Source organism: Dipteris shenzhenensis, chromosome 4 (genome assembly GCF_047967505.1).
Source record: "Dipteris shenzhenensis isolate YYH24624 ecotype China chromosome 4, Dip_SZ_1.0, whole genome shotgun sequence".
Classification (NCBI taxonomy): domain Eukaryota; kingdom Viridiplantae; phylum Streptophyta; class Polypodiopsida; order Gleicheniales; family Dipteridaceae; genus Dipteris; species Dipteris shenzhenensis.
In genome coordinates, this window is record NC_141599.1 from 38,983,366 (window position 1) to 39,055,454 (window position 72,089).

The 72,089-nt window shown below is 39.8% G+C and overlaps 1 protein-coding gene across 4 annotated transcripts; it reads left to right on the forward strand.

Moving 5' to 3' along the window:
• The first annotated feature begins 10,770 nt into the window (after nt 1-10,770).
• Nucleotides 10,771-30,939, forward strand: LOC147902831 (protein CLP1 homolog). 4 transcript variants are annotated; one of them, XM_087373284.1, is made up of 10 exons: nt 10,771-11,006; nt 11,232-11,300; nt 23,498-23,641; nt 23,919-24,160; nt 24,256-24,394; nt 28,738-28,794; nt 29,933-30,067; nt 30,148-30,383; nt 30,503-30,547; nt 30,683-30,939. In XM_087373284.1, exons 1-10 carry the CDS (start codon nt 10,833-10,835, stop codon nt 30,765-30,767), a joined length of 1,326 nt encoding a protein of 441 aa, XP_087229410.1. In that variant the 5' UTR covers nt 10,771-10,832; the 3' UTR covers nt 30,768-30,939. The 4 variants fall into 4 exon arrangements, with proteins under 4 accessions (XP_087229410.1, XP_087229411.1, XP_087229412.1 ...); XM_087373285.1 differs by having other exon boundaries at nt 10,870-11,058; nt 23,461-23,641; XM_087373286.1 differs by having other exon boundaries at nt 10,870-11,058.
• Nucleotides 30,940-72,089: the final 41,150 nt, after the last annotated feature.

Here is a 72,089-nt window from a genome sequence, read left to right on the forward strand (position 1 = left end):
ATAATACATTTCTTTCATCCTCATCCATTTTTGGGCATAGATCATGGAGAGTATTTGCATCCACTGGCTTGCTCCAATCAAGATCAAATACTGCATTTAGCATCTTGAGTTGCAAGTGTTGCCACTTAATTCAAGTTCATCCTTTGAGATGATCTTCTTGCTCAAGGACTACAACAAGATCTTGGTACAATGTGGTGGTGCCTTATCTTTCCATTCCATTGTTGCTTGTCTGATACCATACTAGCGAAAAGTTCTGATCATTGTTGCAATCGTTGACTATGATGCTACATGATGTGAAATGTGGGATTTCCTTGCTTGTATTGATTATACACTTGGCTTCCATGCCCCCTTGTGTCACCCTAATCTTTATCCTGAATGGCATCCTACTGTAAAGTATCATTGCATTTGGTTTATGGTTGTAGCAACGGAGCAATAGAGTCAACGACATTGTTGACTTGTGATTCTTGTAGAGACGCACTATCTGGTCCACTAGTGAAGTCTTTGCGAGACATGCTTGCAACTTGTATTTCTTTCCTTCAATCAATCTATGTTGTCTATTGCAGTAGCAATTTTGCATTGAGTTGTAACTTTTTTTGGCAGAGTTCCACATTGTTAACCTCAATAATTTGCTTTGATTGTCACCCGTCCATGTCATCATCATTGAGAGTGGATGGGGGCTCTACTTCCCATCCAGGAGACAATATCAATGCATCAAGTTTCTCTATTTCTTGTATTGAGAGTGGTGTAGAGGCTTCCTATTTCTGTATCTCAAATCCAATGATAATGGCTAGTGGATGGGCAATGTAGCTCTTGCCACTATGGGTGGTGGATACATACTTTGTTTAGCCAGCAAAGATATGCATTGAGGCCAATCCTATATTTTTTGTCTGCCAAGGAGTGTAAGATGTCTTACTAACATGAAGTGTGTTCTCACTCCCAATTCTAGTCACAAACTTCGCTACTTCTTTGCATATTGGGTCCAAAAACATATCATGGCATATTCCTTTGCCTTGGGACTTTATGCCAGTCCTAAATTTCTAAGAAATGTGCATTTAAATGCTTCATTGGATACTCTTCTTATAGAGCTACAAATGAGAAAGCATCTTGAATTGTTGATCTACTAAGGCAGATGTGTATAGGCTTTTGATTATTCGTCACTATCCATACTTATCCACCTCCAAGTCTCTACTTTGATATGATGTTGACGGTGTGAGTTGAATGATGTATTCTATCATAGCAGGTATTGGTGGTAAGAAGGATTGTATTCTATCATAGCAGGTATTGGTAAGAAGGATTGTAGCTTCTCAAAAAAAAATCCTAGCCCCTTGGACTGTAAGAAGTTGCATGCATTAGCTGGCATCTTAAATGTGGAGATTCTTGGCCATACAAGCTGTATTGTCCTGGAACCATGATATCATCATAGTTCAGTACACTGCTTTGTCCTTGATATTCCACTTGAAATGTTATGTAGGGGTATGGTGGGGTGGAGAGAGGAAGAGGTAGGGGGATGGTGGGGTGCAGAGAGGAAGGGAGTGGTGGGTTGGAGAGATACGACGGGGTGGAGAGAGGAAGGGGGTGTAGAGAGACATAGGGGATGGTGGAGACAGAAAGGGAGTGTAGAGAGGTAGGGGATGGTGGGGTGGAGAGAGGAAAGGAATCGTGGGATGGAGAGAGATAATGGGGTGGAGAGCGGAAGGGGGTGTAGAGAGAGATAGGGGATGGGGTGGAGAGAGAAAGGGAGTGTAGAGAGGTAGGGGATGGTGGGGTGGAGAGAGGAAGGGAATCGTGGGATGGAGAGAGATGGTGGGGTGGAGAGCAGAAGGGGGTGGAGAGAGAGATAGGGGATGGTGGGGTGGAGAGAGAAAGGGAGTGTAGAGAGGTACGGGATGGTGGGGTGGAGAGAGGAAGGGAATCGTGGGATGGAGAGCGTTGGTGGGGTGGAGAGCGAAAGGGGGTGTAGAGAGAGATAGTGAGAGAGAAAGGGGGATTACCTTGAGTGATACAAGTGGAGGTGATGGAGATGGGGGGTGTGGGGATTACCTTGAGTGCAAGGAGAGAGAAAGGGGGATTACCTTGAGTGGTGCAGGTGGAGGTGATGGAGATGGGGGGTGTGGGGGATTTTGATGGAGAAGTGATGGTGGAGGGAGGGATGGACGGAAAAAGTGGAGGTGGTGGGGGGGAAGGGAGAAAGTGGGAGGTGGAGATTGAGGTGGTGGAGATAGAGGGGGGAGCTTGACGGAAAAAGTGGTGGTGGAGGGGATGGAGATGGTGAGTGGGAGGTGGAGGGGATGGATGATGAAAGTGATGCTAGAGGGGGAAGGTTTGACGAAAAAAGTGGTGGTGAAGGGGGAGATTGACGGAAAAAGTGGTAGTAGAGGGGAGAGAGAAGATGAAAGGAAAGTGGAGGAGACAGGGGAGGAGCTAGACAGAAAAAGAGGTGGTGGTGGTGATGGTGGAGATGGTGGATGGAAGGTGGAGGACAGAAAAGATGGAGGCTTGATGGAACTTGGAGATGGAGGAGAGATGGAAGTGTCTTGGAAAAGTGAGGGGCGGGGGTTGCTTTTATAGGATGTGGGGGGTTTAAGGGTTAAGTTTTTGTGATTAGTGTACTAATGTGCTTATGTAAGTCAACATTGTTTAGAATGTAAATCCCATTCTTTTGCAACAATTGGAAGCATTTTTTCACTCCTTTGCCTTGAGGGATGCGTCTTGAAAGGTTTTTCGAAGGAATTCTTTTTCACACATGCAAACACGTACTTCGCTTTTGCTTCAAGTGCTAACCTCCCAGTCAACTACACCAAAATGTTGTCATTGTCTCTCCCAAGTCTAGGTTTTGAGGGTGTTGGTCACCTACAGTTGTGTCGTTACTCATTGTAGCATAGGTGTTCACCAGTGTAGCATAGGTCTTGGGGTCGTATTCTAGTGAGAGGTGTAGGCTAAAGCATGGAAAGCAGACCTCATACACGCTTGAGTGAGAAAGAAGGCTTGATCACAAATGGTGGAGGGAGGCTCTCGCCTCCACGGAAGTTAGAAGGGGGTTGCATGGTTTAGAAGGGGGATAGGGTCGAGAGAGCTATCTAGAAGTTCTAGGGTTCAGAGAGGGTTACAGGGTTTAAGAGGAGTCCATGGCTGAGGAGTTGAGAGCTAGTCTCCTTTATGACTTTAAGGGATAACGGTTGAGGAGGAGAGACAAGGGAGGAGGGAGGAGGAAGAAGGACGAGGAAGGAAGGAGGGAGGAGGAGGAGGGAGGAGGAAGAAGGGAGGAGGAGGAAGGGAGGAGGAGGAGGAGGAGGAAGAAGAGGAGGGCGGAGGAGGAGGGGGAGGGGGAGGAGATGGGAGCAAGAGTACAAGGGTAGGGAGTGTGAGGGTAAGGGCATGCTAGAACACGATAGTGTAAGGAAGCATGGACACAATGGAGATCAATCACATGAACACAATAGTGAGCTTGAACACTAAACCCCAAAGAATGGGAGATTGTGGGAACCTCATGAGTCCCTACACAAAGTGGGGGACCCTCATGAGTCCATCCACAAAGTGGGGGGACCCTTTGAGTCCCTCCATAAAGTGGGGGGACCTCCAAAAGTGTATGCTTTTAGTATTTCTCTCTCTAGTTTTAGTATTTCTCTCTCTAGATCTTGATTTTGCAAGTATGATTGGATCTTTTTTAGAGAGGATTTTGGATATCATCATCCTTTCAGATTCATCATACCATCTTTCAAGCTCAAGCTATTACAAGCGGAGCTTTGCCACTACTCTATACACACAATGATCTCATCATCATTGCTCTAGAGTGCACTTCTGGCCTTGTTGCCACAGGGTTAACACTTGTAAAACACATACAAAGATTAGCAAGGATGACATCAACCTTATTCATTCTATCTTCATCCTTCTACTTGCCTCTTGTAGTCACCACCATTGACTCCAAGCTCTACCATCATAATTTTTCACAAACCTTAATCCCAAGGTTCAAACCTTAGGCCACATGGTAGATTGCCATGTGACATACCTGATCAATGGCCTATATAAGGTAAGGTTGGGAAAAAAACATGCCACGTGGATAAATCGCCACATTAGTACCTTATGCTTGCAGCATCAATAAGACATATGCCAGAACCACATCATCAATGGACATGTGCCCTGATAGTACATTGAACTATTAATGCTACAAGTCCGTGCATAACCCCACACATCTATGTGTATCAAATCCAGAGTACCTCTTGCTCAAGAAGTGCTTCTCCCCGAGTTGAATCTTGATTGTTTACCAAAGCAATATTTTCCTAGAAACTGAAGTTTAAGAATGCCAATCAACAAATTTTAATTTCTCAATTGCATCAAACTTTTGAAGTTGACATGACCATATCTTTTGTACCATGTTGCAGAAAGTGACATCGGATTGTGGTTGAACTCACATGGCATGAAAGTCTGGTACTGAAGCTAGGATTTTAAATAAGTGTCCTTCATTGGAGGCTTTTTCAAGTACCTAATATTCTATAGATTTTTCTTTGATTGTACATTCATCTCCGTCAAAGATGACTCTATAGACATGTTCCAAGAATGAATATATACATACCCCTTTAGGGTTAGGTTTATTTAGGGTTTCCAACCCTTGTGCCTTTTAGCACTCTTTGTGTTAGTGCTATGCACAGTATGAACACATGATGTTGAGATGAATCCTCAACATTCAAGGTCAAGCCATAGCAATTGGTGATGTCAAGAAGAAGAAGGTTTTAAATTTTTTTACCTATAACTATTGTAAGATCCCATTTCTTTTTTCAAAGATACTTCATGCAAAAATGCCACACTTGTCAAGGAATCAGTCATCTTGCAACTTGCAAGGGATTGCAAGAAACATTGAGAGATGGGCAATTTTGTAAGCGCATCACACGACAACCAAGATGGAATCCTCGAATTGTAAGAGGAGCATGATTAGAATCATTTAAACACGTGATCTTCTCATGCTGTGTAATCCTGTATGTATAGAAGATGAGTGCAATGCTTATCATGTTGTGTCACGTGTTGGCATTGAGAGGGGATGTTGGAATCTCTATGTGCTACAAGCAAGAGGATTCCATGGGTGTGAGTGTGGCTAAACATGTGAAGGATAAGCCACTGAGGAGTACGTGAGTGTATTAGGGGATAGGGACCCAATCCAAAGTTTTGTATAAGTATACACATGGTTGAGTTGTGTGGTGTGAAATAAAGTCCAAACTTTGGGGCTCGATATATTGGCTTTCTTGCTCTCTCTCCCATGTTTAGTTTTGTGAGCTCTCTCTTTCCTCTTAAGAATGTTTCACCTTTAAGTGTTCCGTCTCTCTTGAGCATCTTGATCCTAAAATTCTTCACATTTTGTGTTCCATCTGTGCACTGCTTAGACTTTAATTTGCTAATTAAAGTATGATTTTCAAATTTATAAGTCCCATGCTTTAATATAAATTTGTGCTATAGTCTCATGCTTTAATTTATATTAGTACTCTTTAATTTATAGGTCTTATGGTTTAATTCAAATATGAGTACTTTTTAGTTTGTAAGTTTGCTCTTAAATTTAAATACGAGTACTTTTTAATTTATAAGTCTCGCTTTGATTTAAATATGAGTACTTTTCAATCTACAACTCTCCCAACTTGACTAATATTTCAGTACATTTTAATTTATAAGACCGACACTTTAATTTAAATATGAGTACTAAAAATTCTTACCACGTTGTTATATGTTCTACCAATCTTGCATTTTCTTAATATTTTTTACTTTAATTCGTGAGGTTATATATTTAAGAAATTGAATAATATACATGACCAATCAATCTTGTTTTTATTTATATTAGCACCTTATTTAATGTTGTTTTTTATTGATCAAGTTGTATATTTATGAACTTCAATAATATACAGAGAATATACATGACTATTTTATGTTGTTTTAAAGCTATATTAACATCTTATTCATGTATATGAATGTCTTGTTGTTCAAGGCTGAAAATTTGGCAAATGGAGGAGCTAGATCCATCAATAGATGATCCTTAGGATGAGGTAGACCCATCAATGGATGATCCATAGTATACAAATATGGAGTTTGTAATTTAGGGACAAGATTTGCAAGCAGAGTTGAATCACACATAGGCACAATCAATTTTAGGAGAAAAAAGACTTTGCTAGGAAAGGAGAGTTTAGGAGGCTTTAATGTTAGTCCCATTGATGATGATACAATAATAGGGGACCCACTTAGACAAGTAGCTAAACTATGTCCATCATAGCTTATAAGAAATATATTGTTTCTTCGCTCATAGGAATAGGTCCTCTCAACCAAAGCTAGCAAACATGCCAGACAACTAGAAAATTCATGCTACTTTATCCAAGAAGTGTGCATCCATCATAGCTTGCATTATCATGTGAATTTGATGGACAAACACCATCTATTTGGAATAGGAAAGGGTGCACTAGTGAGGTGTAAGAGAGTCAACAAAGAGAATAGAGAAGTGGGGCCCATGGGTCCATGTGTGCTGACACCACAAGCACATAGTCACTTGGTCAAGCTAGAAGAGCTAGCCATTCCTTTAGTGAGACAAGCTATCACCATAGAGCAACTGCAAGCTTGAGTTACATCCCAACCTAAAGAGATTATAAGACTACATGCTCATGTGGAAATGCTAGAGGCTGATAACACACGATATAGAAACATATTTGGAGACATTACAAACGAGGCATGACTCATTCAATTTCACTCAATTCATTAATCTAGACACACAAGACATAGGACCAAGCTCACAAAGAACAAAAAGAGGGGGGCCCTAGTTCAATTGTTGCTTAAGAGTATTGGTCATGATGGACACATTTAAAACCTTATGAAACTTTCTTTGATGGACATGATGTATGTCTTATGTAATTTTGTGAACATGTGAATTTATTTTCCTGAAATTGTTTTCTTTTGCATGCCTTTGAGAGAATTTAGTCTTTCTAAAAGTAGTGTGTACATAACGTTAAAGATTTTTGCAAGAAAAGTATACATGGGATTACAAGAGCATAGCAATATCAAGTGCACAATGTCATTGCATTAGATTTTTGCATTTACAAGAGACAAAATGCTGATTAAATATCATAGTGCATATTCTCATTTTCATCTTTGAGTAATTACACAAGGCTTATATCTGCATATGTGTATTGTTGAACATTCTATGTTGCATTTAGTATGGGTATAAAATTACCAGTCTCCTCAACCTCAATTGCTTCACTGAGTAATTCAAGCTCGTCCTCCTATTCATTGAGTAAGTCAAACTATTCCTTCTCTTCAATGAAATTACCATTTGACATGAGTTCTGTATGGAACTGTTGATCTATATCTTTTCAGTGCACTAGATGTGCTTGCTGCCTTAGCTATAACATTAAATCCTTTTAAGCATCTTAGATAAACCAAATCAATTGCCCTAGACGGTTTCAATCTATTACACCTCTTTGAATAGATAAAATCATATGCACTCCAATTGCATTCTAATGATGCAGCCATAGAGAGCACACATATTGCAATAGTAGCAAAATGCTACAATTCTAATGCTTCTCCTCACCATATTGGACTAGTAGTGTTTTTAATATAATCAAGGCACCAAGGGTCTCCAAATGGGTCTTCATGGTCCGTGTACTATACTCATTGTTGGTAGGCAGTTTTACCCTTGCCTCTTGGTAGCAACTGATTACATACGTCTCAACAACTACTTATGACTTTAGTATTTTGTGATTAGGCATGCATTTGAAATTGTGGACGTAAGACAAATGCAGCTCCATGTAAATGAGTATTCACAAATTGCAAAACAAGTTGTTGCTCCCTTTCTAACAAAGCGCACTGATTTCCTTACTTGACGACTTGCTTTCAACATTTTCCAATAAATTTACCCATGGTAAATGCATCTTGATCAACCAACCATAGAACAAGCACAAATGGCTCCACTTCTTCTCTTATTCTTTCCACATTTCTCCGAAATGCACTAGACTACACAAAATGTGCAGATCTTTTACCAATAGTTTTATGCCGATTTTCCCATTGTGTATCAACTATCTCCACTAGTGCCTTGGCAAACTTCCAACAATCTACCAAGAACAAGATAAGATGTAGCAAATCTTGCTTGATAGAATTGGTGCAATTGCCTTGTCAAGTGTTCCCTTAACAAAACATGCAAATATTGGTGACTCTTGATACATTTCATAAGACAAATTTATCAAGCCAATTGCTTTCTTCTTTTCAAGCCTAATTTCTCATCGTCTATCAGTACCCATCTCCACTACTGGCCAATGAGCTTCCAACAACCTACAAATATTAAGAAAAGATGTAGCAAACCTTGTTTGACAAAATTGGTGTGATTGCTTTGTCAAGTGTATCCCGAAGCATGCATAGTTTGATCAATCTTGAAAAAATTCACAAGACAATTGGATTCCTACAACACGGTTTCAATAACAAGTAGAGTATGTGTGCCACAAGGTGCTTGTATCAATGAGGGATGAATCTCCATGATCAACTCACCTATTATTTTATAGTTTGTTGCATTATTTATTACAAAGGCAACTAACATACTCACATCCAACAACCTTGGCAATTGTTCTCTTTTATATTTTAATAACATAAGGTGAGTCTCTCTCTACAAAAGATAAGTATTCAATACTTCTCCAATCCTTTGTAAAAACATGGTTCCCTTGGGGTTATACACATTACATTTACCAAGGTTCTACTTTTCTTGCTATTCCACCCATCAAAAAGCAAGAGAACATCCATAAGTACGTACAAAATCCACGATTTTTCCCTTCAAGCATTCCCATGACCTTATCAAGATGAACCATTTGCACTTTGTTATAGTCTGGTAAGATAAACTTTGGTTTGGCACAAGACCTTAAAGCATGGCAAAAAGTTTCATCTCTCATAACATTAAAAAGGATGCCATTTTTACAAAGGCTTTGGTCCATCTTCATCTTCCATGGATGATTGGTCCACCCTTTATAATGCTCCTAAGATAATGCTTAGGGCGTATGGCATTCACAAAGTCTAACTCATCTTGTAGTGTTCCTTCATTTTTAGCACATCAATGTTTACACTTTACATTGATAGTGTGCATTGACTCAACATTATCATCCAGCTGAATGCAACCATCATCTATGACATCAATCCTTGATCCTCAATATGCAAGGATCTACCACCCTCATTACCTTTTGTAAATATGTAACCTCATAGATTGCCCTAATGGTTATGTATCCACAGTAAGCAATAGTTATCATTATCCACCAATGGCAAGGCCCATGATTCACTATAGATAGTACAAAGCTCAAATCTTGTATTTGACTTTGCGTGGTTTAGTTGTTTAAGCTTTCTTAGAGGTGCAATTTATAAGATCCAAGTTTTAATTACTATTTATGGCATTGGATGTAATGTGGCTAGAGGGTGGCATTGCAATCCCATAGGTACTCAATAGTATTATCAAAAAGTAAAGCAAGCAAGTGTATAATTTCTGTAGGAAGGATGTGCTTTTGCAATGTCACATGGTTACCGAGTTCATAGGTTGATCAACCCCATAAACTATGGATGTGCAACATTTAGGGCAAAGGATATGGTATACCATACTCAAGTTTCTTAGTCCACTAAAGGTTTATTGTCCCTTCTTGAAACATGGTTTCAAGAAGGTGAGTTAGTGACCCTTAGGACTCATGCCACAAGAACACTAAAACCAACCTGGCTCAAACAATAGGTGGATGCTAGCTTTCTACTCGCATGGGCTTTATGCATTATTAACTCACTTTCTTTAAACATGCTTTCAAGAAAGGACACCAACCCTCTAGTGGATTCAAGAACTTGACGTGTTATACTATATCTCTCGTTTGTTATAGCTTATAAAACTCATGTATAGAAAATGATACCATCAACCTTGCTTATGTTATGTCAACAAATAAATGATTATAGCTATGCTTAGCTTTCCATAAGGTCATTTATTAGTTAGGCCAATATTAAGAACAATATCACTTTACGTGGTCATTATTTTCGTAAAACTAAGCTATAAAAGAAACAATCATTAGTTCCTGTTGCTTAAAATGTGTCACTACACAAAGGATTATGTGCATAGGCTTCAAGGATCGATTCAAAAAATGTGACAATCACCAATAATAAAGTATCTATCCTCAAGCTCTCATGGTCTAGGAAGGTGGTGTAAAATGCAAGTAATAACATCAAGGAAGGTGAACTTGCTTATGTTTCAATTGCCATTTATGGAGATCATCCTACAAAAATTGCCTTTTAATAGCTCAGCTCCCTTGAAAAGACTATTTGCTCTCTCTTTTAAATCCAAAAGTGGTTGCTTTACCACGATACTGCCCATGAGCACTTGTGCACTCTTGGTAAGTGCCAAACAACGCCCCATATGAGGTCTTGAGCTGCCCTCGCAAGATGCCCCCGGGGCTTGAACTCGAAACCAGAGTTTTTTTCCACTTGGTTAAATGCTTGCCTCGCAAGGTTGCTATCCTTGGTGCACAATGCATGACCTTATATATCTAACACTCCCACAAACGTTATAACAGTTTTATAAGTACTCCCTCATCCTCCTCACCTTTTTGGATGTTCCTGTCCTCTTTTATGCCCTTCCCCCTTCCCGTCCCCTCCCCAATCTTAAGTCTCTCCCTCCCAGCGAGAATAATTAATGCCCCTCCTCCCTTTATTCCCTCCTTTATTGGCACACCAAGACTAATTAATGTGCTTTTTCTCGCCCTATCATATTGGGGTCACGTGCTAATCGTCAACCTTTAAAAAGGGAGGGCAAAAAGTCTCTCTTTCTGTGTTCAAACTTCAGAGAGTCCCTGCCCTTCCTTGCCATCATGGCCAACAGCTCTATAACCCGCTTTCAGCTTCCAAAGGAGAGCGAGCTTAGGGTTGAAGTTGTTTGGGATTCTAGCCTTCGTCTCAGAGTTGTCAGCGGTACTGCAGAAATTTTCGGCACCGAGCTGGCTCCTCAATGTTGGCTAACCTTTCCGGCCTCCCACAAATTTGCAGTAACTTCCTGCTTTTGAGACCGACGTGATGGTTGCTTCTAAGAAATTCTAGGTCATGGAAGAATTGCCAATCCCAACAAATACACGGCTCAACTTCGCTGTTTGCTTTTCGTCTTTTGCTGTCTGTACTCTATCGCTTCACCTAATTTTGAGCTGGCTGCTGGCGCAAGAAGTTCGATTAGATGCCCATAAGCGTCTTGACGTTTTTCTTCCTGGATGGTTTAGGTGTTTACATGGAATGGAGCAATAGTTGAGATAGATGGAACTGCCGAAGTGGCTTATGTTGCAGATGAGGTAATCGCATTGTCCCTATGGTTATTTTACCATGTGTTCCAAGAAACTAAAGTTGTAGAATGAAATGTTGGTTTTCGTCATACGTGGATTGAAGGCAATACTTCTGATTGTTGGAAGAATTCATACAAAAACATGATATTGGCTTTATGGTATGGATAAATTCCTAAGGCTTTCGAGTCCCAAAAAGCTAAGCCTTCACTTAGCTCTATGAAACCAAGGAGAAAGATAAACCTTGGATCGAAAAAAATCCTCTTCCTCTCTCACGTGTGCTATAGGATTCAAGGACAGGGTTTTGGGCATGTTCATGGATTTATATTTGTTTAAGATACTATGTATCATTGCAAGGCTCATTCATTTGTAGGAATCTTATCAAATTTTCTCCTCTCTCTCTTGCTCGTCATACCTGGATGGGCACCCTAGGTGAGAACTTTACGTTTTTTTTCCCGGTATGATTATTTTGGCAAATTTACCCTATTGGTTTTCCTTTGTTTAAGTTGTTCTTGGACATAGGACCTGTAATCTTGCTTGTTTAACTCGTAGGAGTGGTTTATAGGGGATGCTGCTTCCCAATCCAAAATATCGATCGATCCTTCTCTAATTTTCTCTCTTTCTTTCACTCTATTTCTCACACAGATTTCTCACTTTTCTTCCTCTCAAACCTCACAAACACACACTGAAATTAGCTCCCAGGACTCCCGGACGACTTGGATCAATTCACAGCAGAGTCTGGGCCTCCTGGAGCAATTCGCAGCAAGGTCTTGGCTTCTGGATCAATTTGGAGCACCGGGGAGGTAATCGCAGCAGGTAGGCTTGCCCTCTGATGGCTGGAACACAAATCGCAGCAAGCTCTCTCTCTCTTTGGACACTCACACACGCAAGGGGTAAAGGATTCAGGTGCTAGAATAAATCACACAACAGCCTGGGAGAGTGTGGGAGAGCAGTAGAAGGAATTCGCAGCAAGGGAAGAATACTGTGGGAGAGAGAAAAAGACAATATACAGCACTAGGGGCCAGAAAGAAGGGCTGCCTCCCCTCGAAGGTCTTTATTGCAATAGAAAAATAGCTTTGTACAATTGGCTCTGGGAAGAGCATAAAGCTGCGTACAACTCTTGAATGAATCTAGGAGCTCTGAGGGTCTTGTTTCATAGACTTGGCCTAGCGAAAAGCTAGACTTGCTTTTCTAAAGCTACTATTTACAAAAGCTAAGCTTTCCTGCTTTTGCCCACCTTGGGGCAGCTTTTATAGCCTTTTTAGAACCCTATGGGCCCTCATTAATGCTTTTTGGCCTTGTGGAACCTGCTTTTTGGCACTTGCTCCATTATCTATGATCTTTTTAGCACTCTTCCAAGTCCTACACAAACACCAACACTTAAACCCTTCAAAGGTTAGTGAAATGCATGCATTCCTAGTTCTTGGATTAATCCTAGTCCCTTGTGGGCGTCCCTAGAGTTTTTAAAAAGCAAAAGTAAAAACGATAAAACGTATTCTAGCTAACCAAAGTCAACATTCTTTGACCAGAGTCAATTCTAATAAAGATTATTCTTTATTTCTTGGGAGAAGCACAAAATGGTGACATCTCCTCAACTTCAAATAAGTCAACTGAAAAGCTTCACTGTAAAACGTGAGGGTATTCAGAAAAGAACTCCTCATCTACCCACTTAGCATCAAATGCCGGATAGTTCTTAAACTTGACAAGGTATCTGCAGATGACCTTGCTGCTGGGTCCTTTGTCTTTCACCTCAAGTGGCTCTTCTTGAGCTGGTTGTGTTGGCTCTGGTCCTTGATACTTTTTGAGAACACTCGCATGAAAATTGTGAATCTTCCATGTCTCGGATAACTATAGTCGATATGCGATCTCATTTATGGACTCACTAACTCGAAAGAGCCCATAATATTTAGGAGACAGCTTTGAGTATACTTTTTCTTTTCCTTTTTTTGAGACGTGGTTTTTCAAACGTAAGTAACATTGGAGATTCATCCCTCTCCTGTGCTTATCTACAGCCTTCTGTTGCTTTTGTTGAGATCTTACAATTGTTGTTTGAACCTGGGAAAAGGCAGTGTCCAAGTCTCAAACATACTGATCAGCTGCAAATATCTCATCTTTTGTTCTGAGGATAGGTGGCAAAATCACCTCTCCATAGATGACTTTGAATGGGGCTTTTCCTGTGGAGCTATGAATGTTATTATTCTGTGTAAATTCCACAAGAGGAAGATACTTTTTCCATTCGGCTTTCTGCTGGGACACATAACACTTTAGAAGATCTAATATGATAGAGTTGACATTTTGACATGCTCGTGTTGTTCGTTTGTCTGAGGATGAAATGAAGATGAGAAATTCAACTTTGTACCCATGTAATCAAACAATGCTCGCCAGAACAAATTGGTCATCGTGCGGTCTCGATCACTAAAAATCGACTTAGGCATGGTGTTTGAAGATCTGTGCTAAAAACAGCGTGGCCATATGGTCTCCCTTAATGGTTTTTCTTACCAAAATGAAGTGGGCTTGCTTACTGAAAAACCAAGTACGTAGGAATGGCTGATTTTATCATAGTTACTAGGGAACGACATTCTGGCATTCGGAATGCTTGGAATGCCATTCTAGAAAGAGGAGACTTAGGGGACGTCCGGAAGTGTCTTGAACGTCCCTTGGGCCTATGGTACTAGGAAATGCCGTTTCGGCGTTCTTGGGACGCGTTCCAACCCTAAACCCGACGTTCTAGGTCTGGACCCGGTAGAAAACAATGACGTGCCGCACCGCTCCATTTCCAAGCCTTTGCTACTCCAGCCTCCCTCCATCTACTCCAGCCTTCAGAGTCCCTCTATCTATTATCTCCATCTTCTCCCCTTCTACTCTCTCAGCCCCTTCTCTCCACTTCCTTCTACTCTCTCAACCCCCTTCTCTCCATCGCTTCTCTCCACTCTCTCCCCCTTCTCTCGAGTCTTCTCAGCCCACTCTCTCCCCCTTCTCTCGAGTCTTCTCAGCCCACTCTCTCCCCCTTCTAAGTAAGTTCTCTTAGGCTTCATCCCACTCTATCAGCACCCCTCTTCTCTCAACTCTCTCCCTCTTTTGTCAGCCCACTCTCTCCCCCTTCTCTCAGCCCCCCCTTCTCTCAATGACTCCTCATGGCCTCGACCAAGACCACAAATCTCCGTGGTGGAAGGAGGTGAGACCTAAACCTCTCTATAACAAGTCAATAGGAGGAGCATGCAAGTGGCATTGCCTCTATTGTAATGCTGAAAATTCTTGAGACGCGGAATCATTTACTAAAAGTAAAGAACATAGGCATTACTTGTTGCGATGCAAATATTCCAGCTGCAGTTGCCGCACGTTTTCAGGCACTTGTAGATAGATTGGACGCTGAGGCAACACGGCAAAAGGTTCTTGATTCTTGTGGTCGACTATCGGCAGCCCCACGTGTAGCAGCTTCTCCTTGTGCTTCTATTTCTAGCTCCTTTGGGAGTAGAGCTTCACGTGCACATACGAGGACTCCCACTTCATCAGCCCTTGGCCCAAGAGTCTTGCAAGCTAGCCTTGTGGCCTCATGGCATTCTGGGAGGAGGGCACATGTAAATGCTGTAGTGGGCCGATGCTTTTACCTTTAACAAGGCTTGCAATCTTTACTTGAGATTGCAGCCTTTGGACCTAGTTACACTTCTCCCTCATTTGAGGCCATGTGGACCATAGTTTTAGCAGCAGAGAAGGCCCCTTAGAGTAGGCTTTGGCTCCCATCAAATACATATGGCTGAAATGTGGTGTCGCATTGATGGGAGATGGATGGAGTGACACTAGGAGCTGCCCGATTCAGGGCATCACTGCATATTCTAGAGGGGCTAGATTTTTCATGAAAGCTATTGATAATTCAGAGGAGGGAAAGTCAAGTGAGAGACTGGCTAGCATTTGGATGGAGTCTATTGATTATGTAGGGGCAGATCAGGTTATTTAGTTTGTTTCTGATGGTGCGGCAGTAGGGAGGATTCTTGAAGAGAAGTACCCTTATGCTACCTTTACTCCTTGCATGGCACATGGGCTGAATAATCTCTTCAAGGATATTGGTAAGTTGGATTGGGTGGATCCTACCATTGACTCTCTATCACTACATTTTGGCCATTTTTTTTTGAAGAAAATTACTTCATTAAGTATGAATGAAAACCGCGAGAGCAAGCTCAAGTGCGGGAGTACATCATGCAATGCATGAGAAAAAAACAGCTCAAAATGAGCTAATAAAAAACCAAGGCGGAGGCTGAAAATGCCACCTCAACCTTGGAGAGACTCAGAGAAGAAAGGAGATCCTCTCCAAACTCTGAAAAAAGTAACTCTCCTGGCAGTAGCTGCTTTGGAGGATCCTTGCATGCTCGCCCATATGGCCATCAGAGTGTGTACTGTGTCAGACCAAATACTGGCCATAACCTGAGAAGGGTGAACTTGAATACCCTCCATCGCAAGTTCAAGATTTCCTCTGTTCGTTGGTGGGAGGACTATGGGGAAGATACTCCATTGTTGCAGTGTTTGGCCATTTGTATACTCAACTAGGGAGCTAGCTCTTCGCCCGTTGAGCGGTTGTGGAGCAATTTTGGAAACATTGCATCCATAAGAGGAACATGCGTTGGGTTCAGAAGGCAAATGATCTTGTATCTGTTAATGCAAACTTGCATTTGCTTAACAGGTCCTCGATCAAAAGATCAAGGCAATGTGACGCACATGGTGTCCACACAATCTTTGGGAACCAGTTTCAACATCTCACCCATAGCCACACAATTGTTGCCATTATTTGTCACCGCTTGCACCACATTCTCCGCACCTATCTCCAATATGGCTACACACATGTGGTTCGAAATGTACAATCCGGTAATCATTGTACTTCTGGCATAGGCATCTAGGGCTTTGAAAAACATGGTCCCAGACACCAAAATGTTGTACACACTCCTCTTGTGTACATCCGACCATTGCATAAGAGTGTGCACCCATAATTTACCCAAGCCTCTTTCAATGGTTGCATTTGTGCTCATTTCCACACGTGTCCTTATAAAGAAAATACTTGGAAACAAATAAAACAATACTGAAGACAATTAATGGCTGAAGAAGATATATATATCACAAACGGAACTCAGTACAAGTGAAGATATGAGAGAAGCTCTGGAGGAAGCAAACGTCAGTCCTGACAACTGTAGTGGACTTCTGCACTAGCTCCACAAGTTGGAACTGAACCAAATCTGAGCAGGGGTTGCTGTAGATTTGGAATAGAAAGAACATAATCTGGAGCGGAAGTTGGAGGTAGATCTGGAGTAGAAGTTGAGGGCAGATCTGGAGCAGAAGTTGGGACAGATCTGAAGCTAAAAGAAGGCAGATCTGGAGCAGAAATTGGAGCAGATCTGATGCAGAAAGGAGGGCAGAACTGAAGCAGAAAGGAAGGCAGATCTGGGGCAGAAAAGAGGGCAGATCTGGAGCAGAAAGGAGGGCAGCAGAGGAGGCAGCCAGGAGGCAGAAGTGGCTCAGGGTGTGCAGGTACCTCTGGAGCTGGAAGAGAGGAGATTGTGGAATACCTAGCCCCCCCCCCCCTTTAAATAGGAAGGGGCTTTAAGTCGGTCAACCAACAGGTTGACCGACCTGGTCAGATTTGACCGACCAGGTCAATCTGGTCGGCCAGATCTGGTCAGTCCAGAAAAAAACTTTTTTAATAATTTTTTTTATTTTGTTTGACCTCTGAACCGAGGCTTTTGACAGATCTTTGGTTGTGGATTTTGCCTCCGATCCGGGGTTTCTTTGACAGGGTTCGGCCAGTGGTGTTTGTACCTGTTTATCCTGTCCTCGAGAATTGGAGATTGCCTGGCTTAACACCCCCTCTCAATGTCCAATGTAGACAGGAGAAGCAAAGAGGTGTTCCATGAGTGATCTATCATCTTCATCAGCCCCTTTTTTTTTTTTTTTTTGGAATAAAGGGTTTTCATTTAGATGGAGATGCCTACAAAGTAGGTTTTCATCTTCACTAAATGCCCAGATGATGGTACAAAAAAGAAAGACTTGAAGGAGTGCCCTCACAGGGGATTTGTTCACTTCCTTAAGTACACAAAGAGAAAAAAAAAAACTGCTAAGAAGAAGGAGGAGGTAAACCAATCCCCAACCGTGGGCAGAGATGCTCAAGAGTAGGGCGATTAACCGGCTTGGTAAGAATATCAGCATGATTATCGGCAGCTGGAACATAGATCAACCGAATAGTACCTAATTCCACTTGCTCGCGAGTAAAATGAAAGTGAACACCGACATGTTTGGTGCGGTTGGAAAAAATGGGATTGCCTGCGAGAGCAATGGCACTTTTGTTGTCGACGTAGAGGATCGTGGGTTCAGTACAAGGAAAGTGTAGCTCTGTCAAAAACTGTTGGAGATATATGGCCTCTGTGGTACAATCATACAAGGCCCGGTATTCAGCCTCAGTAGAAGAACCAGCAACAGTTTCTTGTTTACGGCTAGACCAAGAAACAGGTGCCGAGCCAAACGAGAAAATATAGCCGCCATGAGAACGACGATTGTCCGGGTCACCAGCCCAGTCGGAATCAGTGTATCCCTGTAGGGTTAGTCCTGGTCTGAAATGTAAACCATAAGAGTAAGTACCACGAATGAACCGCAAGATACGAATACATGCATGCCAATGAGTGAGCTTGGGTTCATTAAAATACTGACTGAGAATAGAGACGGAGTAAGCAAGATCAGGACGAGTGTGAAGGAGCCAGAGGAGTTTGCCAACAACTTGGCGATAGAGATGTTCATCAAAGGGAGGAGACTCCAAGTCTTTTGAGAGCTTTACGGTGGGATCTAAGGGAGTGGCAGCCAGCTTAGGCTCATGAGGAATGATTTGATCAAGGAGTTGAAGAGCATATTTCTGTTGAGAAACAAAAATACCACCAGAATGTTGTACAACTTCCATGCCTAAGAAATAGGAGAGCCGTCAGTCATTTCAAAAGTGATGCTAAGTTGAGTTTTAATGTATTGAAGTGTAGTGGGAGTGGAGCCTAAAAGCAAAAGATCATCGACATAGAGTAAAATAAAGCAGACCCCCTCTGACGAATGATGGATATATAAATTTGGATCAAAGGGAGTAGAATGAAAACCATTAGTTTTGAGGAAGGTGTCTATCCGGTGGAACCATGATCGAGGTGCTTGTTTAAGCCCATAAAGAGTTTTGCGGAGACGGAAAACCTTATTTTCATGGCCAGGAGGAGAAAAACCTGGTGGGGGAGTCACATAGACTTCTTCATCAAGGTAGCCATTGAGAAAGGCACTCTTGACATCCATTTGATAGATAGTCCAGTGGTGATGAGCAGCTAGGGCGAGAAGAAGACGAAAGGAAGTTAACCGAGCAGTAGGGGCAAAGGTTTCCTCATAATCGATACCATGTTTTTGGCGGAATCCTTGCTCTACTAAGCGGGCTTTGTATTTGTCCAGTGTGCCATCGGCTTTGAGTTTTGTTCGGAAGATCCACTTGGTTCCGATGACCTTTTTGTGAGTGGGTCGATTGACCAAGATCCAGGTCTGATTGCGATCAATACTTTCAAGCTCCTGTTCCATAGCATGATGCCACGCAGGATTTTTAACTGCTTCCTGCCAAGTGGCAGGTTCAGAATGTATGATATAGGCCGTGGTAAAAAAAGAGGTAGTGGCAGTAGAGGAAGTTATTCGAGTAGAGCGGCGAGGACCAGAAGGAGGAAGTTCGACAGGAATAATCCCGGAATCCTTCATAGTTTGGCGATACCAGCGTGGCAGCGGGTCGTGAGGAGAAGCAATGGGTGGGGAGAGAGATGTTTCGGGAGGAGAGGAAGGAATTTCGGGTGGAGAATTGTCGGAGGGAACTGGAGTAGATACGTCATCAGGAGAGAATAGAGGAATTTTTTAGCACTGCTCTTTCATCGAAGACCACATCTCGGCGAACCAAAACTTTGTTTGTACGAGGATCAAATAATCGATAAGCTTTGGCTTCTGCCGAGTAGCCAACTAGAAGAAAAAGTTCAGCACGAGGTTCGAGTTTACCGCGAGTATCATTGGGAGTATGAGTGTACGCGCGGCAGCCAAAGATGCGAAGATGAGAAATAGAAGGACTATAGCCATAGAAGGCCTCAAAAGGCGTCATGTTCAGGATGGGTTGAGTAGGACAGCGATTAAGGATATAGACAGAAGTATTGACGGCTTCGGGCCAGAGACGTTCAGGCAACTCGGCTGTAAAAAGCATGGAACGGGCCATGTTCATGACAGTACGTTGTCTCCGTTCGACACGAGCATTTTGGGAAGGCGAATTTGGAGATGTAAGATGGCGTTGGATACCATGCTCTTGAAGGAATTGAGTGAATTCATGGGAAATGAATTCACCACCATTATCACTACGAGCAATCCCAATAGACTTTCCCATTTGGTTCATAACCAAGCGAGCCCAAGTAGCAAAGAAAGAAAAAGTGTCGGATTTCTCTTTCATGAAAAACACCCATTGATAGCGAGAGTAATCATCCACAATTAAGAAGAAATAATGTGAACCATTGAGGGAAGGAACAGGAGATTTGCCACTAATATCGAGGTGAATTAGACGCAAAATCTCACTGGCTTGAGAAGTGGAATGAGAAGGAAAAGGAGTTCGGCTTTGTTTACCTAATTGACAGGGATGACAAATATCTTTAGCTCGCGATAATTTAGGTAGGCCATCAACTAGATGATCCCGAGACATTTCATATAAAGAGTCATAAGACAAATGTCCCAGACGATAATGCCATAATCGTTCTGTGTCAGTTGGATCTTTTAGGGTAGCATTACCATAAAGCCGATGAAACTCAGAACCGCAATGGGAGGGAGTCGCAAGAAATTGAGTTATAAAGTGCAGACCATTAGGTTGAGCATCACCTCGAGCTAGAAGGAGTCCCGAGGACTCATCTATGATGTCAACATGCATCTTTGTAAATAGCACTGTGCGACCAAGGAGGCAAAGTTGATGAACAGAAAGAAGATTGACCCCTAATTGGGGGACATAAAACACTTGATCCAATTGAGCAAGATTGGGACCTTTGTCAGTATCAAAAGTTATTGAACCAACACCATGAATAGTAGCAACAGAGTTATTGCCACAACGGACTCCCCCTGTCGCCGGTTGGCGAGAAATGAAGAGATCAGGATGAGGGGTCATATGATGAGTGGCTCCACTATCCACGATCCAAGAAGATTTAGAGCCACATGGAAGAGTATGAAAAGCTAACCCAGATAAGGGAGAGGAGGAGTCAAGCTCGGTGATATGGATCAAGGCTTGAGAAGTGAAGTCTAGAGAATCTCCGGTGGACCAGTCAGACAGACCTTCAGGAGTTATAAAGGGAGGAGATGGAGTGAAGTGATTAGTGACATGGCCCTGGGGTCTCCAGAGACCAGTGTTTGAAGGAGGAGGAGGAGGACCACCCCTAGGACGCCAACGAGGTGGCTGAGGAGTCGTGGTAGGGGGCTGTGGAGTCCAACGGGGTGGTTGAGGAGTCGTGGTAGGGAGCTGAGGAGTCCAACGGGGTGGTTGAGGAGTCGTGGTGGGAGGCTGAGGAAGAAGGCCTTTGGCTTTGGAGCGACATTCATCGTCAATATGCCCAACTCTCTGGCAATGCTGACAAAACCTATTCTTTTTGGGAAGAGAGTGCCAGGCGGGTTTACTACTAGAGGGGTTAGGAGTAGGAGAGGGCTTTCCGGAGCTAGGTTGATCTTTTGAAATCCCGGAGAGAAGAGCCCCCTTTGAAGCAGGAATGCTATGTTTTTGGTGGACCTGAGAGTAAAGACGAGCATAACGCAAAAGTTGACATTCAAACTCATAAAAAGTAGGAAGAGAAGGTTGAGAAATAATTTGTTGCATAAAACTGAAATACTTGGGCGGAAGTTTATTTAAAAAGAAAGTAACTTGGTCATCCTCGGATTTGGGAGGACCAGTTGTGGCAAATTCAGCAACTAACCGCCGGTAATCTGCTAGTTGGACCTTGAGATCATCGTCAGCAAGAATCTGGAATTGTTGGAGATCATGGTCAAGATTGATGCGACGAGTACGATCTCGAGTTGCATAGCGGTCAGTGAGATGTGCCCATTGCTCAGAGGCAAGATCAAAATGCTGTAATTGAGAGTGAAATTCAGGTAAAAGACCTTGCATAATTTCAACAATGGCAGTGGCATTACGATGTCGCCACGAACGAACTACCTGAGGAGGATAAACATGAGGATCAGGAGGCGATTCGGTACCTTGAACGAGTTCCCATAGGTCTTGAGAATCAAGCACATGGCGCATAAGATTTGACCATGTGGTATAATTAGACCCATTAAAACGAGTCATATCAGTGAAAGCATGTTTGGCTGTTGCAGAGACAGGGTGAGGGGAAGAAAGAGAATGATAGGGAGAAGCAACCGGTGGAGGCAGAAGAGAATTTGGAATAGAAGCAGAGTGAGAAGAAGAGAGAGGTGGCATCACCGGAGGAATAAAAGAATTTGGAAAAGGTCCTGAGGGGGAGGGATGAATATGAGAGGCGGGATAAGACATGAGAGGTGAAAAAGAGGCAGCGGGAGAGATAGAGGGAAATAAACTATAGGAATCCAGTGGCATGGGAGAAGGAGGAGGATGAGAAGCCACTGGAGGAAAGATGGCAGCGGAAGAGATGAGAGGGATGGGAGGGAGGGAAGAATGTGAACCGAAAGCAAACTCATTGTCAGACGCATTTCTCCTTTCTCGTCTGCGAGTGTTCACATGCATGTATGGATCTGTGTCCTCGTGATTACTTGTTCCTATGCCTTGCATAACAGATGGAGTTGCACTAAGGGAATAGGGCAACATACCTTGCACTGATTCTTGTGGAATAGGCACTGTCGAATAATCCAATGTTCTCATGCCGGCTTGTCCTCTTTTGTCAGGGGATACTTGTTCTTCGTTGGCACCGAACTTGAGATGTTGCTCAGCTTCTTCTGAGTTGAATAGAGGTCCTTGTTGACGTATTGGAGAGAACCGTGGAGAGGTAGAGGCACGAGGTGTGCGGGTACCTGCTTCAAGTTCCTTCCATTTCTAGAATTCAGCAAATTCTTTAAAGAGTTTGGAGAGGTATTCATCACCTTCAATCCTAGCAGACTCTCTCTCGACATATGTCGAAGGTGGTGGTTGAATAGAGGTTGATTCAGGCTGAGATCGCTTCGGGGAAGAGGGAGAAGACATCTTCAGGTGATGATTTATCTTCCAAGCTTTCCAGATCAAGGCTCAGGTGTCGATTGGCACACCTGGCTCTGATACTATATAAAGAAAATACTTGGAGACAAATAAAACAATACTGAAGACAATTAATGGCTGAAGAAGATATATATATCACAAAAGGAACTCAGTACAAGTGAAGATATGAGAGAAGCTCTGGAGGAAGCAAACGTCAGTCCTGACAACTGTAGTGGACTTCTGCACTAGCTCCACAAGTTGGAGGAAGCAAACGTCAGTCCTGACAACTGTAGTGGACTTCTGCACTAGCTCCACAAGTTGGAACTGAACCAAATCTGAGACAGCAAACTGATGCAGGGGTTGCTGTAGATTTGGAATAGAAAGATTAAACACTATATGAGATACTGGGGAACTATTCCTATTCTTTCTTAGATGACGGTCTCTCTTTTATAGTACAACATGGTAGGATCTTGCTCTAATAATGAGAATGCTTCACTTGCTCAGCTTCAATTCTGTATATCCTCCTGTTTCTCTGTTTTTCCCTATTATCTCTTCTACAAGACTAACAAAGATATGTCCCACCTGGAGGGTGCACCTTTATGGGGATCATGGTTAGGTATGTTTGGCCAACGTTCATTTCCACTATATTTTGGTAAATTTCTACGTGGCCTAAAGCACAGTTGATGTAGAGAGGAATGTATAGTCCACATAGGACTTATTTTAGTGCTCTTTTGATGTATCAAACATTTATAAGAGCACTGTAAACCATTTTAAGAGCAATTTGTCACTAAGTTTGAAAATAAATAGTTCTTTGTTGTAAGCAACAGTATACTTTTGCTGGGTCTATTGATTTTGGTTACCAGATGCAGAGATCAGATTTGTGTGCACTCATGGATCTTGTCTTGTTCAAGCTTTTAGGTCTGTGGCTATAAATTTGCTCTTTGGTTTCTTTTGAAGAGACTGACTTTCGTAAGACAGGCATGCTTTGTGGGGTTGATGGGATTGGGAATTGCAGACACCGATGTTGAGCTATGTCAATGTGCATGCAATATTGGAGCATAGACGTGCTCGTGCCCAAGATGCAACTGCTTCATCTGTCTCAGCTGCTTCATTGGTTACACCTCTTGCAAGGAGGCCTGAAGATTTAACCAAGTCACAGGTATTGCTGGTACCCAACATGGAGTTATGATACATTGCCATCTATTTTGCAAATGCTATGTACAGACATGGATTAAGATTTTTATTCTAGGTTGCGTTTAGTTGTTTTCTCTCAATTTCAATTTTATGGAATATTCTCTCTATATATATATTTGTAGTTTCACATAAGAGAAGTTACTTGACCTGTTAATTAATTGTATGGATGTTTTCATTTTTTGTAGCCTTTACATAAAAGCAGTTACTTGAGCTCTAGTTAATTGGAAATTTTATTGGAGCAGGGACCACGAGTGATTGTGGTGGGTCCTAGTGATTCGGGAAAGAGCAGCCTTACAAGAATGCTTTTAGGATGGGCGACCAGGCAAGGTTGGAAGCCAACCTTTGTAGATCTGGACATTGGTCAAGGTTCTGTCACTATTCCAGGTACTCTAGCAGCTACTCCCATTGAAATGCCGATCGACCCTATTGAAGGCATTCCTTTGGAAGCTCCCATTGTTTACTTCTACGGACACTCCTCCCCAAGGTAATATGTTTCTCCAAATCAGGATTTATTATTTGTGATTATATATAGCTTGTTGAAAATGCCTCTCATTAAAATCTCTTGATGGATATGTGCAGCATGAATACTGAGCTATACAAAGGCTTAGTGAAAGAACTTGCTCGCACTTTAGAGATACAGTTTGCAGGAAACCCTGAGGCACGTGCAGCGGGCATGGTGATCAATACTATGGGATGGGTCGAAGGTGTGGGCTATGAAGTAAGGGCTACTCAAATTATCCCTCTTTAAACTCATGTATACACATTTTTCGACTTGTTGCATCCACGATTTGAATGCATCTATGGTTTTCTTACCTTCCTACCACTCAAATCGTAGAGCAACATCTTAATAAGTTAAAAATTCTTTATACAATGGCCTTTGTGTGTGCATTATGGATGGCACACTATCAAGCCTGTAAATATCTATTCCATACAAAGGCTTAGTGAAAGAACTCGCTCGCACTTTAGAGATACAGAGTACGCTTCCAAGTAAGACTGTGTGTCCCATATCAGGCAGCCCCAGCTGCATACATATGTCAGTAGGGAAACATAGGCTTGGAGGGGCTCTAGCATAGTCTGGCATTCTTGGCAGGGCTACTCTCAAGAATGACCCGAATCAGCCTAAGCTCACACTTATACAAGCACATGGTGTCTTAGGTGTCTCAATTCTAAGACTGTCCTAAATGTACCAAGGGCTGTCATGAACAAAATAGAAAATACAAAGCATTTATGATGCTGCATTGGCCCTCCAATGGCGGAGGGTGCTCATGTGTATGAGACACATGTACTATTGCTATGGACTCCTCTACATGCTCGGGAACGTTCAGAATTGAGAGGGAATTAAGAGAATGCAAGGGAAGGGAGCATGAATGTGAGACATGAAAGGGTACCACCGTTTCAATAGTGGCCCCTGGGATCCACGGCCCACGTACCCCATTTCACTACCCTTAGCGTATGACTCATGAATGCCTTCATTTCAAATGCACCATGCATCCTACCCATTCCTACCCCCTAGGACCCATATGTGTGAGTGCTCATCTTTATATAAATATCAACTACAGTCAAATACATAATCCATCATGGCTTTTGGCCATTAAGCCTACATAATCTACCTTCTATTGTAATATATTTCATCTGTTAGTCTAATACAATCTAGGCCATAAATTTGTCGCGACAAGGGTAGCTATAAGTCCCCCAATCCAAGATTAGGATACATGATCCATAATCCTAGGTCAGCATGACCTCCTTAATGCTAGCCACGTTATATCTGAATGTGGACATATTATTATTAACCCCCCCCCCCTCCCCCCGCCCCCCTGTTGTAACTTGTTTATCGGAGTCTTAGTGTGAGTCCTAGTGTGCTAGAGTGAGTGTCCCTCATTGTGTGGATGTGAAGTGTCCTTAGGCGTGGATAGGATAAGTATGACGTGTGTCACTATCTCGCACGCGTGTGGCGTTTATGTGGTATCCCATGGGTCAAAAAATAAATGAAGCTTGCACTTAAATATGCTCAGCCCCTTCGCAAGCATGTTTGGATGCACTGGGGGACTTCTGTAGGAATGCAGATCCCTTTCCCTGCGTGTCCCTGCTTTTTCCTGCACTGCTGTGAGCATTTGCCTGAATGAAGCTTCTCATCAGCCATCATTCCTGCTCCAAAACCTGCACGTGCACCTTGAGCTGTGGCTACTACTCGCTCGTGATCTCCAGATTCTGCGTGCGCCTTATGTGCTTTTCCCTAAAAAGTCGAGCTTTCTCCAAAATCTTATGCTTTCCCAAAAGTCGGTGCTTTTCTCCATAGAGTGGGGCACCTTTAATGCTTTTAGCCGAAGTGGGCCCTTCATTAATTGGCGGATCAGTTGTCTTGTGCTTTATCCCTTTAAAAAGTGGGGGAATTTAGCACGCTCCAAAGTCCTCCACCTTGCACAACACTTTAACGTGCATATCCGTTACATTTAACCAATGCAACACGAAGGAAAATAAAACATTTTCTAGTTACTAAGCACATTGCCCTCATCATACTCCGGCTCTCTAGCCACAGGGGTGTCCTCAGCAACGGATGTGGTTGATGTGGTCCAGAGCCGCGCCTCATAGGTTCGGGGAGCCGATGGCACGGATGTCCTAATACGGGCTGTGGATGCTTTGCCACCACGAGTGCTACTAACTTGAATGGTTACCCTTCTCCTAATGCGAGTGCGTGCCACTCGTCGATCTATCTCCTCCAGCTTCAAGTAGAGGTCCCTGAAAATCTGGTTCTGCTCTGGATCGCGTTCTCTGGTGACACTTCTAAGCTTATTCGCCGATAGCTTGCACTCATTCACATTTAGTTGAAAATTTGAGGTGTGGATTGTTGTTAGAACGTAAGACCTACAACTAACAAGTGTCAATTGACCAGGTTCATTGTGTACAACTTACAAGTATGGAGAGCAAAAATAAGTTTACAATATAGGAAGTTGAAAAGTCTACCTGTCTGCCATAGGCATGTGCGCAACATACGTAAGTTAGAGCAACAATAAATAATCTGCTCCCAGTGTTTCGTGCTAAGCTTGTTGCGTATCTTTGTGTGACACGTAGTCGATGAGCAATCCTAATGTACATCAAACATTAATGTTAAGTAAATGAGTGACGAGAGCGAGTGTTCTTTGAATCGCCTAGCATTGGGATTGTCATGACATCGATACAAGATACAACATCTCGTTGACTAGATTGCATTTAACTCTACATCAATTGTTTTGGTGTGCTGTGAGAGTTGCAAAAATAGGCATTTTTACAAGGTTTAACGGGGAAATGGAGGTCAAATTTGAATTGGCATTGCAAAAACCTTGATCCCATCATTCCCTAGTGCCTTACACAACCATGGGCTAGCTATGACCCACTAATCCACTGTAAACCAAAAATGTCTGGTGTGACGTGAAATTGCATGAAAGATGCATTTTCATATGGATTGTAGTGTCAAATGGACTCCCATGGGGATTTAACCAAACAATGGAGATTTTATGGCTCTTGCAAGTTGAGTGGGAGACTAATTGACTTGGATGCATGAATTTCTGTGTCGTCTTGACCTAAGAGCAAGCATGGTGACTTTGGATTTGGAAGTTTGGGCTGCTCACAAGCCATTGATGGGGTCTAAGTGAGAGGAATAGGCCCATCTCCTTTCGTACCTGGTGCTTGGAGATGGCTAACTGAGATGGAAGCTCTAATATCGATTGCATTAGAGGAGGAGGAAAAGTTTCCGATGCTCTTTAATCCCTAATTTGGATATTTGAATGCTAACCTTGAGACAGAAATGGGCAAGTGCTAGGAAATTAGTAGAATAACGAACTTGTATTTTCAAATGCGAAAGGAAGACACACTGCTTGTCTAAGAGCTTGTCTTCCAACCTCTCGAAAGGTAATTTGAATGGCTTGTTTTGGATTTGTGTGATAATTCTTCTATTTTAGAGAGGCTGAATTGAACGGCTCTCATCTTCACAAGCATTTGTAGCTTGCATAAATCAAATTTGGGTTCAAATACCCCCACTGCCTTCCCTAAGAGCACGGAGTTTTCCTAATTATGACAAAGTAATCACCAAGAAGTGTGCATGCTCGGGTATGTAAAATAGTACGCGGTTAATAACATCCAACACATTCGTCTTTCTGGCTGAGCTTTGCTAATCAAATACAATAATAATTGATGATAACACATGGGGGGTTGCTAGGACATAGTCTTATGCCATGGAACATTATGTGGATAAAGTAAGAGCAAGCCATAGGCTTGACCATTTAGTTGAGTGGGATAGAGCTTGATACCAGCCTTGAGAGGGGTCAGGTGTGGGGGGGGGGGGAAGGGGCTGGTGGTGGGGCGTTAGGCCTCCCAAGTTGTAGGCGGATCTGGGAGGGCAGTAGCCCCACAGCTTGGGGGTCCGGTGGCGAACGGAGGCCTCCGTCCCAATAGTAAGACTTGTAAAAGATCTATAGTAACGGCTCGATAGTAGCGCACTATATAATAGTCGCTCCTCTTGTCTTGGGATAATCCGATCTTTAGTGCTTACAGTCCTCCATCTCTCTCTTGAGAGCCCACGGGTGGACGGCAGTAGCCATCACTTGTATCAATAGCTTTGGTGTATCTCTCCAGTTTTGTATTGTGTATTTGCGTTTTGGTGTATTCTTCTGCTGCGTCCTATTTTCTTTCAAAAGATCCATGGAAGGATTGAAATTAGCGTTTAGAAAGATTCAGACTTGCAAGTGAACATGGTCTGTATATAATTGTAGCTGCCAAACTCAGAAGTAAAATTCTCATCGATATGTTATTGTTGGTCAATTAATGAGCTTAAACATTGTCTTTTTTTTCTGCAAAGATTAGTGTATTGATCTTATAATAAAAATAATTGTTTGTAATGATTGAATGCATGATCTTTGATGACTGTGTGCGAGTACTGTTAGACTATCAGGCCTGTTTATGGAATTGTTGTAGGACGATTTGTGCTGTGTCATTTATCTAGTTGTTTCAACCTGCCTCAAGTGGGTTCCATTTGGAAGATATAAATTAAGCCTATTTAATTGTGAATCTGACGTTTTTTAATTTCAGTTGCTGTTGCAAGCGATTGAGGCCTTCAATGTGGATATAATTTTAGTTCTTGGTCAGGTAACCCCAACACTGTTACAATACAGTAATGATTGAGATGATGATGTGGAATATGAATGTCTTGAATAGAGGGACTTGAATCTCGATTATGAGTTTGTATCATAATTAAACGTGTGTCAAATTGACAAGTTTGGATTTGTATATGGACAAGCTTCAAACATGGTTATTGTCATATACGGTTTATTATCTATAATGAAGCGCTGAAACAATCTACAGCTTTCCTTGAATGGTGATATATGGTCATGTCCCATTCTACTTTTTTATATTCTGAACAAGCCCATCGACAAACTGCTCATCCATGTGTATAACTTTGGTTTTTGAGGAGATGTTATATTAAGTAGCATGAATTTTTACTGAGAGTGGTCATTATAGGGAGTGTAGGATAAAGGAAATGGGAAATTTTAAACATATGATTGATACCTTTTGAATAGATTATCTAGGTGCTGTCCTGTCGTTAGAATTGCTGCATTGTTGGATTCAATTTTCAGCCTTCTTTTTGAGTTGCTTGTTATGAGGCCTGCAAACTTCTGTAAACTTTCACAAATTTGGGTGCATCTCCAGAGAGCTTTAGAAGTGACAGGCTAGAGGGAGTGACAGGCAGCTCCAAGGTTGCACCAGGCAGCAGGAGGAGGTGCAGGATTTAGGTAGACAGCAGGCAAGGGGAGATGGAAATGGAGGCTGCTAGATTGTGGCTGCTAGTTTGTGGTGAGGGGAAGCGGTTAGGGAAACTTAGATCACAGAGAAGAGAGCCGAGCACATGGGGGTGTGAGATGCTGATGGACGGACTTTAGATAGGGTTTTAGTATCATACAATTTTGTCTTTGAGGACTTTGTAAGCATTGAAGCATGAGAACAAAGATTAGGTAAATGAGACATCAAAATTCAAGATATTTAATTGAGATTTGAGATGAGGATGAAAAATTTCCCGCTACTCACTAACGTAGCTTAGTCTCTTGTTTCTGGAAAAGATTAGTAAATGTCAAAAGGGAAGAAAGTAAATCTTGGAACCTCTTGTAGTGATGCAATTGTGCAACTGTCCTAGTTAAAATTTGGAACACTGGCCATTGAAATAATTTTAATCATATGCGGAAGAGAAGTCTATCTATGCTGATGTCAGTTTTGGAATGCCTGGTCACAGGAGAAGCTTTACAGCATGTTGCGAGACAAATATAAAGCCATCCCCAGTATTGATGTTGTGAAGCTTCATAAATCAGGTGGTGTGGTTGCACGGAGCTCAAAGTTTAGACAGCAGACAAGGAATTCAAGGACCAAGGTGAGCTCGTTAAATTTCATGTGCTGGTTGTGAGATCCTTCAGGACCATTCTGTAAATGTTTAGTTGTTCTTTGTGACAGGAGTACTTCTATGGTTTGTCCAATGATCTGTCACCACATGCAGCTTCTGCCAACTTCATGGAATTGCAAGTTTTTCGTATTGGTGGAGGACCTCAAGCCCCAAGGTCAGCGCTTCCCATTGGTGCAGAGCCAACAGCAGATCCTAGACGTGTGGTGCCTGTGACAATTAGTCACGATCTTGTTCATTCGGTGCTTGCAGTCTCTTATGCGAAAGAGCCAGAGCAGTTACTTTCCAGGTGTGTGATCTTGTACCATGTGCTGCTAATCTACCAGTAGTATGGTTCTATACATTACCTTTACAGAGACTTTCTCGTTCAAAAATTTGAAAGCTTTTAAAATGTTTATGTGTTTGCAGTAATGTAGCAGGTTTTATATATGTCACCGATGTTGATATCCCAAGGTATCAGAATCTTTGCCCAGCTAAGTTCAGAGGATTTGTGAAATTTTTTGATAGTTTGGTTTTGTTTTACTACATACTCTATTTTTCATTTTTCATTCTCCTTGTTAATATCAGGTTGTATTTCTTCTTATTCAGGAAAACGCTATCTTATGTTGCACCTTGCCCTGGCCCACTCCCAAATCATCTCCTTTTAGCAGGCTCCTTGCCATGGGTTGAGTGAGTTAGTTTCAATGTCGGCCACTGACATCGAAGATCAATGTCAGCTCTGGTGAATTGAAAGAAAGGTGGCTGTGCAATTGATGTTTTGCAATGTTCAGGACTAGTCACATTCGATGAGTGGTGCATACATTGGCCTAATCCTTCAAGTTCTTAAAGGATTTGAATTGAAAGTTTTGCCACCAAATTTGAGAATGATTTGTTCACATTGGAAGGTAGCTATAACTTGAGTTGAGCATGTCTTAGTAGGGGCCTCATAAATATTTCCCTTCTTTGCTCCTAAGGTGATGGGCCAGGAACCTTGGCCATTGAAACATAGAAATCAACCAAGAAAAATTCTAGGAGTTTCCCAATGTTCTAGGCTTGGACCAAGCATTGAAATTTCACCTGTGCATTATGGATCCTGAAAAGCATCATCCTATATGCATAGGTTCCCCATTGGTTACAAAGGCGGTCCTTGATTTGAACCTGACTTGGTTGTACCCACTGTAACTGTTTATGAAAGAGTAAAGGGCATTCTAGTTGTGATGTCCAATACCCTATCTAGGAATAGGTGCGTGTGGTAGCATTTAGGCTTCCATATTCCACACAAACCAATAGCTTGCTTGTCTCTTTTGGGCACAATGATAACTCCACTCACCCAGTCGGAATAATCCAATAGAAAATTAAGCTTGCTTGCTCCGTTTTGTTAGTGTTGTCCTGCACAACCTTCCCATTGTTAGGGTTCATTTGGTATGGCCCCTTGGTCACTAGGTTTGAGTTTGTGTACAAGTCAATGTAATGCTCAATTATCTTGGCTAGAACTCATTTTAGGTCTTTGTAGGACCATGCAAAGACATTTATATATTTACGGAAGAACTCAGCTAGCACCTAAAGAAGGTACTCATCCTTCCCAAATTCTTGAGGCTATCTTTAGATGCTTAGGTTGCTGCTCAATTCCTATGTTGAGATATAGCGTCAATCTTGTGTATGATCCATCTAGAGAACGCTTGTTGTCGTAGAGCTGCTTGCTCCCATCACATTAATTGTACACGTGATGGTGTGTCTTTGAGAGGGAAATCACCCTCAACTTCCCTCATCCAAGAGTTTGGGAAAGCCCTTTCTATGTGTTCTTAAAGAGGTGAATATCTTGCATTGATGATTGAATTTACTCCTCTTGGGCTTCTAGGTCTAATAAATAGAGCTCAAAGAAAGTCAGGGTCTTTTACATAATCCAATCCATATGGGTCATAGGCATTCATCACCCGTAGAGGGTTGGTGACTTGTCTAAATGTGCATTTGGTGACTTTTGTCCGAACTTGTATTACTACTTCTAAGAGTTTAGCTTGGTACACCTTATTAACTTCGTTGCCATACCATCAATGTTGTTGTCAACTTCCTCTTCCCTTTCACTAGTGTCCTCAACCTCTTTGGTCACGTGAGCATCCTCATCACTCTCACTAGTGTCATTAGCCTCTTTAAGTCATCCCACTCATCGATCACCTCTCTCTTTGGTCATGGAATGATATTCCTCATCCTCCTCTCTATATGATCATGGAATGATATTCCTCATCCTCCCCTATATGGTCATCATTACCTTCCATAATACTTGAGGCTAACCTCTAATATGTGCATACTACATTCTAGATGCCAAAAAGTAGCACCTAATAAAGTGTCTGCACCTTGCATTATGAAACGAGATCTCCTTCAGCTAAGTCTTGCAGCATGCTAGAGTCTCCCTAGCAGTCGTCCAAGTAATCTGCATGACATAGCTCCAAGAAGGAGCCTAACATTAGGGGAGATTTACACTCAAAAAGGGCCTCTTGGATTAGGATATTGGGCAACAACATACTCTTGAGATTAGGGAACTATCCATTAGGAAGGCTTGGACATTTGAAAAATGGAGGAAACCATATTGCCTCTTATAGCGGGAGAGATCTCCCTTGGTCCCTAGCTCCCCTCTTGTCCCTACCACCAGCTAGGGCATTTACCCACCTGGTAGGTATTGCCTTTTGGCTGGTTCCCCTCTACTCTCCTCCTTATCTTGGTAGGCCTCCATATCTCATGTAACATATTTCCTCCAAAAAATTGGAAAATTTCCAAAAGACTCCATAGTAGCCCAAACACCTTTCAAAAGTCCTCTCCATTCACCCATGCCCTTTGTGTGCACTAAAAGGTCTCTTCTTGTGGTATAGAATCTTGATGAATCTCTTCCTCCTCTCAACTATTCGGCTCAGTGCATCCAAGTCTTATGTATAAGTGAAAAGTGATCTTCTTTTGGCGTGAACCTCTTCCTCCTCTTTGCTTGCTCCCATTCTTTTTAAGATGGTGAAGGAGCCACCTTCTCTTAGACCAAATTTATCACTTCAATCTTGTCTATGTCACAATCTATAGGATGACCTAAGAATCCTTATCCAACTAGGGCAAGGACAATGAGAAACTTGATATGGAAGATGTAGAAGGGACAATACTAGAAGTGCAAACACTACATCTTATGTGGCCAAGGGCACCATGTGCAAACTTTTGGATGATACACATCAATATTCAAAGTCCCTATGTTCCTAGATAAGTAGCAATCCCTTACCCCTACCCATAAATTATAATATGGTCGAGCACATAGTAAAATTAAGGAAGGGAGTTGCCAGAGGACAATCATGGAACATATCCCTACGATATCATCACTATCAGATGTTCATAGCCTACTGACTTTTTTCATTTCCTTTTAGATGGCATTTCTTAGGCAAAAAATGAAGCAAGTTATTAGATATTGTCATTGAGACAAACGTCACATTTGTTTATTACCCACATCGTTCTCCCTAGGTATTCTCTGACATTTTCTTCTCCCCTGATTAATTTAGCCGAGTTGTATGGCTTGGTCATCGTATCATCTTTTAGTTTGAAATATCCTTTTAAATTGATCAGAGAGCCCAAGTAGTTTTTTCCTAACATGGGTGGGATTGATATGTGTGCAAAGGGGGATGCCCATAGGATACATGCAAGTTCGAATAACAAGAAGGTTAAGATACCATTTAGAGGCTTCATCAATTAGGGCCATGGGAAACCATATTGCTTTAGTTTCATGATATTGGTCTCTGCCAACATGACATGCTATGTCAAAGAGTTGGATAAACCTTTTAAGATCTAGATCTACTCATCTAATGTATTTTGTTAGTTTAGTTTGCCAAAATACATTTTCCCATTTTTATATTTTTTGTTAAAGAAGTTATTTGCATCTGCATCTTCATGTATCACATCTTCATTTCATCTTTGATCTGCATGTTTTCTGTGGGAGGGAGAGATGTTAAATTGTTGTAGAGAAAAAGTTCTTGAAAATCTATGTGTTCTAGAATTATCATTGATCTTAATTGCATAAATGATGCCAAGTTGTTGCTTTCAATATGTTGAAGATAATGGTGAAGCTAGATCTTAGCTTCAACCTCTGTGGACCAAATGAGGATAAAAAATGTGGCAATCACAAATCAAAATTAGTGCCAAAATCTATATGACTAATGAAGTTTGATATGATGGCAATTAGCTTGAAAAATTTCCTCCATACTTGAAAATGTTCCTTGTAAAATTTAGGTTTACCAACTTGTGGATATTGAAGGAAGGGTGAAAATATAGCAAATACAAACAAAGGGCAACCCCTATTAAAAGGAAAAAAAGGGAAAAAAATATTTGGATTAAAATAACCCTGCTTCAATTAAGTTTGACTAATAGGTTATGTATTTGTAAGTTAGGTTAGGTTAGGTTAGTTAATCTAGGTTAGTAGTGGGTTAGGGTGTGTTGAGTGAGAGGTGAGGGTTGGAGGTGAGGGGTTGAGTTCACTACCATTGTTACCACATTGATCAAAAGAGGGGGTGAGGTTTTTGATGGGGTGAGGACTGAGGTACATGAGGGAGGAGGGAGGTGGGAATTGGGAGGCAAGGGAGTGAATGTGAGGGGTCAATTGTCACTGCTACCACAAAAGAAAAAATCAAGAGGTGCAAGGAGACTATTTATCAGGGTAAGAAGGTGGTAGCAGGATGCTACCGGAGAGGAGTGAAGGGGAGTGGAGGCATCGAAGGGGGAGAGTGAAGGGGAAGGGAGGGGAGGGGTTCAAGAGGGGGAGGGGGGGTGTTGAGAATTGTGGTGTTGCCATGGAGTACTAGGGTGATGGTGAGTGGTAAAAGAGAGGTATAGAGTAGAAAAAATATGATTTGAAGATGGAGATTGCAACAATGAGATGGTGACATGTGTATTAAAAGAGATGATGTGGATTTTATTCTTGCCTCTTTAAGAAGTCACCTCCTAATGGAAAAATCAATCACTTGCTCATATTTCTTTGCCATGTTAATCTACTTAGAGTCTTTGTAGTCACATGTGATATCAAAGCCACCTTGATCTTCTATGCTTCTCTTTCCCCCTGAGTCACCTTCTATCCAAGTAGTTTCCATTAGCCTATATATTTTTAACTCGACTTTCACTACTTTTGAAGTTGACCACACTTGAAGCAAAAGTCATTGTTGTCCTCTTATCCTCACAATAGGCCTCTATTTTGTTATGTGAGTTCTCTCCTCCACGAAGCTCTCTGCCCAACGTTAGGTCTCATGGTTAGTTTGAGGCTCTCTGAAAAGTGCGCTACTTGTGAACGACTAGAGGTTATTTTTGCTACATTGTGGGTGATTCCTATCTTTGTCGAGCAGCCATGCATAGCTACATTAAGGGTTACTACCAATCTCTACAAGAGCTCAAAGCAATACTCATGTTGCAATTAAGCAAATGCCAATGCTCAATCAGAAGATAGCCAATGAAGGAAGCACCATGACTCATACAATGGAAGGCAAGAGGAATGGATCAACACAATAGTAAGGCAGATACACTCACAAATGACTCAAAGCTATAGGATGCAATAGAGGGAAAAGACCTCAAACTAACTCACGGACTTCTAAACTGATAGAGTGAACATTGATGCCATTTCCTCTACTCCTCCTCCATCGCATCACCATCGCCAGATTTTTGGATCTAAGATGCAGACCTTAGGCCTTGTGGCACTTCCATGTGGTAGATAGCTACCAATAAATAGGGTTGGTCTCAGTGTGGTTTTGATTTTTAACCACATGGAACCTTATCTGCCACATCAACACAGTGGCCCACAGTGGCAAGTCATGAGACTACCATGTCAGTAGACATGTGTCACCTGCCACATCAACATGCATAGTTAACAGAAGCAACTTGTTGTTGAGCACAGTTAGTAAGCAATAAGTGAAATCACATACACATCATGAAAACTTTGACACGATGTAATTTTTGATCTAGGAAGCATTTGTACTTGGTCCAAAAGGTAAAAACACTCAATTTTTTAAGATCTACACACCCAACATATCCAAATTTGTAAATGAGATAGGCACTACCAAGTAGTACTCGAAAACCTCTCATGGAGCATACAAAAGTAACAGTTGCAAAAATTTAATGGGGATGGGTTCTATACATGGCAAATGAGAACCATGTACACCTTAATGAGAAAGGGATTGTGTGAGCTAATCATGTTGAGTGAAGACAATGAGAGCATACCAAGCACAATGAATAATCACAAGGTACTTGGCATAATAGCCTAAGGTCTAGGAGATGAGGTCATACATTACACAGTAGGGATCAAAGATGCAAAACTAGCATGGGAGGAGCTCAACAAAAGTTTTGGAAGTGAGACTAAAAGCTCAAAAGTGAATCTCTAAATGCGATTTTATCGGTTGGATAAAAAAGAATAAGATATAATGACAGTTCTTATCAACAAATTCAAGGCATTACGTGACCTACTTTCATTTGAGGCAAAAATGTCTCTAGCAATGTCACTTTTACTTTCTTTTCCAAAATATGAGGTTATGGTCACCTATAGTTATGTTTTTGTTCATATTCTAGCATTTACATTCACAAATGTAGCATAGCTCCCTAGGGCGCCAACTCCCTTTAGTAAGAAAGCCTATCAAAATCTTGAGTATGAGATGAATTTAACAATATGCCATGAGTAGAAATTATTCCAATGAACATGGTTGTGTTCTACACTAAAAGAGCTTCAAATATGTCTTTACACCTTGAAATTGAAAGGAGATGGGTTTTCATATTTTAGTGTATTTTTTGTTTTACCCCCCCTCATCTGGTCAGTATTGTGGGTGATTCCACGTTAATACTGATGTTGCTAGTGTTATTGATGTTATGTTTGATAATTGTACTTTGAGCACAATTGTATTAGGATCGGTTGATTCGTTCAATAATAACTAATGTAATTGGCAGCTTGAATCCAGGTGATGGAACTAATGGCGAGGATTGGCATTAGTGGGAGGATACTGATTGAGGTGTCGCACAATGCATGCTATGTGGCCATGGGCCAAGATTGTAAATAATGAATATTCAGGCGTGGGCTAGTTATTTTACTAATTATGGATGAGGGCATATTAAGCCTTGTGATATTTTGAGCTAGTGAAGCTATGTTGAGAAATCTGTTCAATTGTGGACAAGGGATGCTTTTGGATGTACTATTATTGGCTCTTTTATTTTGGAATATACAATTATAGATACTCTAGATGGGAAGCAAGAGCCACCATCTAAAGGGGGTAGATTGGACCCCATGAGACCTCGTCTCTCTTCTTTCCTCCTTGTTTCCTTGTTCTTGGTTTCTATGATTTTGATAAATAATGAAATTTTGAGCATGTCTAATTTCAATTTTTTGTTATAGTGGTGTCAGAGCATGGTATCAGAGCCTGGATATGCTCTAGTTAGTTTGTGGGAAACAAGCGACATGATTTTGCCAAATTGATGACATAGTCCTTCACATAATGTTCTTTTTGATTGTTTTGACTACTTGATCACTAGGTTTTGAGTTCATATGCAAAACTTATCAAAGATGTTTCAAAACTTGATGTTGCAAGTCCTACTGACAAAAATGTCCTATGCTAGCTTGTTCAAAGGGTATGTGATAGTTATTTTGAGTGGATGGATCACTATATTTTGACTTACAACAAGAAATTTATGGTTGTTTTTGTCATTGCCTATTGTCAACGAATTGATAGAAACAGTCTTTCGATAAGAAGATGGAGAGCCACGACCAAATATGATTTAATCTTAGGGCATGAGGATAAAAAAGAAGTTCATATTTTCATATAATGAATGAAATTTAAAGTAAAAGTAGCATCATGTGATTTCAAGCATGGAAGTTGTATGAAAATATAGAATCCTAATCTTATAAGACACATACTTATGAACAATGGGAAACCTTGTGATGTCAACGGTAAGGGATCAGTTCCCTTCAAAACTTTCTTGAAACAAAAATAGTTCATTAATGATGTACTCATGTTTTGGATTTTACTCAAAATTTTTTATCACTTGGGAAAATGGTTGACAATAATTACGAAGTGTTCTTCAACAACGAGGATTTTTTATTTTGAAAGATAATCCATAGCAAAAGCTAGATGCTAAAGGAAGAAATGCTAGGAGTGTGTTGACTTTGACTACAAATCTGTGGACACTATAGGCCAATATGGTATAGCACAAGAGGTTTGGTTATTTGAATTTTTTAAGTCTAAGCAATATAGAAGGAATAACATTCTTCAATCTCTACCTTAGGTTGAGACATTGAATCAAATTTATGAGTCATGTTGTACTTGTATGGGTAAGCAACACCAAAGATTACTTTTCTCATTCTTAGATTGATGCTTTATAGTTGGTACACCGATATTTGGGGTAAATCTTAGACTAAATCTCTTAAAAAAAGTTCATATAATATCATATTGTTATGACTATTCTCAAAAAACTATAGAGAAAAATTAGAAGCATTTGACATACTTTAGGCCCTAATGTGGTCACTCTATGCAACATGTAAGGTACTGGATTCATTAATGGAATGACAACATTTTGTGAGACTTTTGGGCCATTTATGGAGAGGAAGGTTTTGAAAATACTTATCTAATATAGCTATGGTACATACATATATGCCAAGGGGGTTTTAAAAGGCAAAATCACAACATGTATTTGGGTTGAAGATGAAATTAGAATTATACACAAAAATGTGGAAAATTAAATATAGGGTATTCTAAACTCTAGATAATAATTCAACGCAAATGTCATGGTCTATCTAAGAGAAAAAAGTTACCAAATTGATGGAATTATACAAGACATTTAGGATTTCATGGCAAAGACTATGGAGATTGATCAGGGGCTACAAATAGTTCCTAGAGGTAGGTAGCCATGGATGAATAATACCAAGCCATCATGGAGAACTATACTTCGGTTCTTAAAGACCTACCTATAAACAAAATGGCATTGGTTATAAATGGGTTTAAAAGGTAAAATACACCTTTGATGGGTGAGATTGATATAAGGCTCAATTGGTCTATGAAAGACATTTGCCTTGGTTGCCAAGATGACAATTACCCAAAAAATGTTATTGAACTTGTAGCTAATTCAACCTTCCAATTTATCAAATGTATGTTAAAAATGTTTATTTGATTGGACATTTTAATGGGATCATTTACATGGATTAAACCAAAGGGTATGAAGGGCCTAGGAAAGAGCAGCTCTATAATGCAAGTTGTTGAACTTTTTGCATAAGCTAAAAGAATCCCCATAACAATAGAATGCCTACATTGGTAGTTTCTTGCAAAAAACTTGGTCTTAGACCATATTTAGTTGATCCATCTCTTTACATAATGAAGCTAGCCAAGTATATTTCTATCATTATTTTATATGTTGACAATATGCTCATTACAAGTTCAACTGAGCAACTTCTTTTAGCCACCACTAAGGCAAAGCTCACCTCTAAATTTTTAATGAAAGTTCTTGGCCACCTTCATTATTTTATTATTAAGATGTTGAGATCTAACTCTTAGATTATCTTGGCATAGTCCAAGTATGCAACAAAGGCACTTACATAGTTTCACATCCTTAATACAAAGCCCTTTCATACTCCAATAGAATGTAATGTAAAGCCCAATGGAATCTTAGTTTGATATATCTCTAGATACAATGTAACTTAATACTAATAGCTCATTGGATATGTATTTATCTAATGATAAAGAAGCATGACATTTGTAATGTTGACGGTCTTTTTCTCTTGCCCCAAATTGATTGTAATCTCTGTGCCCAACTTAGTTCAGGCATGTGTGCTCAGCTCAGCAGGCAAGATGCTCACTCTTGTAGTCCTAAGTTTGATTTCTAGGCTTCATATTATGCTCCATGTGATAAAAAATGTGCCAACAATAAAGTAGGTTTGTGCTGCATGAGCAAACCGTATGAGGATGGGTGACAGATCACTTAAGTGGATGCGAGTAGAAGATGAAGTGGGAGACATTTGAGACATATAAGATAGTGATAGTACATTGAAATCTATAAAGTAAAATGATGGAACACAGGAATGATATAATTAATAGAATCTCATCATGAAGAGCAAAGTGCAAGAAGTGTCTGCTGCGGGTGAGATATAGAAGATGAACGACTACTAGGGAATTTATAGAACTACAGATGCAAGACCGTAATGCGAGATGACTAGATGCAAGATTGTAATGCGAGACATTATAAAATATAATGATGGGATGCAAGACCGTAATGGGAGTCATTTGAGACATATAAGATAGTGATAGTACATTGAAATCTATAAAGTAAAATGATGGAACACAAGAATGATATAATTAATAGAATCTCATCATGAGATACTTGCTGTACATAATAAATGATAGATTTTGAGTACATTGAAATCTATAAAATAAAGTGATGAAACATAAGAATGATATGATTATTAGATTCTCATCATAAGATATTTATAGAGATATGCAAATGTTGCATTAATTCAAGAAGCTTTTTTTCAATAAAAATAGCTGATAGCTGCAGATTCAAAACACTAGACACACACACTCACCCTTTCTCACCTCAGTTGTTGAGACTCAAGACTTTATATGGAGCATAGTATCTTAGACTCAAATCCACCTAGACTACCACAGCTAGAGTAGATATAACATGGGAAAAGAGCCCATTACAACTCACACTCTACACATATATACCAAAACACTCAACTTGGGCTGAGGGTTCCTAACTCATCTTTGTCAATCTGTTAGACCGCTCTTATTGATTGGCCTATCTTTGCAATATGAAGCAATTTTCAATAATTTAGCCCCACTGTAAGGCTAGCTTCATCTTTCATAATATCTCCCATGCATTTTCAAGTTTTGGACTTGGGTCTCCATTAGAACTTAGTTCAACTTGAGACTTACTGAGGAAGCCTTAGACAAATCATCACAATTGGCGATGCCACACTTAAATCACGAGGCAAGTCTACAACTAGTGCTTTTCTATTCAATTCTTGGTATATTAAAGATGCAAATTGCTTCTATGATTTTCAAGAAACATCTCTTGATGAAGGTGGCAGATCCTTTTTACTATCCATGGGACCTTGAGACGGAGTTACTATAGTAGCATCCATCAAGTTTGGGAGTTTTGCTAATATGAGTTGGCATCCAACATGTACTTCCCATCTATCCATATTACAGATTTAGGTACGCTTGCCACATTGGACACAATCTTGACACCAAATTTATGAAGGACCTTAATTCTTTTCTTTACCATTCTTACTTTTACCCTTGCCTTGCTGGGGTTTAGGTGGACAATACATCTCTTTCCTTATGCTTAGTTTTCCACCTAGTTCACATCTATAGTCCTCTTCTTTGCATACAACACTCGGACTTATCATGACCAAATTTTGTGTAGGTTTCACAATACTTTGCTTGCAATCATTCTCCTTGTATCCTTTCCTAGAACACTTGTTGAACCATTTTTCATTTGGGCTTGGTAAATATACTCATAATTCCCATTGCATGTGCAATATCTAGCCTTGTGCAGACCATTGCATACATCAAGCTACCAATTGCTGATGCATGCGAACCCTTGACATGTAGTCAATCTCCTCCTGTGTCATGGGACATGTATTCTTACATAACGTGGAATGATTAGACAAAGGTGTAAAAACAAGTTTTGCATTCTGTACTTCAAACCTTTCCAATATCTTTTCAATGTCCTCACTCTGAGACAATGTCAATTTGCAATTTTTCTTGTTTTCTGTTATTCTCATGCCAAGGGTTTGCTTTGTAGAAGCCAAATCCTTCATTGCACATGTATTTGCCAACTTCCTTTTGAGCACATTCATATCCTGCATGTTAGAGCTTGCAATAATCATGTCATAAACATACACATTAGGGGAGATTTGGGGCCTCAAAAGGGCCTCCAATTAGTGTTTCCTAATTTCAAGGGATTAGAGAGGGATTTGAGGTGTACCAATGAGAGTGTTCCTTTGTGTGCGACAATGGTACATTGAGGTGTACAAAAGGACATGTTGCGCATTTATGGGTGGGGAGACCTCTCACCCATGGTCCTCACTCCTAGCCATTGATCTCTAGTCTCGAATCCAAGGGTCACATTCAAATTTATGGTAGATCACTCCCAACCACCATTAGATCAAGGGGTAGATCTAAGGGAGGGGATTAGAGGAAAGTGTGCTTCAATCTAGGGCATAGATCAAGGGGTGGATCCAAGGGAGGGGATAAGAGAAAAAAGCACTTCAATCTAAGCCATAGATGAATTGATGGATCCAAGGGAGGGGATGGATGCAAAATGCACTTCAATATGGGCCATAGATCACAAGGGAGGAGGTGAGAGAAAGAGGCGCTTAATCTAGGCCATCCAATACGGCTCTTCAATCCGGTCCATCCATCTTGATCTTGTGATCTCCACCCTCCATGGAGCGCCTCAATCCTAGCCCTTCATGAAGGATCTCCATCTCCACCATAGATCTTGAATAGATCTAATGGCCTACAATGAAGTGCATTATCCCTCTTTATTAGACCTTCCCCTTGTCATATTTGGAGGCCACTAAAGTCAACCTTGGCTCTATCCAAGGCATCCTAGGACCTTGATCCATCCTCCATCCAAGGGCCAAGATGGCCCATCTCAGCTTAGTAAATGCCAGGGGTCCCTTATACCCTTGGGTTACCATAGTAGGTCACTTTTGATTAACTTAATCTCTTCCTTAATCTATTCATTATGAGGCCCTTTTGAGACCTCAAACCTCCCCTAATGATAACAAGATTGCGTATCTTTCTCCCTCCATCTTCTCCAACAATTCAGACCTAACCTTAGAGACCAAAGCCATTCCCCATGAAATTAGAATCCAAATCCACTTATGCCATCACTTGCATTATTAAAGAATCGGTTTCATAACTTCAAAATGCACTGAAAATTGGAAAAGAAAAGAGCATTTTTGAGAAATTGTTCAAGGAACAAATTGACATCGTGTCACCTAGAAGACATATTACCATTAAGCCAATATCAGCTAACCAAAATTAACAACTTGCAAGAATTAATTGAAAACAATGCTACCAAACCATGCAAATAATGATCAAAAGGACAAATTGAGAAGCAAGTGGTAAATACAAAGCAAAAAGTGTAAAGATAATATGATCAACCCAAAGATAGCATTCACATAAAGACCATGCACTATTGTCAAGAATCTCGGTTTAATCTTTCATCTCTGCTAGAAAGCACACGTTAGAAATAGTCTCTCTCTCTCTCTCTCTCTCTCTCATTCTTCTTCTTTTTCAACCTCTGCCTTGGCATATGACTTTTGTGGTCTCATAATACTAAAATTTATCCCTATTTCATACTACTTTTGCTGTTACATATGACTAAACTATAAATCAGTTTGACAATAGAAGCAAACATGTCTCCAAAAAATAAAGTTTAGGTCACTACTAGGAAATCGTGAGATTGGAAAATCCAAAAAAAGGACTGAGATCCTCTCTCCAACAAAGAGAAAATAGAAGCAAACATGTCTTCGCAAAGAAACATGGTCACGATCTTTAAATAGACAAATCCAAAAAAGGGCTGAGATCCTCTTTGCAACAAAGAAAGCTGCGACAAAGGAAAAGGGGAAGGGGAAGGGCAAGGCCCTTCAAACACTTTCCATTCCAACTGGGGTGAAGCCAAGTAGGAAGTTCTTCTTCAAAGCTAAGTGAGAGCTGTACCACAAGATGGAGAAGTGGATGCAGGAGACCTGGGGCACCCAAGACAAGGCAAGCCATTGAGGCTACCTCATTGGTAGTCTTAAGAAAGAGTTAAATGAAGGCTTTATTTATGTATACAAAAAGATATACTAGTCAACTACAGTCATGAATAATGAGGTGGGAACAATTGTGGCATGATCATATGATGTAGGTACTCATGGCCTTTAGGTGGATTGTGACATTTTGCACACCACCAAGAAATGAATCTGAGGAGTGGTAGTCAGAACAACACGTCTATCAAACATGTACCCACTATAAGAATCCCCTTAGAAGCAACAACCTTTCAAGACATACCTTAGTATTACATTATGCGAGACCTTGACTGTGGAAGAAAAAAAAGGGATATCTGATTGTAAGAGAAAGGTGGGGAGGAGAAAATTGGAATGTAGAGCCCTTGGTGGCTTTGATATAGAGGAATGCGGCTAGGGATGGTGGGCTAAGTTGTTTCAAGTTTAAGTTTGAGTTTTCACAATATGAATGTTGCACAATTGATGAATATTTCCACCCAACATGACCAAATGACTTGTGCTACTTCAAGCCCTTCAATGCAAAAGCTAATCATGTCATTGAGTTCCGTCCAGTGTACACAATACTCATTGATGACATGCTTCTAAAGATAGTGCTGAAACCATTAAGAACATGAATCACTCTAAATGAATTTAATGGAGATCCTAATGATGAGGATCTCTTAAAGTTCTTGCTTCCATACTTGGGGTAGATAGCAAATTTGGGGGAAACTATCATCAAATCTAGCTGCAATGCATCCATATGAAGGCCGGTGAAATGATGATGTTGAAAAACTTCTTAGATATTTGTGTTAGATCTAGCACCTATAGGCTAGCACGATGTGCCATCTCTACCCGTTGACATGTTGAAAGAAATGCTTGCACAAAACCCATTGTCTAATCACTATCCTAGATGTTAGACTTTCACTCCACCATTTAGCCCTAATGAGAGTAGTTAGGACATGTGTTACCTGATGAAGGTGTTGCAACCATGACCAAATGCATGGGATTGCATCCCAGACCCACAATAGTATGCTTGGGAACATCAAAACATTAATATGATGATGATGAATCAATTAAAGTGTTGGAGCAATTAGTAAAGATGGATGAGAAAAAGAATCGGTAGGAGTTGGACAGCAAGTTAGGTTGTTGGCATTTGTAATGAACTTGAGCCATCAATTCTATGTAAAGAAAAAATTTCCTTAATTCATGTCGCTTCTTGTGGTCTCTCTCTCTCTCTCTCTCTCTCTTTCTCTCTCTCTTCCTGCAATTTTTTTATAGAGAGTGTTTTACTATCATGCAATTAAATTCAAACTTTATAAAGTTTTCAATTATGTATGTTTTTTGAAATGGGATATCTTCTTGCAATCCAAAACTTTTTATCAATTCCAATTCAAGTATTATGTTTGGAGTAATAGATTATGCCTCATTTTTCATATCTTAAAGCAATACATTAATTACTATTTTGGCTATCAATATTATTGTACATACCTCTATAGATATGCCTGTTCCTTTGGAGTTTTCTTTGTACCCATGTCCCCTATATGTGTTCCCAAGTGTTGTTAAATGGAAGCCAAAATAGCCTTGCTGCTATGGACTGAAGAAACAAAAAAAAGCCAAAAAATAGAGAGAGTAAAGGAGGGGAGTTCTACTAAAAAGAACTAGTTGTATTCAAAGGTGCAAAGAGGAACCATCAAGGTAGTTAGTGATGACTTTAATAGTCCAATTAGCATGCAAGAAACCAATAACCTATCATGGCATTCACACTTGGTTCAGGCACAAATCCATTATTTTACTTCCACAAAACCATTTGCACAAAAAACAAAGATTAAAAACCATTTGCATAAAAATCACAGATAAGAAAGGCCATATTGACAAACTATTGACAAATTATTATTTGTCAATGTGTTTGTCAATATGGCCCTTGAGGGGTCCCCTTTAGGGGCAAGGGCTATATTGACAAACCCAGCATAAACATTAGTCAGTGTGTTTGTCGATATGGCCCTTGCCCCTAAACGGGACCCCTCAAGGGCCATATGGAAAACACATTGGCAAACAATTATCTGTACAAAAGAGCAATTTACTGACTTACTAGTGAGTAGTTGTGCAAAACACTATTAAAGTAGTACTGAATCCGCACTAAGTGAGCACAAAAGAAGTACTAAAAGTGTACGAAGTAACTACTACTACATCAGTACTGAATCAGTACAAAATGAACACTAAAGAAGTATCAAAAGTCTACTAAAACACTAAGTACTTGTTAGGAAATTAGTACTAAATCCATACTAACATAGCACTAATATATTAGTACTAAATCAATACTATATTAGTACTAAATTTATGCTAAAACAATACTATATCAACATCAATATATTAGTACTAAACTAGCACTAAATATGTATGTAGTACTAAAGTCATACTAAATCAATGCTATATCAACACTAATATATTATTACTATATTGGCATTGTATCAATACTATATTAGCACTAATATATTAGTACTAAATCTATACTAATTTTGTACTAGTAGAAAATTATACACTGGAGAATGGTGATGTTACTAGGGAGGTAACAGCTTTTAGGCCGGATTTGCTACAATATGCAAGTGATGTTAGATGCTAAATGAGCAGTGACATGAAATCTTTAGTGAATGAAGCTATGCAAGGGGCCTCTAGGGAAGCAGGGCTCTCTTCCTAGAGCAAAGCAAGTGATAATAAATGATTACGAGATAAATAAAATACTGGATCATGAAAAGGATGGCTCCTTGTTCTCATGTGGTGACAAAGGAACTCAAAGTGTAATGTCTTGATGGAGAAAGGTGATGTGAGTGGTGGGGTGAAAAGCCTCAAGATGGGCATTGCTCTTGCATCTAAGCATTTGGATGTTACAAAAAAAATATGCAATATGTTGATGGACCTACATGCTGCTGTGTTCCCTCTCATGTTGCTATGACCCCCTCTCAGGATGGAGCAAAGGAAGAATAAAGTTTCCGTGGGCTCTAATTTACTTATGCTGTTCACACTCACCTCAGAAGTATTATGATCTTGGGGTTCTCTTACGTTACTAACTCCCAATATATTACTCAAGTTACTACTACTGTCCTATATTGGCTCATCAAGTTTTGTTTTGCTCCTTCCAAGGAGATGTACATATGATGAAATCTTTTTGATTTAGTAATTACACACACACACACACACACACACATTTTCTACAGTCTTACACACATATAATCACTGACATTCACATTCACACACACACACACACACACACACACACACACACACACACACACACACACAAACACACACACATACACACACATACTCCCCCCCCCCCCAACACACACATATACACACATACTCTCTCTCTCTCTGTGTTGCTCTCTCTCTCTCTCTTAGTTATATTATTCTTTAATATTCCTTAAAATCGTTTTATTTTTTCTTTTAATTTCTTATTAATTTTCTAAGTTCCCCTTTTACATTTTCTTAGAATGTTTATTATTGCATTACCTTTTTCTTTTTCTCCAACCCCCTTTTTTTGTTTTTATTTTTTTCTATTTCAGTTATGTCCTATTCTACTCTCTCTTTCTCTATATGTATTTACTCCTTATTCTTGTGTTCTTTTCTACTTAATCAACTATAATATATTATAAAGTCCTTTAATTTATCAAAAAAATTTCTAACCCTCCTTTAATTTATCAAAACAAAATTTTGTTTGAGTATTTTTGTTTCTGTAATTTTAGTTCTACTTTCTAATTTTTTCAAATCTTTCTTTATAATTTATTGCTACTTTCTATATACACATTAGCTTTGATTTCCGGGCGTTTTTTAAACTAAAATTCTCCTAAATATACCCTTCCTTTTTCCTCATGCTTATCTAAACATATTAGGGGGTCTATCCTACCTGTAATTAAAAAACCCTTCCTCGCATGTTCTAAATGGGTCGCCTTTACATACCCACCCCGTTTGTATGAATTGGCATGCATTTTGGTTGCCCATAGCTACCTAGACTACCCGCCTCCCCAAAATACTCTAGATCCCTAAGAATATCTATCTCCCCCGACTAACCGACTACATGCTTGAAGCTTGGCCTATATAATAAAGGCTCTAATATGCTAGACCTCCGCACGCAGTCCACTATCTTTTTAGCCCTATAGCTTCTCGACTACTCGACGTACTGCTTTAATAGGCTTCGTGCAATCCACCTCCCTTCGTCTGCACTGGCTACATATGCATAACTATCTGTATCTTGCCTACGCTACTGTCTAGCGCTAGACCTACGATCTACATGGCCTTACATGAGTGCTAACCCCCCTTCTCAACAAACTCCACTAGTTTGCTCGACTCTACTACAGCGCTGTCTTTGACAAAACTGGCGACGCCACCTTTCATGAGCGTTAAGTGTACATTGCCTCTTCTGTTGCGCTGCCCCCAATCTCCACTGAGTAACCCTGCTGTATTGTGCTTCTTCTTTTGCTGAGGTTGTCACTGCTACTGACCTCGATGGTGGTTATTATGGCTTTGTTGCCCAAGCCTTGGTTGCTGCTGTTGCCGCGTTGAGACCTTAGCCTTTACTGCTACTCTGCTGCCTAAGCCTTTGTAAGCGGCTGGATGTGACAGCTGCCAAGATATTTTGGTTTCTGCGTGGTAGTTCCTCGTGTGCCATTGCACTGTACTCTTCGACACAGTTCTCTTGAGTCTCTAACCCTCCGTGCTCTACCACTCACAACACTAATGGACTCAAAGGTGCAGTCCCTAACATTGGTTTATGCCCCCTGTTATCTCATTTTTTAGCCATTTTATTCAAACCCCTCCTTTTTTTCCCCTTTAGCTTTTTACAAATTCGCTATATTAAAAACACTCTACATAGATATAGAGATATTTATATATGTATATGTGTGTGTGTATATATATATATATATTCATGTATATTTAATGTGAGGTTATTTTTCTAATTAAGTCAATTGCATGTTCTATAAAAATTTACTCAGATTATGCTCACTTTTTAACTTTATTGCTATTTACTATTATTTTTGAAGTGTTTTTGTCCTTATAGACCTATTTTTTAATTCTCTTAGTTATGCAAAATAATTATTTATATAAGATCCCTATGCTTTTCTTAGCTAACTTTACATTTGTTATAATTTGGCTTCTTTAACTGTCTCACCCTCTATCTATCCTTACTTATATAATGACTATAGATATATACATTTCCATGGTTGCTCCTTCATGTATTTGTCAACATATATTTGCACTACTATATTTACTTATACTGATGTTTCAATAACTTTTGCATATGCAATTTTTTTATTTGCCTATATACTTTCATACATTTCAAGATTTCAAGGTAAGTGCAAGCTTTTTCTAACACAAGGTTGCTATGCATAATTTTGCGGGATAACACATGCAGGCATTACCCTCCCAATGATAAACCCTTATTATTATGCTAATCCCTACTCTTGCACACATCTTATGGCATACACTGGTCACCAACAATTTTTAAATCCGAAAACTACTTGGGTTCTTTGGTAAAAGCGATAACAAGCTGGGGAAAACAAGCATTACCTGTCTACCCATTTGATGCTATGTTGTTCTAACACGTAGTTTCTCTTAAATGGTGGCAGGTAAGTGGACCCCGACCTCGGAGCCTAGACTACTGGATGGATTCGACACTTTTTTACCAGTTCTACTCATGACAATCCATATATCAATGTTAATAAGAGTTTTTTCCACCTTTATCTGAGCATCATGTGCCGTGTTGTTTATAGGTTTTTATTTTTAACACACACACACACACATGTACGTACGTACGTGCATGCATGCATGCATCCATACATATATACATACATACGTACGTACGTACATACATATATATATGGTACTAAAATGTAAGTGTTGTGTTAGTAAAACAAAGTACCAAAGAAGTAATAAAGATTGAGATAGAAAATGTTTAACACTGAGTTGATTGATTCTTGAGAGGCTATTTGCTTTCCATTGCTGTAGTATGCTAGATTGTCTTTGTTGCTCATTTCTCTTGCCCCCTCATGATGATCAATTATAGTTTTATTCTAGAGGAGATGGCCTTGTTGCAAAGCCAATAACCTAAAACAATACAAAGGGACTTGTTTTCTAGGTACCTTAAATGCACTAACAAAAGCAATATCCAGGACAGCAGTCCGCGGCTTACCTTGCTTATAGATATAGGTCCCTAACCTTGTTGATAATGGGTCATGATACTCATCTTTTCAAAGGAGATGCACATATGATGAACTCTTTTTTAACCAGTAACAAAATAGCCCTATTTTTCAAAGGAGATGTACATATGATGAACTCTTTTTATTCAGCAAGAAAAAAGTACGCAAAAATCAACACAAAAGAAGTACTAAATTTACTTGTATTTGTTTGATATCTAAGTTGGATTTGCATATATTTCTCCTCACTATCATGCAAACATCACAACAAAATGTTTGCCAAGATTGCTTCATGCACCTCTATGGGGACACTACACTATTTTGTGGCATCTAACCTTATTTATAATTTCATTAAAGGCCAATGTGTACCGCAAGAAAATGCCTTATATATGATAGTGGTACTTAGCACCTGACGAAGTATGGCAGTAGCACCTAGATTGTACTAAAAAGTAGTGTGACAATAGTACCTAAATAGTACTAAACGGTACTAAATAGCATATGATAGTAGTACCAAGAGTACCTAAATAGTACTAAATATTACTAAGAGTGTGACAGTAGTACCTAAATAGTTCTAAATATGATAGTGGTACCTAAATAGTACTAAATATGATAGTGGTACCTAAATAGTACTAAGTGGCATATGACAGTTAGTACGTTGCATCTGAGAGTATAATAGTAGTACCTAAATAGTTCTAAAAAGTAGCATATGACATTGGTACGTTGCATATGAGAGTATGAAAATAGTACTAAAATTACTATGTAGCATATGACAATGGTACGTTGCATATGAGAGTATGATAATAGTACCTAAATAGTATTGAAAAGTACTACATAGCATATGACAATGGTACTTTGTATTTGAGATATGACAATAGTACCTAAATAGTAATAAGTAGCATATGACAGTGATACATTGCATATGAGAGTATGAAAATATTATCTAAATAGTACTAAGTAGAATATGACAGTGACATCTAATAGTATGACAATATTAGCTAAATAGCACTAAATAGTACTAAGTAGTATATGATAGTGGTATGTAGCATCTAAGAGAATATAATAATAGTACATGAATCGTACTAAATAGTACTTAGTAGGATAATTCCAATGGTACTTGACATCTGAGAGAATATGATAGTAGTACCTATATAGTATTAAATGGTACAAAATAGCATATGACAATAATACTTACCATGTGAGAGAATATATAAGTAGTATCTAAATAGTACTAAGTAGTACCAAATAGGATAGGACATTGATACATAGCATCTGAGAGCATATGACGATTGTACCTAAATAGTATCAAATAATACTAAATAGTACTAGCACATGACAATCATACTTAGCATCTAAGAGTGGTACCTAGCAAATGAAAAATGAGTATTGAACAATACTAAATAGTAGTAATACTCATCAAATGTATTAAATAGTACTAAGTATTGGTACTAGCATATGCAATTGTTAGCATCTGATAGTGTTACCTAGCATGGGAGAGTGGTACCTAGCATATGACAATTTAATATTGTTTAGTACTAAATAGTACTAATAGCGCTACTACTTGTCATGATGCTCCTCCGCAAAAGAAGGCTGATGTACCTCTCTAAGCTCCAAATAATGGGTGAGATGTTGTGTATAATTTTTTGGGCCAAGCCTATGCTTGCAAGTGTCTTGCCTGTGCCTCCTTCAAGTTATCTACAATTTCCATTGATATTGACTCCTTTGGAAAATAAATATTGTTCACAATTTGTTTCACATTGTCCAGATGTCATATGTTCCTAGTCAAAATGTCTGCCTAAGCTAAGGTTTCTGGTCACTTGTTTGAAATGTTGTGCAACTGTGAATGTCAAGTGTCGCATTGTTCCATTTGGAGTATTTTGGTAGAGATGTGCATGATTTGTCTTCACTTAGCAAATTTGTGGTAGAATTCTGGGATAAGGGGATGGATGACATTTGTTAAGAATGACTTCAGATTCCACCGCATTCCTAGTCTAATAATTCATCCTACACACAACCTTTCAATGGCTACTCTTCAATGATCTATCTTGCACACAAATGAGGGACTCAAAGGCTAATCTTGAATTAATGAATGGACATTGAATATTAACATTAATATAAGCATGTTTGGAGAATAAGTATTATGTATTTGAGAAAGAGAACATCGGGTCTATTGAGCCTTCTAATGCTATTTTTTTATCATACCAAACAACAAGAACTAGAATTGTCGACCTCAGTATGTGCGAGAGAGAGCTCAAAGAGGGAGAGAGACATGGAGCAATGGAGGGACCTATGCAAGATAGCAAGAGAGGGACTTGAAGCCTGCAAGACAGAGAGAGAGAGAGAGAGAGAGAGAGAGAGAGAGAGAGAGAGAGAGAGAGAGAGAGAGAGAGAGAGAGAGAGAGACTTTGAGACAATGAGAGAGAATGTAGACAAGGAGAGAGACTACAGGAAGAGCGCACGCTCTTGGAGGGAGAGAGAGAAATAAAAAATCATCGTAGTGTGGGGGAACACATGATCAGAGATCATAGAATCCTTGATGTGTAGGGAAGGATTCATGCAGTTGTTTGTCTTGATGTCATTTTAATTGCAATTTACTACATGTCAGATGTGTAGAGGATTGTGATGTTATTTTAATTGCAATTTACTGCATGTCAGATGTGTAGAGGATTGTGATGTCATATCACAATTTGTATATGCAATACCTGAATTGCATTCGACTTCTAGCTCATCTTGTCCTTCCATACTATATTTTCTTAACCTTGTATCATGCATTGGAATCTCATTGGAATCTAGGATTGAGTTCTTTTTTGCATTTTCCTTTTTATGGTCTATCATCAACTGGGTTGCAATTATGCACTGCATTTTGTTCATCCAAGTATTACCAAATTAACCTTTTACTTTCTCCTCTCTATCTTTTGATTTTTCCTAGTGTTAGAATTGGATAGCCTACTTGAACTTTGATCATAACCTACCATATGTTCTAGCATATAATAATTTGATGATGTTTGCATAGAATTTTTTGCTTGTTCTCATCTCCGCAATGTTATCTCAACTGACCATGATTCCCAATCTTTGTTGGCAATTATTTTTGCTAGAGACTACGTACTCAATTTGATACTGCATTTTGCTAATATCTTGTCCATGTTATTGATGGCTCACTCATGGAGTCTTATCCAATCATGATGGTTCTCACTCTTGGAGGCTTCACCAAGCTATTGTTAATGGTACTACTTGAGCTTTACCCATTTTCTTAGTGATGATTCCCATAGAAGGCTTGCTCAAATTGATGGTCGCAAACTTGTACATCCATTTGGAAAATTCTCAAATTTTGGAGATGTGATGCTGTTTGTTGTATAAGCCTTATCAATATAATAGATTTCAAGATAATGGTTGCTTCTATTACTATATCATTCTTCGGTTTTGTTAAGTAGGACTTTGTTGATGTTCACCTATTGTTGAAGCTTACTAGTTGTTGGTCTCAATCTTGTTTCTTCATTGTTGCAATGTTGTTGTCATTTTTACTTCACAAGTGTTGATACTAAGTTTCACTAATTGATATTTATCACTTCTTTGATTGTTGATGTCCATCCTTGTTTGATGTTTATCAATGGCATTACAAGTTTGATATTGATGTGGAAATATCTTGAATCTTTGACTTATTATCTTGGTATAACAAGTTTCGAATGAGACACAATACTAATCTTAGTGTTAGTGATCTATTAATGATGAGTACACATGTAGTTGCTATAATATAAACCTCAATAGTAGCATAATATTACCCTCCAATTCATTAGACCTATTATGGTACCTTATTGTTGATGACCTATAAATGATGAGTGCATGTGTATGTACCTTATTGTTAATGATGTATTAATGATGAGTGCATGTGTACTGGCTACAATATAACCCTGAGTAGTAGCTACATAGTAGTATCCTCCAATTCATCATAGCTAAGTATGTGCCTTAGTGGATGGGTTGAGGAGGGTACTTCATAACATCCATAAGCAAAAATGAATCTAAAATAAAACTATATGTGAGATTTTACATACTATTACATAGTTGTTTGGCCCTCATTTATAATTATACATGTTGTAATACTCAATTTAAGCCCTCTCTTTGTATATTACATAAATTAATACACTAGACAAGGATATATTTGATCGTCTTAGGCATGTATGTCATATAATAGTAAAAAATCCCTTTGTATGCTCGTAAGTGCAATATCAGTGCAATATTATATGTTTGAAGAGTGGCATTCCGAGGTGCATGTTTGACAATGCACAATGATATTATGATGGCATTTAATGTTGTAGATACAAGGGAGCTATTATTGCATGCACTCTCTAGCTCTTAATACATGCTCTATGGAGGCTCATGGTTGTTGTCACTCTAACGGAGCCACTTGCAAGTGTCTATTTGATTCCAATGTCCTTGAAGCTTTAGCTTTTAGGCTTATCAATCTATAGTAATGTAATTATGTCTTTGTTTGCTAATTGAATCATAGTTTTACCATAATTGGCACTATGTTTGTCTCTTGCAACCTCTAAGTTTATAATTTTGAACGTCCGGGATCCCTTTCTCACAACCTATATCCGTTTCTCTTGCACCCCATGGTAAGCTATTGGCTAGATTACCTAGATTAACAAAAAAATTTAACAGTGAAAATATGGACAACAATAAATAGTAGATGAACTTATCAGAATGATAAGGTGAGGCACCTAGATGACAATATGTGTGTTGCAACTTAAGCGAAGTTGTAGTTTGAAGTATCAGAATTACAATAAACATAGGAGAGAGATTGAGCTAAAAAATTGGCCAAAATAAAATATGTTGCCCATGCAAGATTAGCTAAACGATAGGGTCAAATTTGTTAAATAATTGGCAAGAGGATGGGGTAGAGGTTGCATATGTGTGAATTGAATATTTACTTTAATGCATAGTTTTTGTACAATATAGGTGAGAATGTTAACTAAAATAAGCATTTGTTACCACTAAGCAATAACTAAGTGAGTGAGGATTGTGATTCTTGGGATCCTCTCAATTTTGGACAAAAGTAAAAGAAGATATAGAGCATGCCCTCATATGTGTTTCCATAATTCAAGCGCTACATTTGTATAATCAAAGTGCTACATTATTGACCTTAGTTGGCATCGAAATGATATTTAGTGGTTATGTCCTTGAGTTGGTGACTCACTTAGCTATGTTTATGATATTTTGAAAGAGTATAACAAATAGAGTGACATAGAGCCACAGATAGAGATTGATGACAAGTAGATAGAGAGGCAAAGAGGGAAACAAACAAATAGATAGATAAAGAGATGTGCAATCACATGGTGGTGATGTGTAAAGCCCAACACCTATCCCATGTTGCAAATATACAAAGGATACTCGAAACAATGTGGTACAAGTAGGTAGGTAGTGGAAAAGCCCCAAGATTAGAGCACCTACGATATAAAGGCTCATAACGTGTCGTTTATTGATGATGGAGCGGAGAGGAGGATGGATGCATGGAGTACGGGATGTACATGTATGGCGATGTATGCGTAAATGGTGGATGATGGATGGGGGAGGGGAACCGGCGTACGGGGAGGCGGAGATTGCGGAAGGGGGACCGGTCACCGGCTACAGGCGGTTGCAAAGGGGAATCCTTAATTATGATGGGCGGGTGTGTGCATGTGCAAGGAAATGCGGCGCCGCACGTTCCGTGGAAACCGGCAAGTGCCAAACGGCGCGGCCGTCAGCCGGTCTTTATCCCAACAAACACTCCCATTTCTTTTATTCAACACTCGTCGCTTTTTCCCACTTCCCGGTGCCTTTCCCTTTCTATATATGACTTAACTGTCGCACCATCCCCCGCCTTCCCCGGGTTCTTTTTCGGACTTTTCCCGCAGCAAAATAGTTCACAACATAGAGTTGCCTTATTTTCAACTATGGACATCGCCTTAGTAATAGGATCTAACGGCTCTCTTGACTTTCACTCCTAACCCCATGGAAAATGGTGAAGTTAGAGGGCATTCCCACGTAGAGAATTTCTACGCCCAAAGATTGCGGGGAGGCAAAGAATAGCTTATTTCCTCAGAATTCGCCTTCCAAATCGGTGGCATAGGAGGTACCTACATTCACAGCTAACGTCACGGATTTTGGCAGTGTTAGCCATGAAGATAGGGGAAGAGGAAAAATCGCGATCTTGGAGCCAATCTCTTGCAAGAATCGCTCCTGCATGACGCTGAGTTTCAAGACATTAAATGAATGAAGCTTCCTCGCCATCCTTGCAAAACATGTTCTCATGAGCTCCTTCCTCACTTTCAGCCATTTTCTCCGGTCGATCGCGGGAATGCCCTCTTAGCTGCTGTGAAAATCGGTTGGGAGAAGATTTTGGAAGCTTTGAGCCAATTAATCGTGAAGGATTTCACTCCAAGGCGCCCAAAACTTCATGCATTGAATGGCGTGAGAGCTCACGTAGAGATGCAAAGTTTGTGCCTATTTCTTTGTTCCCTCATGGGAATGTCCTCTTACCAGTGTGGTTCATGGCTGGTTCTCAAGGTTGGCACGTAGTTCAAAGCCCATTTGGAGCACCATTGATTTTTTAAAGATTCAACCTCCTGGGAGTAACCTCAAGTAGGCATCTTCTCAAGAACTTCTTGAGCTAGACATATGAAACTATTTGATCTACCAAAAACTCTTAGATAGAGCTTTAAGTCAACCAAAATTCCCTGGAGCACACACCTGTACTAATTCCTAAAAACATTATTATTACACATTTTCCACATTTGCTGAATGACCACGCCTCTTACTAACTGCCATATCTCATACAATGCCTCATTTGATTTTCCCTTGTCGCCTAACAATGCTTGATTCCATGAGTTTGATACTTGGGGGGGGGGGGTGTTCACTATGTATAAACCATATATATCACGTGAATTCAAGGCTTATTTGTAAAACCTCTTATTTGTAAATTTATCATGAATAAAACACAACCTTTTTCTATTTAATTTGTGAAACCCCCCTTTACATGATACCCTTTTGTATGTGAAAATTGTGTAAAAAGGGAATTAAAAAAACTCCTTCTATTGAAACCACGTGCTATTCTTACATATATATGAGTGACCCCCCTGAGGTTTGATATACCTACAAGTTGTCTACAAGAAGGCCAAGGGGGATGCTCATGCACATATTTCATTCTCAAAAATCCATAGCACATATTTTATTCAGGTCCCAATGAAACATAATTCTTTCAACAAATTTGTTGAGCTCTTTTTGAACCCTCCAAAAAAACCATTAGTCTTCCTTTGTCTCCTAAAATTTTGTCTTGGCCCCCTATCCCTCATGTTATCTAGCAATTGGTAGTGAAGGTACATGATATTTAGATTCAAAACATCATAAGACATGTATGATGTCATATCAGAATTCATAGCTACTGTTCAAATGGTTCTTTGCTTATATGCATACATATGTGATTGAAACCCTCCACCTCCACTTGACAATGGTAGATGCACATGGAGTGCAAAATTTATGATCTCATTCCATATGAACATTTTATATCTCTAGATTATTATGCTCATATATGATGTATGCATTCGCATGACCTTTATGTTTTACCTAACATGTATCAAACTTTCAAAAGCTATATGTTGTTAAAAAAAGATATATAGTTAACAAATATCCAACCACAGGAGTGACTTCGAAAAGTATGTTGGTCCATACATCATAAGATACCATTGTTGCATATTTTGGATTATAGTTTGTAGGTAAAATTTTCATTTTAAAACGTATACAACCTACTTCAAACTCTCTAACAAAAACATAATTCTCTTAGAAACATATTCTATGACAAACATAATTCTCTTAAAAACATAATTCTCTTAGAAAAATATTTAATGGCAAACATAATGTTTCTCTCAGCAAAATATTCGTACAAATTTTATTGCCAAGTTATACTTACTATCAACTGCTAACATTCCCATGTCGGTGTGAATACTCTTGGGAGTACGAAGTAATTCCATTAAAATTGATGTAGTTGACACGTTTTGAAAAGACAATCAAAACCAAGGCCTTAAATTAAACACTTAACTCTCCAAGTACCATCATAAAAAAAGGATACATTGACCAAAAGGATACAAAATATAAGCACTGTGATTATTTATATAAATTCAAACTTGCGACGACGAGACCGGGTGACAGAAACGCGCTGCCCTTCTCGAACCTTTACAAGATACAACCAAAATTGCACAATGCTAGCTTGGAGTGAGTTCTCTAGCACTTTGTCATAGATGGAATTTCTAGAAACACCCCATCATAAAAAATGGATACATTGACCAAATGTATATAAGACTATGAGCAACTAGCTATAGAGATGAATTCAAAATCACATAATGCTAACTCGGAGTTGAGGTTTCTATTCATTCTCTACTTGGAGTTGAGTTCTCATACTTAGCACTTTCTTATAGATCCATTGAATGAATATGTTAAATTGTCAAACATCTTCCAAGATGCTCTATGTCATTACTTGCAGCCTTGTGGATTCCTTAATTCTATTCCACTAAGAAAATTACATGGATTAATTGACCTATTTTAAAAGTTATTTAAAACGACTTGAAAAGATTGGAGCTATGGCTAGAGGAAAATAAAGCTCATACCTATGAAGGACCCCTTGATGGAATATGTTTGATGAGGAGATGATATTACATGAAATTGACATGTACATATAGAAAAGGAAATTGTTCATGCTATGGATGGATGCATATCTTTTGTGATAGAGGAAAAACTGCACACTTGCAAATGGATGAGGATGAAGGGACTTAGGTGGATTCATTATTATTTTCTAATTCTTTACTTCACTACCATAACTTGTGCAAGGTCTAGAGCTCCCTATATTTGTAGTTGGCTACAAGTTATAGAGAAGGCTCCTAAGATAGGCATCAATCATTTGGAACACACTAAGGGACATTGATCCCTTGAACAACACACCTAATATAAAAATAGTTTGTAATGTTGCGATGAACATAAAGATCTAATGTGCCATAAAGGTCTAGAGTGCCATTTTTGTGCCTAATTTCAAGAAGACTAGAGGATGCATACATCCAAATTTTTATAGGTACATTTGATGCCCAACCTAGCTTACAAATTGAATCCACATTGACACTATACCAAAGAGAGAGATTTCACCAAGGGCACATGTTGAAATTTTCAAGGATGATGCAAGCCAATGGAGGAGCTTGTAATTCAACAAACTCAAGAAGGTATAAGATCTAGGTAACCCCAATAAATCATGCAAAAATGGCATGGGACCAAGATATATAGTGGTTAAATGGATGTAGATATCTTGCCCAATTTCCTTACTTATTTGATATGGGATGCTAGGTAGAGGTCCACAGAGGGTGACAACGCACTATGCAACCAATCTATTTTTTCCTCTTAGTTTTCATATTAGTCTTGTTAAGGAGGCAATTGTATGTTTCTTGTACTTGTTGCTAGAGGAGCATCTTAGCTAGGTGAAGTTGACTGCACATTTCCTATTGTTCTTTTTGTTAGAATATGAAGTCAAAGTGTGAGTTATTTGGAGTGTACTAGGTCTCTAGGTGGTGTTTCTAGTGTATTTTAGTAGACACCATTCTACTTTATATCCTACCACTGAGGTCACTATGGGACTTATCCCATATACATTGTGTGTTTTCTAGAGTCTAGTGTCACACACTGTGTTGTACTTGTCTAGTCTTGTCATATCAGTCAACTTCAAGCTATCTATTCATGTGAGTACTTTGGAACCTTATCGTTGCTTTGCACTTGTATCTTCATTTTAGTCTTTCCATTTCGTTTCCATTCCGTGCCATGTGCCTTCATGTGGTATCAGAGCCATGTTCCTAGCCCTGCTCTCCCTTTCCCTTCCAAGAGGTTGAGGTGAGGGAGGCCAATGAAGCTACTCTCCCTCCTCCTCCTTGGAAGGTTGCCCTCTTCTCTCCTTCGTTAAACTCATTTCTCCTCCTTCCTTTCCACTTTCTCCTTAGCTTCACCATGGAAGATTGCCTCATCTTCGACATGAAGATTTGGACTTGGAGGTGAACATGAGCTTCCACCTTGCTGCCTACCAACTTCCCCAACAAGGTGGACCGTTCATGACTATTAGTAGACTGTTCTTGGGATCTTCTTTTCTTTGCCTACCATTTTCTCCTTCTGCCCACCATCCATAGCTCCATTATCAGTGCCAAACAGTCTGCCATGATGCTGCAGCAATTTTCGCCTAGTAAGCTGCTCCATAGTCCCTCCATTTCTAAGCTCCTTCACCTGCATTTCTACCCTGCTCATCTCCACCTAACCTCTCTCCACAACAACACTTGTTGCCCACACAGTTGTTGTTGCTTCCCATGTAGCTGTTGTTGTTGCCCACGCAACTGCTGCTGCCCACGACTTCTGCTAGCTCCAAACTCTCTATTCCAGCTAGAGGTGCTTGGGTTTGCATCACCCAGCTTCAGCCTTAAATTCGTGCCCTCAAGTTATCACTCAGTTATCATCAACAACCTCTGCTCCCAGCCCGCCATTCTCCTTATGTTTCTACCTCCTACATTGCTTCACTCGTGAGCTGCTATAGACTATGGGCTGATCAATTTATGGTTTACTGTTCGTGAGTTGTGTGGCTACTCTACGAATCACCCCTACTGGCCAAAGTCACCATCAGATGAAAATAAAATTCCACACTGGGAGAATCTGAATGACAAAGCTCTTTCTCTCATTGGTTTGGGGTTGGGTGATGAAGTTAATCATTTTGATTTTGATTCCACTGCTAAAGAATTATGGGCTAAGTTTGAAGGATTGTTCAGCAACAAAGTCATCAATTCAAAGGTATTCCTAAGACATGAATTCTTCAAGCTGCAAATGAAGCACAAAGACTCTCTTCTTGCTCACTTGAATCATATGAATCCCTTGTCACTCAGCTTGCTAGTCTAAAGGCCCCTGTAGGGGAAGATGATCAAGTTGCTATGCTCCTCTTGAGCATTGAGGAAATTCCTAAGTACTGAGATATCATACCAACATTGCGAGTGACACAAATGGGTTATCATGATATGGTTGCTTTGCTCATTGATCATGAAAGATGGTATGTAGACCCTCCGGACTCCAGTGCACTATACTCCAAGGGCAAAGGAAAATTCAAGCCTTTCAAATGCAATCATTGGGGGAAGCTTGGTCACACCGAGGATTGCATTGCTTCAAGAAGCTTTCCAAGCAACAAAACAAGGATCATGCCAACTTGGTTGGGGCTGCAACAAGTGAAGATGAAAAATAAGATTATGCTTCGACACCGACTCATGCTTCTCACTGCCAACATTAGAGATCTCTCTCTCCATTGAGAGGTCTATGTACTTGATGATCGAGACTTTTGTTTCTGATCTATTCTATGTGTGCTTGGGTACTCCGCCTTGGGTAGTGCCCCAAAAATGCTTGTAATAATGAGTCTTGTGTGCTTGAGTTAATAAAGGTTCACAGTCTCAGATTGTCCTACGAAAATGTTATCTTTCCTGCTTTTTTATGTCTGACTCCCCACCATTTTGTTATGGAGTCAGGAGGGGATGTATTGTGGGAGCCTTTCTATTGGCTTTGATGGATCTCTTTATCAGGCCTGGACGAGTTCCTGGATGTTGGTGTATTCCCTACACCTATGAGCTGTGTTGTTGGTTCCATTTCAGTAGTCCCTCACCTTTCCTTCATAAGGGGATGTTAGAATATGAGGTCAAAGTGTGAGTTATTTGGAGTGTACTAGGTCTCTAGGGTAATTGTTTGCTTGGGTGTAGCCATTTTTGGTGAGGTTTAGGGACTTTTTTGTATATGTGTATCTTGCATGACCCATAACTTATGCATTGCTCAATGGAATTTGGAAAAATTTATCTTCAAGTTGTAGTACAGATTCCAAACTTGAACATGAGAGCAAATAAGGATTTGAAACGAGACCGTTAAAGCATTACAAGTGCTATGTTGCATGTGAAGCATGCATCTTGAAGACTATAGGATATAGCAATTTATTCAAAAACATCAAAATTTTATTCTATACATACATGCAACCAAGTTATCATTCTAAAGAACACTAAGGACACACCTAATTGAGATCATTATGCATGGGTTAATGGGCCTCCAATGTTGTGCTAAAGTGATGCATACCCATTTGAGGGCATGCTCCATAAATTTTTTTTGATTTGTTGAAAATCAAAACGGATTGAAAATTTGGAATCCAAACTATTGGAACTAGTGCATGGTGGTCTTAAAACATTGATAGTTGTTGGTATTGGTATATAGATTCACCCTAAAATGGAAGGAGTTGGAAAAGTGCAATTTGTGCATGTGAAAATATATTTTAATAAATCCAATACTATTTTAATAAATATATGTTTCTTTTTCTACGCACTTGCTTTCTATAGGGCTCATAAGCATGCCAAAGTTCATTGCATTTAATAATACACAGCACCAAACCCGATAGCGTGCCCTTTGGCCTATTTGTGTTTTCAAGCATTTTAGGCCACATTGCACTTGTTTGGGATATCCAATTCTGCTGACGTGTATCATCGGAGGGGGAAAAACTGGTGGCTGAAATTTTGTTACTCCCGCGAATTTTGAATTTTCACACCTCTCGCCCATCAAATCTTGGAAGATTAAGTATCTACAACTTGCCCCGCCCTGCAAATGCCCTGCAACCCACACGCACCTTGATGTGACCTTGTGTAGACTTTGGTTTGCCATTGTCTTCTTTCAAGTAAGTTGTCTTCTATTCTTTGCTTGCCTCACCAGCTAGCTTCTCTCTGTTTTGGTTTGGCATTGTTGTCTTTCATTGATTGTCGCCATGGCAACATGCAGCTCGCCATGGCTTACAAGAGAAGCAAACAGAGGCTGTGAGATAGAAAAGATGAAAAAGATTGGTCAGGGCACAAGGAACAAAAGACTCCTTGCAGAGCAGCAACAAGAAGTAATTATTACATATGCACGCATTCGATCATTGCCATTAGAGCGAAGAAAATGAGCTGTGATATCATGATTGGTGGTAGCATTCAAGGAAGCAACATCAGGCCATTCAGGTAAATACCATTCTCAAGTCTTCACAAGCTTTAGCCTGCACTCTAAAGTTCATAGAGTGATAACCCTACCAACACCTTGCATTTTTGTTGCAAAACATCTCTACTATTGCAATGACTTTTGCACTTAGGCTGTCTCTCCTTTTCTTGCGTTTTGTTGAAGCCCATAAACTACTCGGATTGGGATGATCAAGCATTTCTTCCACTCTTTGTGCATCTCTAGAGACTTTCTCCAAATAACAAGGACATCTATAGAAAGCAGATGGGATACAAGATGTTTGACGAGCACATCATACATGTGCTTGATACAATGCAGGATAGTGGTTGCTTGTGATTGAGCTTTGGGATAGTTTATTTGTTTCATTTCTTGATACAACGCAGTGGTTACCTAAACTAGCCCGATGGTTGTTTGTGATTGAGCTTTGGGATAGTGTACTAGGCTGGCCTGGACTTAAATTTGTGATTGTCCAAAACCATCCCGGTGGTTGGAATATCATGCAATCGTGTGGCTGGTTCAGCTCAAACACCAGAACCAGGCTGGCTAGCTTGGACTTAATGTGATTGTCCTAAACCAGCTCGGTGGTTGGAACATCATGCAATCGTGGTTGGGTCAGCTCAAACACCAGTTATGTGATTGTCCTAAACCAACCCGATGGTTGGAATATCATGCAACCATGTGGCTGGTTCAGCTCAAACATCAGAGCCATGGCTTGGACTTAATGTGATTGTCCTAAACTAGCTCGGTGGTTGGAACATCATGTGATTGGGTCAGCTCAAACACCAGTTAAGGCTAGAGGAGGTAGGCACTGGCAACGAAATGCATTTGTGTTGGTTTAGGATTACCTACAACCCCCACAAAATATAACCTTTAGTAAATCCCTAACAACCACCGCGCTTGTTTTAGTAAATCCCAATCTATAAATCCCAAACAAGGGAAAATGTAAATCCCAAATAGTATACTTATCCCAAACAACCACCGAGCTTGTTTTAGTGACAATGACTATGCATGAGGGACCATCTAATTCATAGGTTCATATTAGCATTCAGTCAAAATCAGACTGTAATAACAATGACTATGCATGAGGGACCATCTAATTCATAGGCTCAGATTAGCATTGAGCCAGAATCATACTATAATAATAATGACTTTGCATCTAGTTCACAAGCTTAGATTAGAATTGAGTCGGTTTATCAGGCTGTAATAACAATAGTTTAGAATGAGAACTAGCATTAAGTTGAGATAGATTGTAAGAACATATCACATGGTTAGAATTACCATCTAATTGCACGTCATGAGTGAAGCAGTCATAAGAAAATAGAACCTTCGAATCCAACTAAATGCAACATTTTCAAATTATAAGGTCCAACTGAGTGAAGCAATTGTATCCAAGGATAGATAAATGGCAAATTATTGCTTTAAAACTGAAGTAATATAGAAAAACCAAATGTATGAGTCAGCCCCTAAAGTTATATACCCAGGTAGTTTACAACCAAGTTTTACTCTTCTACATTTTGAAAAGAGATTACCATCATATCTAAATATGGATAAATACAAAGACAATTTACATTTTTTTCTTTCAATGAAGACAATTTACTACTTAACTCAAGTCCTATTGAAAAGCCAACTGTATTTGAGGGGTGGTCAGCCCCTAAAAGAGTCCCAGGTAATATATATACAAGATTCCAAGAGATTAAGTCCGAGATCTTTGAAGGACTTTATATTTATGCAAGGATTCCAAGATGCAGGCTCGACACTTCACACAATGGGAGCCTTCAACAACATACTTCGCAAACTGTGGGTTCTTGTAGTATTGAAGCCTTCGTCATGCAATATGACACTTTGCCATCTTTGAAGACCCGTGTACTGATAGATTCCCCACACATTACATTGATGAATATGATAGGTTAGTTGTATGATAGTTAAGGTTAGAGGAGGTAGGCTCTGGCAACGAAATGCATTTTTGTTGGTTTAGGATTAACTGCAACCCCCACAAAATATAACCTTTAGTAAATCCCAAACAACCACCGTGCTTGTTTCAGTAAATCCCAAAAAAGGAAAAAAATACGTCCCAAACAGTACACTAATCCCAAATGGCCACCGAGCTTGTTGTGACAATGACCATTCATGAGGGACCAACTAATTCATAGGTTTAGATTAGCATTCAGTCGAAATTAAACTATAATAACAATGATTGTGCATGAGGGACCATCTAATTCACAGCTTAGATTAGCATTGAGCTAGAATCAAGAGAATCAGACTGTAATAACAATGACTTTGCATGGGGGACCATCGAGTTCACAAGCTTGAATTAGCATTCAGTAGATGTATCAGGCTGTAATAAGAATGGTTTAGAATAAAATCTATTGTTGTTATTACAGCATAATGAACCGACTCAATGCTAATCTGATGTCCTGTTTTGATCTTTCCTTTCTTTAGTTGACTGTAATAAAAATAACTTTGCATGAGGGGCCATCTAGTTCACAGGCCTCCCAAATTAGCATTTTTTTAATGACCGAGAAATTCTCCCATGGCAACCATCTAATCACACATCATGGCTAGATGATGATGTATATGACCGCCTATGCTAGGCTGGGCTACCAGCAAAGCTGGGTGTATGTGCCACCGCTCCTCCCCCATCATCCCATTGAATTATTATGATCTTGGCTCCGATGATTAAGAAATTCTCCCATGGAAACCATCTAATCGCACATCATGGCTAGACGATGATGTATATAAGTGCCTATGCTAGGCTGGGATACCAAGCAAAGCTGAGTCCATGTGCCACCGCTCCTACCCCCTCATCCCATTGAATTATTATGATCTTGGCTCCTATGACCAAGAAATTCTCCCATGGCAACCATCTAATTACATATCACACGTCATGGCTAGTCGATGATGTATATGACTACCTACGCTAGGTTGGGCGACCAGCAAAACTGGGTGTATGTGCCACCGCTCCTCCCCCCTCATGCTATTGAATTATCAAGATCTTGGCTCCGATGACCAAGAAATTCTAGCATGGCAACCATCTAATCACACATTATGGCTAGATGATGATGTAGATGATTGCCTATGCTAGGCTGGGCTACCAACAAAATCCAGCTGGTGGATTGTGTGCTCTTAGCAGGCGATAGGCACCTAGAGTTGCACAACTGACACAAGATCTTGGGTTCGATGACCAAGAAATTCTAGCATGGCAACCATCTAATCAAACGTCATGGCTAGATGATGATGTAGATGACTGCCTATGCTAGGATAGGCTACCGGCAAAATCCAGCTAGTGGATTGTGTGCTCTTAGTAGCGATAGGCACCTAGAGTCACACAACTGACACAAGAAACGAAGGGGGAAAGAGTGGGAGAGTGGCAAGTCTAGCTATATAAAGGCCTTAAGGGCAGAGAAACAATTCAGCGCACCCAGGAAAATATCTCTCCTACCCCCTTCCATGCTCTCTCCAAGCCCCCTTCTACCCCTATGATGAATCTTCTACTGCAACCTCGATGCCCCTTCATAATGCTGCCCAAGTCATGGGATCCATTGTTTGCCTTGGCTCTCCATCCCACAATACTCCACCAGCCATAGCCATGACCAAGGGAGTTGCAAGATGGGGAGCCAAGGGAAACAGGTCGTCGTTGAGTTTTCTCTGCCAGTAGTGCCTTGAAAGAAGTAATTCTTTGATAACCCCACCAATGACAAAGGCAATTCCTTAAAAGACTTGAGAGGAAAACTTCATGACCAACAATGTTGCAGGATGGGCAGTCAAGGGAAACGAGTCGTCGTTGTTTTGTGAGGCACTAGGAAAGAACTCAACTTGGTGTTGAGCCTCTCGTAATTGTGAACAACCTTCCGCACTTGGGAAGGAGCTCAACTTGATGATCAGCTCTAACACACTAAGAGCATGTGTCAGTGTGTTGGATCCAACTCACCACCATATTGAGTTCCCTGTCTGCTATCGAATATTGTGCTCAATCGAGCTCACCTCCAAGTTGAGTTTCCTTTTCCAGTGCTTCTGAAGTTTCTATGAAAAAGGTTATTTCAATTATGAGGTGCTCGTATTGTCCCCTGCATACGAGGAGTTCCAGGTCAAAATTGTAAGAAAGTACTACCTACGATAGCACTACGAGGTGCTCGTATTGTCCCCTGCATACAAGGCACTGGGTCAAAAGTGTAAGAAAGTGCTAACAAGGGCAAAAAGTGACACCTAGTCCTACCAAAGTGGTGGTGTTGACAAGTGCTTAAAGAAGTGTCACAAAAACAAAGTGCTAGCATCTTTGTATGTAATCTCTTTTGTTCAATGCTTGCTTCGGATGTAATTTATTTTGTTTCAATTTCGATGTAATACTACTATCACAAAAACTCTCAGATGTAATTTCTTAATGTAATTTCTTTTGTTTCAATTTCAATGTAGTACCATTATCGCCAAAACTATTGTTGGTGATTACTTTGGTAGTAAAAGTGGCTCTAATGAAGAACAAATGGCATATTTTTGCCCTCGTTTACATTTTACTGCAACCATAGGGATCCTTGCACAAGAAATTGTTGAAAAAACTGTTCTTACTGTAGTGAAAATGGTTCCAATAACCAACGCGGTGCTTTAGAACTATGATAACTCCAATAACTAGTGTGGTGGTTGCAAGGAAACTATAGTACATTGTAAATGTCTACATTTCCCTTAGCTTGGAACTAAAATAGCTCTAAGAACGTATGCGGTGGTTGAGAAATTGTTGCACAAGGAGTAATACAACTAAAATAACACTATTTTCCTTGGTTTAGAACTAAAATAGCTCCAACATCCAGCGCAGTGGTTCCGTATATGGACCTTGAGGGGTCCCGTTAGAGATTGACATGCCACGGTGGTTTGCCACACGGTGGCCTTCATGCCAACGTGGTGGTCTCTTCATGCCAACGTCATTGCTTGAACTAGCACGGTGGTCAGTTTTGTGCTGTTGTCAAGCCAACGTGGTTTTGTCAAACCAGCACGATGGTCAGCACAATAAAATATTGTGTTGCACAGTGACAGATGGTGAAGCTACACAAGCAAACATGGCAAGGCAAAGGCTGTGTGATGTAGTTAGGCCAGAGGCAGAGCAACAGTCTTTGTGCTCATGAGTAAATGCATATAGTGCCATGTGTCGAGGTCTGTGCTATTGACCATGATAAGATTGCATCTCATTATTATGCCAGTGCGTGTTCATGATGTTGGGGAAATTTTCGACAAGAGTGCGGGTCCATGCAAAATTCAAATATTCACCTAGAAGCGCATCGCGTCGCGGCCCCAAAATGGCCCCAAAAATAGTTTCACGATTGGCTACACCCAAGCAAACGTTGACCCTCTAGGTGGTGTTTCTAGTGTATTTTAGTAGACCAAAAATTTATGATGATACTTTTTCAAATCAATAAGGTATGACAAGAAAATCATAAGGATGTGGGATCCTATGGGGCAAATGTAAGGTTTTGACAATAAGAAGAATACCTTGTCCCAATGATATGCTCTTAATCAACGCAGAAGTGATGGACATAAATGGTGGAAATAAAAAAATTGTAAACTAATGATGACCTAAGATTCAATAAAGACAAGGGAACCAATAGCATGAATCATCTAAACCATGCTACTTATGGCTTCGGTGAGAGTTCATTTGTGCACTACTTGTGGCTTCAAAAAAGATAAGAAAGCCAATAGCATGAATCATCCTGACCATACTACTTATGGCTCTAGTGAAACTTCATTTGCAATACTTATGTATTCATTTGTACTTATGTCACTACATATGTCGTACTCCCAAGAGCAAATGCCATTACTCACTAATGTGTGTTTAAAATCACGTAGCCATTGCCACTTAAAAAGAAGGTTGAGATGCTCTAACTATTGAACACAAGGTTATAGTAGAAGAGTGAACACCCACTAGTCTTTTCCAAAAAGACGAACATATATTTTCCACACTTCATGGAAAATCACATTGCTAATGTCTACCCTTTTCTCATAATGTGGGTTAACCAAGAAGCTAGGAGGTCAAGATTGTCACCTTATAAATATCTACAACATAGCACTTTAAATCCAAAACAATTAATGAAAGGGACTTTTAAAATTGGGACTTATAGGCTGTACACAAACATGAGGAATTTTAGACAAATTATTAGTAAATGCAATTTAATTATGTGAGTATATAAAGGAGACCCTTAAATTCAAAAACATAACCTCAATAAATATGGAAGGGGGGTAAAGGTTATGTTGAAAAGTGTAAAATTTCAAATATAGGGGTATCAAAAATTCAAAATATAAAAATATAGTGATATTCTAAATGTCTTTCTTGCACATATTATATAGTTATTTATAGATGGATTACCTCAGGGGTGGAAGGTGTGTCATATGGTATAAGTATCTATGACACTTCAAGCTACTACTTCTATGCAAAAGCAATGTTTCCTAATCAGTAGTACAACCTCAAATATCCAATAATTACCATGCAGCTAAGTAAATCGAGAGAGGACCCTTAAATGAGACCACTACAAGGGATCTACAATTACCATTACTAATGCCACAACTGATTCAAAGTCTTGATAGCCTTGAATACCCTCTTGTACATTAATGGGAATAAAAGGATTGACCAACCATAAGATTGTTGAATGCCTAAGTAGACAATAGCCAAGAACGTTGTAGCTCTTATGCACGGATTGTGGCATAAGACATGCCTTATGGAATGACCTTTCATGAAAAAACTAAGTTACAAAAGAAAAAAATAAATAAGATCCATGTGCCAATATACATGATCGGCGTGAGCCAATGAAAATAGAGTTGCAAGCATCTACTTCATTACCCACATGCAAAGGGATACTTGGTTTGGATCCATGTTAACTAGACCTATAGGATTATTAAACAAAACCTCTCAATAAAATGGAAAAGATAACTAATATTATACCATCACCCCCTTTTCATAAGTCTTAGTACATGTCATACCAAATGCATGCAGGAAGTGAAACATCTTACCACAAGTATACGAATATCTAATGTCTACTCTTTCAAAAGGCCATTGAGAAATTATTGAGGAGTGTATCTCTCAAACAAATACTAGGGTTTACATGCTAGACTTGGAATTTACAAAAATTGCAAACCCTTGGACATCTATCGAATCTGGATACTAATGTAAATAAGGGTGAGAAAAACCTACTAGAATCATTGAAATGATGTGCATCAAAATTAGGAGAAGAATGCAATGATATAAATAGTCTTATGGACTGATAAGGACTATTTTATTAATTATTTGACCAACTTTTGATCTATGTATGTATATTCATATTTATATGTATATGTATATACATACACATTTAATATACACATATTCATTATGCTCTGGCTAGTTTTATGATAGCCACGCCTTTCTAAGCCTGAGGTTCTTAGGACTAATGTATGCATAATAATTCTAATGAGGCCATTGATTATTTCAAAATTGCAACTTACTCATTGTCATTTTTCATAGGTTACTTTCAATGATGTGTTTCTTAGTACTTGAACTAAGCATTCGCTTATGTCTTAGCCCTTTTACTTTTTCTACATATAGTTATAACTTTTCAGGAGACATTTAGGCTAACCTCATTCCAAATTGGTGCATATGGAAGAAAATCCAAGATACTGAAGTCTCTTCGTATAGCCAATCAATTTATGAGAGTCCAAATGGTAAATTAATGAACTTTGATAGTGCTTGTACCTCAAAATATTGGTGATGACGAGATTTAAAAAACCTTGATAGGTCAAAATTTGTTTTTTATCTATATTCTTTGAATCACTAGGAGCTCTTCTTCAATGTCATAACTATGAGGCACCCTTGAAATGTAAAAAAATGCAATTATTTCAAGAAGCAAAAGTTTGAAGGGTCCTTTTAAGTTTGAAATGGTAACGTAGCAAATGCTATTGTCAAATTGACAATGTTGCTCCTAAAGTTGGATTGTCGCATCTCGCACGTACTATAGTAGAACCATGAAAAGATCATTGAATTCAACTTCTAAACGACAAATCTTCCACCAAAAACAACGAGACGACCCGTATCCTGAAAACGAGGGATCGTTGAAACTTTGCACTTTGCATTTTGGAAATTGTTCTTGGATCAATTCTTGGTGATACAGATGGAAGTTATTAGAAACTTGCAGTCTGCAGAAGCGCCAAATTAGTCCCGACGTAGTGCCGTTGCTGAGTCCCGAATCCCGGGACCCAGACTCCCGACTAGTCTTACGTTTGAAAGTTGTCTTTCACACAACTAGCGATGGAGTACTGCTGGAGCAAGGCAAGGGACATGATCCGCAAATGAGGATGGGCCATGTGTTGGATGGATTTTTAAGAGACGCCATTGCGCAGCGGCACTTTTGCAAATTGCGAGACTTGAATGTGAGTCATGAGTAGTGACCTTTAAAGTTTACAGGTGAGATATTGTAGAAAGGTGGGATATGATTGCGTAGACTTTCGTTACATTATCATCGGCAGTCCACATGAAACCAGGCACGCAACGCATGTGCCACTGGCTCCGACAACGATGGGCAACTGCCAAGTGACTTGCATGTTAGAATCTGAATATGAGAAGAAGCAAGAAGAAAGCAAGACATGCATGCAGAGAGGGAGATAGATCAGAGGAGCGATACGAAAGAGAGCGACTCTCGAGTGGAAAGGTGAAAGCGTGATTGTATTATCAGAATGAGTGTTCTTGTAGAACGCTTATGGTTATTCAGTTACAACCAATTGAGATCAGCGAATACATGCGCGCGTGATCTAGGTTGATTATTGAGGCTATTCTAAGACCCCCCCTTAACTCCAAATGTGAGGCCAAATGAGATAGGCCAAATGAGATCTAAGATACTACTTCGGGCCACTGAGGCCAATTGAGATGCAACATTTCCAATGTTGCAGGCCGGGAAGAGACTTCATCAGAACATCTGCCTGCATGTGTTCTGTGGGAACATATATGAGACGAACATGTCCACTATCCACGTGATCCTTCAAGAAGTGATACTTGAGATCTATATGCTTTGTACGATCA

Bases quoted from the DNA above. Each gene is read 5' to 3' on its own strand.
- LOC147902831 (XM_087373284.1), top strand. From the start codon at position 10,833: ATGGCCAACAGCTCTATAACCCGCTTTCAGCTTCCAAAGGAGAGCGAG. The intron at 24,161-24,255 runs GTAATATGTTTC...GGATATGTGCAG, and splicing joins TACGGACACTCCTCCCCAAG to CATGAATACTGAGCTATACA. The intron at 30,548-30,682 runs GTATCAGAATCT...CTTCTTATTCAG, and splicing joins ACCGATGTTGATATCCCAAG to GAAAACGCTATCTTATGTTG.